Source organism: Humulus lupulus, chromosome 3, assembly GCF_963169125.1.
Source record: "Humulus lupulus chromosome 3, drHumLupu1.1, whole genome shotgun sequence".
Lineage (NCBI taxonomy): Eukaryota > Viridiplantae > Streptophyta > Magnoliopsida > Rosales > Cannabaceae > Humulus > Humulus lupulus.
Window position 1 is genome coordinate 210,828,607 of NC_084795.1, and position 72,089 is coordinate 210,900,695.

The 72,089-nt window shown below is 37.1% G+C and overlaps 1 protein-coding gene across 1 annotated transcript; it reads left to right on the forward strand.

The window, feature by feature from the left end:
* The first annotated feature begins 37,487 nt into the window (after positions 1–37,487).
* On the forward strand, positions 37,488–41,226 carry LOC133823394 (squamosa promoter-binding-like protein 9). The gene is made up of 4 exons (XM_062256167.1): positions 37,488–37,741; positions 37,931–38,391; positions 40,026–40,141; positions 40,320–41,226. The coding sequence occupies exons 2-4, from the start codon at positions 38,021–38,023 to the stop codon at positions 40,958–40,960; spliced, it is 1,128 nt and encodes a 375-aa protein (XP_062112151.1). The 5' UTR covers positions 37,488–37,741; positions 37,931–38,020; the 3' UTR covers positions 40,961–41,226.
* Positions 41,227–72,089: the final 30,863 nt, after the last annotated feature.

Sequence of the window (72,089 nt, forward strand, 5' to 3'; positions counted from 1 at the left end):
CGGGTATAGGCTAGGCCATTTAAGGCGGTTCTCGGAAGACGTACTGTCACCAACCACGATACTCCACGTATTCGACGCCTGCATAATGGGTGGGATGTGAAGAGTCTACAAAGAAGCCTAACAGCCCCCACTGTGGCCCCAGGTGACGTCATGTGCCACGAGTAGAGGCTTGGGGGGCAAATGTACGCCCTAATTATCCACGGGCTATTAGCGAGCTGAGAAATGACATAATTATATATCAGCCACGTGGATGCCATGTGTCCGGAGCTGCTGTTACCAGGTCCCACCTCTTTAGCTCGAGGTAACCAAAAGCTTACTAAGGTTACTAAGGAGTCAGGTCAGAAGTATGGACAACGCGGGCTAAGAAGACATCCAGCCCGAGGTACGAGCTTGAGTTGGCAGCTATGACCCCTTATAAAGTCAACCACGCAATGTAAACGTGCATATATCAGACATCACGTGTCTGATATATCCCTGAATTCTCGGACACGCAGCATAAACGTGCGTGTTCAGGCACTCACGACTGGGATGGGCCGTGCGGCCCATTATCCCCCTTACCCATTGATTAGATCACACTTCATTTGTCAGGTTTTAGGAATTAATCATGAATGTCACAGAAGTGACATGATGGGTAAGAAGGTCACGGGATGGCCCCCCTTGCCAACCCCCAGGTGCCCTCTGCTATAAATATGGAGACCCTGGGAGTTGCGAAGGGTTGGATTATATTGTGTAAAGAAATACCCTGAAAAGAATACCAGAAAGATAGCAATAATATTGGCTGGTGGAGTAGAAGGATTTAAACTTCAAACCACCTAAAAAGATATTCGTGTCACCATTTTATTTTAAGATCATTCATCTGTTACGGTTCATTACTTAGCACTAATCCCACTCTCTTATTCTATTAATTATCTGTTGGCGAAGAACCGCGTCAACAAATATAATAATATATTTCATAAAAATAATATAATTATAAAAAGTAAATGACATTTTAAAAAATTATCAAATTTTTCATTAGATTATAATTTATAAACAATTTTACTCATGAATTATATTTTTAACAAAATAAAAAAATACATTCATTATATACTAGAATTAAGTACAATTTTTAAAAATACAAAAATACCCTTATTTTATTTTTAATAATATTTCATTTGTTATTTTAAACTAAAGTATTGATTTAAAGGCTTTACATATCAATTTTTTAAAATAAACAAATATTATTTATCATTTTATAGTTTAATATGTTTTTTTTATTTTTATATTATAAGTTTCAAAAATAAAATAAGTCATTAACTAAAAAAAATTTGGTTTAATTTTTTTTTAAATAATAATAATTTTGAAGTGTTTCACAATCTTGGGTATTTGAAAACCACATGCCAAATGAGTTTCACTTGAACTCAGAATCAAGATAAGGTAAAATCCCTGGAGTACAGTTTCTCATGTTAGAAAAACTCAAACCCAGTACCAAACATGAGAAAGTGTTCAGATTCTCATTCCCGTCTCCAGATTCCTGCATACCAAACGACCCCGTAGAGTACAATCTTGTTTTAAATACGTTAATCAATAATTATCTTAATTTTTTTAATAATGATGTTCATTGTAGTCATAGTAGACCTACTGCAAATTTTTGGAAAATTTCAAATAATTATTGGTGCCGAAATTATGATTCAAAAAGTATGTTTTCCATTCGTATAAAAAAATAGGCAAGTGTGCATCAAATTGTTTGAACCCTGATTTTGGCACCGTAAATTATTCCAAATTTTTCAAAAATTTGCAAGAGACCTACTATGACTACAATGAACACTATCATAATATAAAATTGGGGGAATAATTAATTTACCTGCCTAAAACAAGGTTGTGTCTTACCGTTAAGGTAAAATTGCGTATCGTATTGTAATTGTAGGTTTTTTTTTTATATTTTAAAGTTTTGTAATATTTTTTCATTAGAATGATAATTCCATCATTTAGTGGAACAAAGATTTCATGTATCTACCGATTAAAAGAGATCAGCATTACTAAAGAAGCTTTAAAAATAAATGAAAATGATTTTCTTACCTTTATATATTATTGAGTAGTTAAAAATATTTTCTTCCTATTTTTTCAAATAATTTCATATATAAGGTATTTTTTTTTGACAATGGAGAAAGAGATTTGAATTGAGAAAATTCACTTTTTATACATACTAATAGGAACAATTACATAACAATTCTAGCACTAATTACAATTTCAAATTGATGCTAAACATTCCTCTATTTCCCAAAATACCCCTCTTATTTTTCCACACCCAAAAAAATCAATATCTCACTTCTCTCTCAACTCTCTCGGTTTCTCTCTCTCTCACTCTCACAAAAAACCCAGAGGCATTCAACTCCCACCTCTGTTGGGCCCACCTCCGTTGAGTCCCCACTTCTGTCGAGCCCACCTCCGTTGAGTCCCCACCTATGTCGAGCCCACCTTCGTCGAGCCCAAAACCCCGTTGAGCCCCCAACCCCAAGACCCACGGCGAAACCAAGACCCCTCTCCCATCTCTTCATCAAAACCGAGACCCACGGCGATTACGAGACCCATGTTGACCCATTTCCTCCAAAGTTTGACAATCAAAGGTAAAATCTTGAACCCATTTCAATTTTTGATAGAGCATATTGTTGAATCTGTGATCTGTGAATTGTGTTCATCATTTTTTGGGGATTTTTTTTCTGGGTTTGCACCAGTGGCTCGATAGGTTTGATACAGGTTCGATTAATCTGTGTTAATTGATGAAACAAGCTTGATAGGCTCGATTATGGTTCGATATGAGCTCGATAGGGTAGGTTGAATAGTTTGATACTTGCTTGATATGAGCTCGATAGGGTAGGTTGAATGTTTTGATACTTTCTCGATATGAGCTCGATAGGGTAGTTTGAATGGTTTGATATTAGGCTTGATATAGTTAGGCTCGATGGAAGCTCGATATAAGATCGATGGTATCCTAAAAGATTAGGTTTAATAGTGGCTCGATGGCAATTTCATAGAGGCTCGATGAATAGATCGAGTGAACTCGATAAGGCTCGATAACAGCCGGATATAAGCTCGATGGTAGTGTTTATTTCAGTTTTTGTTGATTTTTTTTTAATTTTTTCCAGATTCTGTTTGACATTCTGTTTTCTTACAAAAAAATTTCATGTGTTGTTGCATATGCCTAAGTTGCTTGTTCCGTTCAGTGATCACTTTCCTACTTGAGCCACATATCGGGGTAGTAGCACTTTAAATCACATTAAGACTAGGTTTGTGGACCTCGGGCTGTTAGAAAGGGCTAAGGAATCCCCTTTCAAGCAGTTCTTTTTTGCTTCAGAGTTTAATTTCTTTGGAGTTTTGGTGCATCAACTGCTTTTGAGGAAAATCGACAGCAATAACGAAGATGAGGTACATTTCTTCTTGGGGTCAAAGTCTTGTAGAATCGACATGGGAGAGTTTGCCCTGGTGACGGGGTTGAATTTCAGTACCTTCCCATCACCAGAAGAGTTGGAAGAGCATAATCTCAACGACCGCTTGATAAAGGAGTATTTCAATGATGTTGTGAAAGTAAAGCTCTCACAGGTGGACCATGCTTTCAAGACTTGTACTATTGTGGAAAATGTGTACAAGCTTGGTCTATGTTTGTTGGTTCAGGGGCTTCTGAATGCCATAGAGGGCAAGTTGCATATATGGCGAGATATTCTGAAGATGGTTGAGGACGTAGACTACTTGTAACGCCCTGGATAGCCAAGACAGTTACACTATGTGTTTATAAAGTGTCAGACTTTCTAATCAAGTCATATAATTAAAATCGTGTTACTGAAACTATAAAGGAACTAGGGTTAAAAATGGTTTGGTCTCAAAAGCCACATTTTCATTAAGAAGCATCATCTGTTTACATGGGATCCCAAAAATATTAAGTTTAAAGACTATTTACAAAAGATACAAGGTTTATACACAATATCAGGCCATATTAAGGCAAAACAGACAATTAGGTAATCCCTGTCCTGATCCACTCCTCGACCATGGCGATCGAACAGCTGGCTATGTACATTCCACCTCGGAGCTCTCCATCTCAGGCTTGGTCCAATCTGCCTTTGCCTTTACCTGCACCACGTAGCACCCGTGAGCCAAGGCCCAGCAAGAAAACACAACAATAGAGCATAAGCAATCAACAGACAAATCCATATCTCACATTACATCACAAGCTCTCAAACATATAATCATTCAGTATGACCAAGTATTCAACACACTAAGCATATCAATTCATATCTCATATCACTGCACAAATGATAACCAGGGCTAGCGCTCTTAGGCTGCTCCCTACATTATCCCACTGACTCCGGCCCGCTTAAGCCGAGCTCAGTGAATGTTAAGCTGTCCTCGGCTACCAGTGGCCAAGCCGCGCCCTATGCGCAAGTATTATGCACGGCACTCTTAGGCCGCTTTTATATGTCCCATGGCGTAATACCATCATTGGCACGATACAATACTCGGGAGCACTTAGTCCCATCACAAACATATAATCGGGTGCAGTTTTCTTACCTTCCAATTCACTAGCTTTGATCCCTCGACTCCTTGAGCACGATCCCCCTCAAGCCCTAGCGCTCACCTAAACACAACCATGGGCCAAAGTCATTATCAATCCTCAAGTTCAAAACCTAGCCTCGGGGCCAATCCCGAGCCCCCCGGAAAGTCCTAGTTCCATCAAACAAGGTGGTGGAATCAAACCCCAAACCCTAGGTCAAAAGCCCTTGCAAACAACCCTAAAATCCCCTTCAGAAGGCAGGGTTGCGCTACAGCGCTCATGGGAGGGCGCTACAGCGCTACAAACAGAAACAAAATCCCTCAGCAAGCTTGGCCTAGTGCTACAGCGCCCAAAGGCTAGCGCTATAGCGCTAGTCACAGGCAGGCCAACACCAGTTTTCTCCCTTATGCGATTTTCTCGAACCAACCTCAACCAAAACTCCTCCAAATCTTTCCCAATCTCAAAAACAACCTTATGACCATATTCCACTCATCCCAAGCACCCCAAACACCTAGAACTCAAGCACATGCATCCACAAACTCAGAATTCACCATAGCCACTCCTAAGCTCAGAAACTCAACAAAACCAGGCAAAACATCAGGGTTAGAGGCTCAGAATTCATACCTTTAATGGAGCTTCGACCACAAGACAACCTTTACACCTCCTTAGCTTGCTCTTCCTTAACCTTTGCCCTGAATTTCCCAAAGTTCCCATCAAACCCAGCTTACACACCACAGTTCAAAAACCAAAACCAGCAACTAAAGAATTTACAGAACCTTACCTCAAGTGATGGCCTAACCTTGCTAAACCCTTGCCAAATCCTCAAGCTTAGCTCAGAAACCCTTTAGCTTAATTGACCTAGCTCTCCTCTGAATTTTACTCCAAAAAGAATGAAGAACAGTGGTGATAAAAGCACAAACCGACTCAGGGAAAACTACTCTGTTTTTCCTTCCTTTCCTTTTTCTTTCTTTTCCTTCTCTCTCAGACTTCTACCCTTTTCTACAATCTCCACTAACATAAAGCCTTGGTAAAACTTAACTCCTGTAGGCCAAATGACTATTATGCCCTCCCTATTAAATCTAAACCCTTTAAACCACTTGAGGGCATTTTAGTCATTTTACCCAATTCCCGCTAACTCCTCGAGTGTCTCTAATATTTCCCGCTTAATTCCCGATACCTATTTAATCACCAATAATATTCCTCAATGTCAAAATAGACTCCGGTATATTCGCTAAATTCCCATTTATACCCCCAAGCTCACCCCAAGCCGGGTATAAATCCCCGCCATGACTTTTTCGCTACTTTGCTCACTAGGATCGTCTCGAGTCACAGATCACAGATATATCCACATAATAATGTGGTCTCGACAATTATCACATATATCAAAGCAGTTATGCCCATAACTGCAAAAATTACGATTATGCCCTTCTAACCTAATCAGGGCCTATATGCATACTAATACACATAGTCATGCATCTCAAATATTAAAATAATCATATAACATGCTTTAAATCATAATCATGCATCTTAATCATTAAGACCACACGTAATTCCCATTATGCCCTTCAGGCACACTAATCAAGGCCCTTAAGCCTTATTAGCAATTTAGGTCGTTACACTACTTCTTCAACTATCCATGGGGGAAGTACTCTTATGGGAGGCTATTGCAATCTTGTAAGAAGGACATGGTAAAGAAAAAGGCCAACTATGACAACAAGAAGGATGCCAAGGTGCAACAAGAGTCCAAGTATAGTTTGTATGGTTATGGCCTGGCCTTACAGTATTGGGCATATGAGGCTATCCAGTAGCTTGCAACGAAATTTGTTGTGAGCTCGGGAAACATTGTCCCAAGGATGCTTAGTTGGTTGCATCGGAGGAACAAGGATTTCACCAAGTCTGTTGTAACGTCCTCCTAATCCAGGACCGTTACACTGTGTATTTTAAATTGTGTCAGACTTGCTCATCAAGTCATTTGGTTATAAACGTGTAACTAAGGTTAATGTCAAGGGTTAGGGTTAAAAACTTTGGTCAAAGGAGTTGTTGACTTTTATTTAAAAAGTTTCATACATACATGTGATCCCAAAATATTACAAACAAACATTTAAAATAGTGTATATACATCAAAAGTTACAATCAACTGACCTAAGCAGCAAAATTAGGGCTACAACCCTAGTTCCTTTGAGATATCCTTGGCCGTGGTGGACGAGCAGCCGCATATGTACACGCCGCCACCGAAGCTCTCTAACTCATTGTTGGTCAAGCTTTCATTTCCCCTTACCTACACCACAAAGCATCTGTGAGCCAAGGCTTAGCAAGAAAACTTAAACATGTGCATAAGCAGGAAGTATAAATCTCCAGATACTTATCTGGCACGTCCAGTAGTAATAACCTACTCATACAGGCATACAATTACAAATAAATAGTCATCAGACCATTCTGGGGCCGTTGCCTTGAGTAGTTGACTATAGAGTCAACCCCGGGGCCCTATCCCCTAGCTATGTGACCATAGAGTCACCTGGGGCCCTCGCCCTTAGCTTTGGGTAACTAACCATAGAGCTAGCCAAACACTTTTGTTTTCCATCGACCATTGGGTCGGCCAACGTTATAGTATGTTGCTGATTTAGGCCTAAGCCTTTCGACTAGCGCGCAACACGCTATTGCTGTCCTTGACTAATAAGTTAAGCCCTGATCCAAGTATTCAAATATCGATATAGAAACAGATTTGGATAGGCATACCTCAACAAGACAAACATGCATACATATTAATCACATTACATCATTAAGTAATCGTAATCATAGTAATAATCATGCTTATTTAACGGGATAAGCCCTAGCCACGCAAACCATCTGAGCAGTCATGAAACACTTAAGCAGGTATAGAATATTCAAGTATGTTTAATCAATAAACAGAATGATAACTTAATCATAATCATTCTCAGGGGCCCAAGCCCTATTCATAATTATTATTAACAGTCGGGCCAAGTCCTAATCACATATAACACGTATTGGGTGTAGTTTTCTTACCTTAGGTCTGAATATAACATAAAATAAGAATGACCCTCGTGCATGATCATGGTTCTGAGCCCCTAGTGATAACCCAGTCATAACCATAATATAGGATTCCTTCAATAACGAGCAAATAAAGGCTTCCGGACCGAGTCCTAGCCTCCGGGACCTCGAACTCTACTAAGTCGGGTAGTAGTATTGATCCTGAGCCCTACGGAAAAGATTCCCATCTCTAAAAACTTACCATGGCCAAAACAGCCCAAGCGGGCCGCGATCTGCCCTTGAGGGTCGCAGCGCGCCCCTCAAGTCTGAGGTCCTCCTCCCCTAGAAATGGTACACGGGCTGCAACCTACCCTTGAGGGTTCCCAGACAGAAGCCCCAAAGGGCCTTGAGTTCGGTTGGGTCGCGGCCCCTCAAGAACAGGGCTGCGACTTGGCCTTGCGAACCCAGATTTCCTCCATTTTTTATCAGCCAAATCCAACCAAAACTATCCTAATTTCACCCTAAAATAATAATTCAATCCACATAACAGTTCTAATATCTTCCCAGCAACAAAACCCAATTAAAACCTAGATGCAAAACTCATCAAAACTTCCAATTCAACTCTTGAGCTATAAGGCTTAAGAACACCTCAAGAACAGCTATGAATTCTAACAAAATTCAGTTAAACACAGAGATTAACACATTACCTCAGCTGTGAAAGTTGATCCCCTCGCCACAAGCTATCCAAATTATAATCCTGAGCCTTCAATTCCTTAGTTTCAAGCCAAAATCTTCTTAGTTCTTCAAGAACTTACTTAGGAAGTTGAGAGAAAGAGAGAGAGAGAGAGAGAGAGAGAGAGAGTCGGTTCTAAGAAGGAGTGTTTTGAGTGTTTGTTTTCCTTAAGGCTTAAGTAACTTAAGCTAATCCCGAGGCTCGGGGTACCAAAAATGTCCCCGAGGGCAAAATGTTCAAAATCCCCAGTATTCCATCCTAATCTTACTAACTCCAAATATATCCTCAATTATTTATCCCCATTACCTAATAATCCAATTTAATGCCAAATACCTAAAGTACCCCTAGACTCACCCCGAGTCGGGTATTGGGTCTCGTTGTGACTTTCCCACTAACTTGCTCCCTAGGATCGTCTCATGCCGAGTAACCAAAATAAACCCACATAATAATGTGGTCTCTCACATATATCACATATATGAACATATATACAATTATGCTCATAACAGGCCAAATTACGAATGTAACGTCCTGCGTTTTCGGGTACCTTTAAACGAATCGGGTCAGGATTTTTTTCCCCGAGTTAAGAATATTATTTTAAATATTATTATATTTTTTTTAGAAATTATTCCATGAGTTATTGCTAGCCAAATTATGAATTTTGTGATTTAAAAGTCAAGATAAGATTTTCGGTCCTGAACCGACACAAAAACCATGATCGGGTAAAAAATCTCAGAAAATAAAATGAAAAGCTATGGCAAATATATTCTGGGCATAAAATACATTCATAAAAATTAAAGTTTGGTAAAAAAAAATAATAAACCTAAGAGAAAATGGAAATTTTAGGGCATTTTGTGTTAAATGCTTAATTTTACCGAAATGGGGAATTTTATTCCATGAATGGACCTTAGGTTAAACTTTATAGTGTGATTAATTAAATTAAATATGAGAGACATTTAATTTAATTATTTAATGTTAAGTTTTGTGATTAAAACTTAATAAGAGTGAAAAAGGTATCAAAAGTCAATTTGGACTTTTCTTCTTATGAAATATTGATTCACCTTTATAAATATATATATATATATAAATAGATATATATAGGATAAGGTGGCCGGCCATGTGAAGAATTAAATAGGGATGACAAGATTTTGATTAAGTTTAATCCCATTTATTTAAAAATTAGGGATAATGTCAAGTGGGCAAGTGGGTAGTAAAACACTTAAATGTTTTTAGGAATTTTAGAGTTTGATAAACTCTTCTAACCCTCCCCAACCGACCACACCTCTCTCCCATTTCACTATCATCTTTTTTTGAAAACTCTCTCAAAGTTTTCTCTCCACCTTCAACCTCAAGAACACTAAGGAGACTTGGAAGCTAAGCTTGGTCTGGGAAGGGTTTTTCCTAAGGTAAAATTTCAATAATCTAGACCTTTGTAAAGTTTTATTCATAGAGTTTCAAATAGCTAATTATCTATGTTGTTGGGGGGAGTTGGTTAGGGTTTTTAAAAGGTTTTGAAGGAGCCAAAACTAGTAGGAAGATCCACACCTTAAGCAAGAACACCAAAGAGGTAAACAATTTACTTTTATGGTTGTTATTGTATGATTTTTAGTTTTAAACATTATTTTGTATAGTTAATGCTTAAAGTTTCTTATTGGTGATATAATAAGGTTATGGTAGTTGTTTTATAATTTTTATGATGCTTGTTTATTGATTTTTGAAAATAGGGACCAAAACCCTCAAGGGTTTTGTAGGAAACCTTAAAACAAAATACATGTTGTGAGCTGTGACTTCCAAGGGGTTTAGCATTCACTGTATAATGATTTTGTAAAATTTAATTGTACTATGATATTTTTGAGATTGAGTACATAAGATTGAGCTTTTGAAACACTAAAAAATGTTTTAAAATGAGTGAGTTATGCTATTTCAAAGTTTAGGTAAAAAACTGTTTTTTCGTATTCTTAATTTTGGGACCAAGTTTGGACAGCCACTGTATAGGACAAATGAACCCAGTTTTTTCTAAAATTTGGTGGACATATTATTGGAATAACCTAATATTCCACTGTAAAATTTGGTAAGAAAATACTAAACGGTTTGAAAGTTATTAAGTGTCAAAGTTTGGAAAAAATAAGGATTTGAAAATAATGTCATTTTTACCTCATAGTTGGAAAATGATTTCACCAATCAAAAATGCTCTTTTTGACCTAAGATTTTACAAAGACCTAAATTCCATACCAAAAATATAATTGGGAAATTTTGGTAACAATTGGGTAAGTAAATTTAAAGTTATGGCCTAACAAAGTATGTAGTTAAAAATGTGAAAAATAGGCTTTTCACACTATGTGTAAAAATGAGATTTTGGAACTTAAGGTAGAAAGTATAATTTTGCTTATTTCAAGATATAGACTTGGTAAGTCTTGAAAACACATTTTCACTAAAATTACCACTTTGAGTTTAGTGCGAATTATTTTTATTAAAGAATTTTTATTCTTTTTAAAAATAAGAAATTTAATTTATTAATAGTTAATAAATTAAAAGAGGGTTTAAAACCCTATATTTTGATAAAATAATTAAGTGAATTATTTTTCTAGTAAGTAAAAATTGATTAATTGATTTTGGAAAATTAACTAGTCAAGATGGGAAATTTTTAACGGTTTTCCTAATTAAGACAAATTAGGCAATTTTCTTAAAACAGTTTTTAGATATTAAAACCTTAAGAAAAATTAAAGGAAAATTAAGAGTTTATTTTCTTTAAAAATAATTAAGGAATTTATTAGTATTTTCTGGATATAATACCGGCTAAAATCTTACATATTTTAACCGACTTATTGAAAGTGCGGGTTAATAGCGATACCTTGAAAGAATAAGATTTTTAGCAGATTGTGGGAAAATACTATTGTGATACCCGAGCCTAGGTATCGAGACCTTAGGATAGGTTTCCCCGAGACTTAGAGTGTAGTCTCAAATATTTTTGTATGAATTTCCTTAGTGGGTTTAAAAACCAAATAAGGATCATTAATCCTTACAAATGATTTTGAAAATGACCAAACTACCCAAAATAATAATAATGAATTATGAGTGCCATAATTAATCCGAGTATACTGTATGGATAACTATAGTATTGGCTAAGCGTAACTGGACTGAACGTTGGAGGGTGAAAACCTGCTGAATGCTAAGGACTCCAAGTAAGTCAACTTATATTGTGTGGCTGCAACATGAAACGATTATTGTATTGTATGTTAGTATAGGGACACATGCACATATATACATTGTCGTAGAAAGTTGCTTAGAGACGTTGGTCTAGTGAGTGTTGATTTAGAAAATATGAATGGTAAATATCCGTCATATGTTAGATGGCTGATCCCCGTCACATTGCTTGATTTTATTATGTCCGGCTCATTACCGCGACGAGTGGCCAAAAGGTGAGGATGGTTGGTTAAACCTAGGGGCGCCAAAATGAATGGGACCTAGGGGCCCTCGTGCTTACTTAATCAGTGAACGGTTAGAACCCAAGCAAGTGCTCTGATAAGTTATTCTCGGATAGCAGCCATGAATATTGGCCATTCAGTGAGAGCGCCTAGAGATACTAGGGGTTGCCATGTTTGAGTGAGGCTGAACACCCTAGGGGCAACTGCTCACCAGCACCACTGATTAACATAGAAGTCTCTGTAAACCCGTGTAAATTCGATTACACTCTTGGATAAGTAGCGATGCCCTAGGGAACACGATGGTTACCCTTGATGGGGATATTTATTGGCTAGATCTTAGTGTTGAGACTCGGTTCTCTTTTACAGATTAGCATTTATGTTGGTGGGTGTGTTACGCCCGAATTTTTGGAAGTTGTTGAGCGTTGGTCTCGAATTATATTGTGATATAATATATCTGCTTGCTCTGGGATTTTCTAAGTGTAGGTATATATTTGTTGATAAGATATAGTTGTGAAATAATATATCTGCTTGCTATGGGATTTTCTGAGTGTAGGGATATAATTGTTGATAAGAAATAGTTGTGATATAATATATCTGCTTGTTCTGAAATTTTTTGCATGCAGGGTTTTATCTGTTTATAGGAAATAATGTATCATTGGTTATCAGGCATGACCATAAGTTTTCCAAGACGCTTTTGCGTTCTTGAAATTGATTGTGTAGGGTCTGGATGGATCCGGAACCCTAATTCTCTGCATGCTTTGTTTTAAGGTTGAACTTACTAAGCGTTTTCGCTTACCTAGTTGTTTCATGTTGTACGTAAGAGCAAGGGCAAGGCAGAGCAGTGAGCGCTGGAGTCTACCTTGCAAATGTACATGTGGACCGACCTTTTGGGAAGCCGTTTTATTTTTGGAAATGTTGTGTAATTTTCCTAAACTAGGCTCACTCTACTCTTTATAAAATATGTTTGTAATTAAATGTTAAGTATAGCCATAAGACTTTTTAAAAAAGTTTTTTTTATATGGGTTTTTTAGACATTTTGTTAAATAAAAACAATTATATTTCCGCATTATCGAGTCTTGAAAATCCGGGTCGTTACAACGAAAGTTTCCCTTCTAATAAGAAACAGGCCCACATGCATATTTAATATCCCTAACAATTGCATAACTAGTTATATTATCATATAACTGACATAATCACAATTAAATATATCAAGTAAACATATAATTCTATACATTGTCATCATGGCCCCCTAATCAAGGCCCTAAGCCTTATTAGGTAATTTTGGGACGTTACATTTGTCATCTCACCGATGTTATCAAAGAAGAATGTAAGTTATATTTGATTGACATTAAACAATTATTTTTTATCTATATGCTTATCTTTTATGATTATTTGACTTAACCAAATGTTTTATGTTGTTTGCAGTTGATCGTCTTTCCGATGTTGAAGCCTCGACTAGTAGAAAAAGACTATTATTTATCATTGACAGAGGGAGATCTTCCCCTTTATCCCGGGCTTGGCCATGAACCTGGGGAGGCTGATGAGGAGGAGGATGCGACTTTTGAGAAAGTTGCAGAGATAGTTTCTCAGGCAGCCGAGGCAACCAAGATATTTGATGATGCTGTCCCGGTGGAGGAGGAGGTTGCAAGTCCCACCCCTCCGGTTGCCCCAGCTACAACCCCAGCCTCAGCCCCAGCACCAGCCCCAGCCTCACCCTCACCCCCAGCACCAGCACCAGCCCTTGCCCCAGCCTCAACCCCTGAGCTCGCTGAGTTGATTGAGCGGTTGGACAGAGTCGAGGGTCGACATGAGACCTTCCTAAAGAACCTGATAGTGATGATAGACGCAGTCAGTCAGATCTTGAGGTTTATTAAGGAGAAATTGAGGGCTCTAAGGAAGATTCAGACTCAGAGTCACTGGATATTCTTTTGGACTATGTTGATGATCCAACCACACCTCCTACCATTATTGTGACACCTGATGCTGTGACTCCGGGAGTCGTTATTATAAACCTTGAGGATGTTGCTGGGGTTCAGTTTCAGAGGACTAGACGCTAAAGATGCAAGCCATATTGGTTTGAGGACAACACTAATCTCACGAGGAAAAGACCTCGCACTGATGCATCTGCACCAGAGGAGGAGGCTACACAGGTGTTGGGCCCTCTCAAGAAGCCATATCGCAAATAGTGCAGGACAGTGTCCAAGTGGCTGCTTGGAGACATCCCCAACAAGACCCCGAGGGATGTAAAGACTGGGAATCACGGTCCAGCTGTTAGGAGTATGTCCTAAAAGCATGTAAAAGCTATTTATTATTTCAATGAATAAATAAATACAATGGTCTATTATTGTTAGATTATTGTTTGAATAATTTTTTGTAAATATCAGAAAAATTCCATATTCATCATTGAGAATGTGATCTTGTATTAGTACGAGAGAATTAAGATCACATGAGTGAATAAAAAATGGTCAACAACAAATTGAAGTTATGGAATTCTTTAATTGGGGTTGTAAGTACGGTTTACTGAGTATCATGTTGATACAAATAATCTAGATTCAGATTATTGATGTGGTAAGACATCTCAGTAAAGGTGCTTTATATAATATGATTATATATGACAGGGATAGATATGAATAAAAGTCTTTATCCAAAAACCATTTAATAATAAAGATTTGTAATTCATATCATAACTGCTGATCATTTATAGATCAACCTAAATCCTGAGTGTTCATGAGCTCCTGTTTATGTTTATTAAATCTTTTGATTCATTCGTTAAGGTCTCTTTATAGAATGAGGCTAATGACTTTTGTTTTGGAGATTTAATATCATGGATGGCTGGGAACATGTATCAACAATACGGAATCTAATCTTTCCTAACGGATCGTATATTGGTTCCCTTAAGGGTTAATTCTGGAACTGAATGATTTTGAGCTCAAATCTATAATTAGATTATAGATTAACTATTCACTAGTGAATTAATGGTACTTAAGGAATAAGAAGTAAATTAGAAAGGTAAAATGGTAATTCTTCCATTCTAATTTATGAACTAATTAATTAGAGGGTTGAACTATTGTAAGATGGTTATATCAATGGACAACTTAAAATAAGATTTCTGTAAAAGTATATCTATAACATAAAGAGTTCAATTATGAATTTATAGTGGAGAAATATCAGAATTAATAAATTAACTATTATGATTAAAGAGTTTAATTATTTAGTTTTAATTTATTGGAGCTTAATGTTATAAGTCAATGGTCCCCGAAATGGCTCAAACAAACACTGACAAAGATAAGTCCAAAAATGGGCAAAAAAGACTTATTTGATAAGTAAAATATTTTTCTATGCACTAAACATAATTATTGTATAATTATGTGTAATTAATTATTTGATTTAACAAAAATATAATTAATTTTGAATTAATTTATTTTTGGGATTTTTGGTATTTAAATAATGATGAAAATTGGGAAAATCACATGCCCTCCCTGGCATGAGTTGGGCGTGTAACACAGTCCACAGTCACTGTGCTACACGCACAAGAAGGTTCTAGAAGAATCTTGGTTCAACAATTTTAGTTATTTAAATATTAAATAAATAATTAGATATTTTAATATGGTTAAAATATTATTATTTAAACAAAAATCTGATAACTGATTAGTTAATTTTAAATTGTTTAAAATAACTAATATTATTTATTTTAATATATTGGATATATTAAATATAGGAGATCAATTTTTTAGAGCGATACTTTTCAGAGATAGAAAATATATCGTGAAATCTCCCTGAGAGAAATAGAATAGTGCTACAAGCATATGTCACTGTTCTTCACAAATTTAGGTCCAAACTTTATCAGATCTCATGTGTTGAGAACATCTGATAAATAGATTTTGCCTATTGTTTTGTATAACGTGCCCACACTTGTTCTTTGTGTGTTGAGAACATTTTGGAAGATCCTGGTGTGAGATCTCAAGGATTTTGCCGTACAAAAAGATAGAAGCAAGGAAGGACTTGAGGTAATTTTCTATTCATCCCTTTGATTAAATATATATATGTATGTGAAAAAATAGATCTAGAAATCTTGTGGGGTTAAATTAACAATTTTGATTGGTGTTCCGCTGCATATAATCTCTGATTTGATCAATAAAAACCAACACCAGCGTGGTTTCTGGCATGGAAGACACCCCAGTCGTGGCTCAATGATGGGGTAAGCCATTTATACCTAATAACTCAATAGTAGTAAAAATTATGTTTTTTTTTTCAATTTGATCTGGATCGATATGGCTCGATAGTGGCTCGATAGGGGTGTTAAACTAGGGATGTTGTTTACTATTTGAGATTAGCTCGATGTGAGCTCGATAGGGGTGTTAAACTAGGTTGTTGTTTACTGTTTGAGATTAGCTCGATGTGAGCTCAATAGTAGCTCGATAGGGGTGTTAACTAGGGATGTTGTTTACTGTTTGAGAATAGCTCGATGTGAGCTTGATGGAGCTTGATAGTAGCTCGATAGGGGTGTTAAACTAGGGCTGTTGTTTATTGCTTGAGATTATCTCGATGGAGCTCGATAGTAGACTGATAGGGGTGTTAAACTAAGGTTGTTGTTTACTGTTTGAGATTAGCTTGATGTGAGCTCGATGGAGCTCGATAGTAGATCGATAGGGGTGTTGTAAACTGTCTGAGAATAGCTCGATATGAGCTTGATGGGGCTTGATATGGACTCGATGTTTAGTTTGATATAAGCTCGATAGTGCTCGATTATAACTCAATTTATTCATTTATGCACTATTTTTTAGCCATTTATGATGGTCTTTGCTAACTTTTTATATCATACTCTCTTTGTAGCATATTGATACGGTAGAACACATGCTTCGTATGCGTTGCAAGTATTTTCCCAACACATATCGCCAGAATGCAGTTGTGATGAACATTTATTTCTCACAAGTGATACCTGCCCGATATGATTAGTATAAGAAAATCGCTGACAAAACAACGTACACGTGGGATTCTAACGTTATGCCCATATTGACCGGCATCGAGCAGCAGTTTCTGGCATCTTTGGGAGGAGTTGAGGATGTATATTGGTGCCAAAACTATGAACAGCAACATTGGTTTGACATTGAGGCTTCTATTTCTAGTTGGACTCTCACTATTTATGATTCAGACAACTCGGTGATTAGTGACGTAAAGCTAGAGGAAATTATGAATCCATGGTACTTTTTGCTTCCTTCTTTGTTGATGCAGAGTAAACTGTTCACTGATAGCTTGATGTTGAAGATTCCTGCAGCAGGAAAGAGGCCGCATCAGTTCACATGGCGTCGCAAACAGAAACACGAGCTCACTCAGTCAAAGAGAAGGTAACAAACATCATCTTCATACTATATTTTTTTTTCTAACTAAAATTATAGTATTGTACACTTAATGTTTACATTCTTTTTATAGTGGGGATTGTGGTGTGGCTGTTAAGCATATTGAGCATCTCATGGCCGGCCTTCCATTTGAAACCATATGCGATGAAAATATAGAGGTGTTCAGGAACAAGTGGACCACAGACCTGTGGTATCAAAATTTGTTACCTTGATGACTGTATATATACAAGGTCTTTACATGTGAAGTTTTTTGTTCACATTTTTTGTAACTTTCATATGGTTGATATCGAGCTAATATTGAGCTATATCAAACAAATATCGAGCTATATCAAATTGTTATTGAACTAATATCGAGCTTCAATCGAGCAATATAATTTTCATATCCATTATCTAGCTATTATCGAACTAATATCGAGCCATATCGAACCATTATCGAGCTACTATCGAGCTATATCGAACCATTATTGCACTAATATCGAGCTAAGATTTAAAGTTAGTTTAGAAGCTAACAACCATATTATCGAGTTCATATCAAGCTACTATTGAGTTAACATTGAGTTCATGTCGAGCTACAATCGAGCTCATCGATTTTACATCAAGCTTAACATAACTTTTAAGAAAAATAAAAGAAAAAAGAAGGGAAAACAAGCTAGGTTATTAATACAACAAGTCCAAATGGGAAAAAAAGTTTATAGCCCAGCTTTGAATGTAACCCTATTGTGGCCAAAACCACCACACATACTACACTTGCACTATTTGCGAATGATTTTGCCATTCGATGGAGTGTGGTTTGTCTTCTTTCTTCCCATATTTTTCTTCTTCGGCCGACCAACTGGTTTTTTTTTTCAACGGGAACCCCAACTTGCATTTTCTCTATGTTCTTGGGAACTGCCCAATCATCCTCGTTGCCAGTTGGGTAAATTGTTTCTTTGTAAGACTCCCTCCACATCTCAGTAGTGTAATATGGAGAACACAGTGAGTAAACGTTGACACCGCGCAGGATGGCCGCAGCCACACCATGAACACAAGGGTAACCCACTATTTGAAACATGCCACAGGAGCATGATTTGGTCATCAAATTTACCTCACCATCACCTTCTAGGTCTACCACATGAAATTCAAATTGTCCAAGAGGATGGAATTTTAAGTACCTTGCATCATTCGCAATGCCTGAGACATTTTTCTTATATTTTGTTGCTAATTTGGACGTGCACTTCTCTACCTCCTCACGACGCGCATCAAACCATGACTAAATTGTGAATCGAATGAATTCCACAAAATTAGTGATTGGGAAGGTTCTTGCGTCTCTGGTTTTGTTTTTGAAACTTTCAGTGTAGTTGCTTGTCATTACATTGTATCGATTTCCAGGAAAGTAAGCAGGAGTCCACTTATTGAAGCCAATACCCTCGAGATATTGAGCTATGGCATGATCCATTTTCTTTATATTGTTGAAGAACCTGTGAAATTTTTACTTTCAAAATGCATATGCCGCATTCCACATGTCCTTGTGACAGTGATCAATCTTGAACTTAGCGATTACATTCATACTTATGTGATGGTAGCATGCACCGTGGTAGGCATCAGGGAAGATCAACTCAAGAGCATGGATAATGTTAGCATGCCTGTCTGATACAAAAGCCAAATTATCAACAACTCCAATGGCTTCCTTCAACTTCATCATGAAATACTTCCAAGAATTATGATTCTCACTGTCAACAATCGTGAACGCAATTGGATAAATGTGGTTATTCGCATCCAATGCGACAACACATAGCATGTGACCACCATACCTTGACTTCAAGAAAGTGTCGTCCACACATATAACATGACGACATGATGTAAATACCCTTCTACAAACTCTAAGTGAGAAGAAACAGTAAAAAAAAGCGACCGTCATCTGTGACAAATCAGTTATTGTACCTGGATTCTTTTGCTACAGCATGTACAAGTAAGAAGGTAACTTGGAGTACGATTCTTCAGGTGTGCCCTTGACATAACTGAGTGCCTTCTCTTTGCATCTCCAAGCCTTCATATAACTGATATCGATCCCAAAATTATTCTTCATATCCTCCTTTATGTTGTTTGCTGGGTAGCTAGTGCCATTAGTAGCATATTTGTTCTTGATAAGGTTCCCAATGACCCAAGGTGCTGCTTGACGGTGGTCTTTCTGTCGCAATTCTAGTGAGCAAGTATGTACACTATTATAAACAGTGATCCCAAACATCTCCGATCACGCTAATTTTTCCCCCCTTATTCTCCAACCACAATCGGGATCCTTGTAGGTGATATACAACACATCAGTACCAGACTTCTTAACCATCAACTCAAAATTATTCTTCATTACGAAGAGAGTGGCTTTGGTTTTCAATTCCATCTTGTTCTCAAAAGTCTTCCCAAGGTGTAGTTCTCCCAATGGTACACCAGATGGGGGTGTTTCAAATTGACTAGAAGCCATGATATCTTCTTTTGTAAACATGGGAGCACTCCATCTTCTGTGATCTTCTGTTCAACATATTGGAATGTTCCCTGTATTATTATATTCTGTTCCACTAGGACGAATAGAGTTGGTGCCAGGTGTTCAACGTCATTGACTTGGTGGGTTCGCCCTTAAAATAGGACGTACTGGCTGTTCTTGTACTTGTTCGACTTGCAAATCACCATACATGTTAATCGGCACATATACACTATAATATGCCTTTGAATCATATCATGAGTCCTCATTATGTTCAGTTACTAGATCGTCATTCACATAGGGGTTGTACTCATACTGGTTGTCCCTTAGGTCACCAATATGACATCCTAAAGTAGTGGCTACTTCCTCAGGTCTGGGAGTGGAATATGAGTTTGCAATGACAATCTTTTTAACAGGAGTGACACACACGGCTAACCTTTCTTTAGGTGTTACTCCCAAGAATGCACGGACACCAAGATCACTTTCAACATGAACGGGTGTAAACGGTTGGTCACCGCATGTGTAAGGAACCTTCAATTTCAACCCATACATCTGTTTATCTTTAAGTTCCTTATGCAATATGTCAAGAAGTTGCAAGTACATTATAGTATCCTCCATTGGTATCACCATGCATTGAGGGTCCTTGAAAATCTACTTATTCCCTTGTAATCCCCAAACACCATTGTAGGATACAAAAATGTAGAGAATGGAACCTGTGTTGAAAAAAAAACATTGAAATTGTCAAAAAAACTGTCAATTTTTTAGAAATTTATGAAAAAAAAATAATATTATCGAGCTTTAATCGAACTCTATCAAGTTTCCATTGAGCCCTCGTCGAGCTCTTATCGAGTTTGTATCGAGCTAAAAGTTCTTAAACCGAACATAAAACCTAACCAAACCTTCATCGAACCTTATCGAGCTCCTATCGAGCACATATCGAAAAAACAACTAGACCAAATATTCTATGGTCCAATCGAACCCTTATCGAGCACATAAAAGATCATTCGTCTACATAATATCGAGCCCCTATCGAACCGTTATCGAGCAAAAAAGTTGTTGAAAACCCAAAAAAATGAAGATCGTGAATTATCTCTAAAAAAAACCCAAAAAAACACACCAATATAGACTCAGATTTGTTCGAAATAGCTAAAAAAATGTAAATAAACAATACCCAACTGATAAAATGAGTCAATATTCTTACCCATAGTTTTTCTCATCCAAAAACCCTCAAAATGGATGTTGCCTTTGATATTGGCTACTTCACAGAGACAATGGAGATGACTAACAACGATTTCGACAAGAAAATCATACAAATCTCTAGGTTTTAGGGAGAATTTCGTGAGAATGAAAGAGAGAGAGGAAGAGAGAGGGAGAGAGAGAGAGAAGAGAGAGGAAGGGAATGTTTTAGGATTCTTGATATAATGAGAGGGGTATTTTGGGTATGAGATGAATGTTTATCATCAAATTGAAAAGATTAATAGTGCTAGAAGTTTTTGGTAATATTAGCCATTACTAAGTATGAATAGTGAAATATCCCTTTGAATTTGAGACCACCTCTTTGTGTGATGAAAGGTATGGTGCTATTAGGCTATATCATTCATTTTTATTTATTTAAAATTCATCTTTTTTGTTAATACATTTAAAAATATTTAATAAAATGATCTTTAGTCAAGTAAATAGAATTATAAAAAAAATTAATTCAAATTTCCTAAAATAATATAATTATTTTGGTGTGTTGATACATGTTTGATGTCAAGAGACAACAACTTATAAGTTAGAAGCAAAGAGAGTCCACCACAACACAATTAGTTGGTTGTGTAAGTAAGTTTGTATCTTCAATAGTTTGTATACCCTTAGACAAAATAACAACCATGGCGTCATTATTGATTATAGTCATTCACCACATCATAATCAAGCTCTCATGCAAGTAAGCATTTATTTCTAAAGTTAATATACTTCATAGAAAAAATTGATGGCCGTTATGTCATTAATCATCATAAAGTCATCTTCTAGAACTTAAGGTGTCTCTTGTCCTAGCAATACAATGTTGTTAAACTAATTTTTTTTATTTGAGAGTATTATTTTTAATAGAAATGATAACATATATTGGGTAATTCTTTGGTAGGGCTTTCAAAAAGAGCCCTATCGTAGGGCTCTTTTGTGTTTCTCAACCCGTGAACAGTTTTCGGCGCGATTTTTTTTTATGATCATGTATATTGTAGTTATTTAGAGCATCCTGCAAATTTTCAGAAAATTCTGAATAATTTACAGTGCCGAAAACAGATTATTGCATGCGTGACTAATTTTTTTATGCGCGTGGAAAATAGCATGTTTGAACTTAGTTTTCGGCACTGTAAATTATTCAGAATTTTCTGAAAATTTGCAGGATGCTCTAAATAACTACAATATACACGGTCATAAAAAAAAATTGCGCCAAAAACTGTTCAAAGGTGGAGAAACACAAAAAAGCCTTACGGTAAGGCTCTTTTTGAAAGCCCTACCAAAAAATTACCCAACATATATATGTGTTGGATCCCATATTTGTTTTTAAATATTTTTATATATAATATGAGTTTTTTTGGGGGGGTTCCGATTGCTTTAAATTTAAGAATTATAAACTATTATACACTAAATGAATATATATTTTAGTTTTATTTTCCCAAATATAATATTTATAGATTGTAAAATGTTAAAGTATTAATTTTTCAAAACTTTTAGTGCTAAACATCTAATAATTTTGAATTGTGAAATGTTAAAATATTAATAGTTTTGACTTTTTGGTATTAAAAATCTAATAGTTTTGAATTTTAAAAATGCTTGAAAAGTTGTATTATTTCAATTAAATAATTTTTTTAATAATATTTTAAATAAAAATGACTAAATGTTAGAAATGATAATATTTAAAGGATAGAATTTAATATAAAGCTTCTTAAAAATATATATTGATTGTCTTTTTCGTTATCAACATTCAAACGAAAGATTAAAGAAATAATTAAAAGAACACAAAATGTTTTTATGTGGTTCAGACTATAAAAGAACCCTAGTCCACGAGTCTCTGGTATTAAGAGGATTGGAAGCTAGTTGATGCAAGCTTCAATGGTGTATTCTCAGGCAGCATTTAGATTGCTTTGAGTACAATGTGTTTTTCACTCTAAAAAATTGAACCCTTTACATTGAGACTCCCATCCCTATTTATAGAGTTTGAGATCATTAATACTAATAATTTGTAATTAATATACATTCTTCCCGTTATTGGGGGATTGATACCAATTCAATGCATTGGGCTGCATTGAATAGAGACCACGACCCAAGCGATGTTTGTGGGGCCCATTGCAGAAAGGTACTTACTTTATGAGGAACATGCCCCAGGTACTGTCAGGGTGTGTTATATGTATCTCCATGTCAGACGGTGTAGTGGGAGTGCGAATTGTCGAGTCGTACAATTGACAACACTGTGGATGGATCGCCAAAAAGGTTGTTAGGCGATCCTCTGATGCTTCAAACCTGCATTGGTTGACACCTGATTGGCCTTCTAGATCCCAAGGACAAGGTCCTTGGCCTAGAAGATAATTGTTTGTAAGGAAACTGAGGACTACTAACTAGTTCTCGGGGCATGGCCTCACAGAGACATCCGTGCCCTACCTTTATCCGAGGGATGCGGCCTCTAACCGAGAAATCCACCCTCCGAGGACTAATCCTCGGGGCATGGCCTCATCTCAAGAAGTACACGTCCTTACCACATGCCCTACTCAGATTTCCACGTGTCCTTTGGTGAAAACACGAACAACATTTGACCCCCAAGTCTTTACTCGTCCTCGGATAGTGGAGACTTAAAACTGGGGAAATCGAATAGTCCTCAGATGGAAACATTTGGACTTCTGCTGACGCCACTACAAGATTTCCTTTCATGTGCTAAGCCCCCATTGTTGGGCCCATCAATCCGTGCAATTAATGAAGGGTCAGGTCCGCGACCCGAAACATCTTTTCTGTACCCTAGGTGTCCTTTAAGCTTATACTCGAGATTTTCCTTTTCCAATGCCAATGATCATGTTCCGCACCTTTCTGATCTTCGACCCTTGGATCGTTCTCCAGTACCTATGTCTTAGGTAATCCGACGATTGAGGTGAACTTACTTCACCCCCAAGCACTGGACTTATAAAAGGTCGAGAACCAACTCTCCAACGTTACTTTAGCCCATTTTAAATTTTCTGTGCTTTCAACTCTTCAGCCTCTCAAACCATTCTCCGGCCTTGCATCCTTTCTAACTCCCCTATCATTCTGGACGATTGGCGTGAAGCTTCTTACTTCTGGGCAAACGGTAAGCAATTCTTCAAGGTTCACACATCATTCGGCACCATCCGACGCTTCATTTCGAGTAAGTGCCTTTGAACTACGACTCTGGTTTTGCGTATATTTGATGACTTAGGATGCATGTTTAGTATTTTTTTTTTTTAGCTTTTTAGAGGTTTCTTTGACCTTAATTGTCATCGAAAATGGTCTAAACGACCTATTTAGACGTTCTGGGGCATTTTTTTGCTATTCTGGACCTTCGACTAGAATCTGGAAAATTTATAGAATTCGGCAATGTTCATCATCTCTGATGGTGTTCATCTTTTCCGGTGGTGCCTCTGGCGCCAAGTGTTTGGATCTGAGGCCCTCAAGAAGAGCTTACTCGAATTCAGGCTGCCCTAGAAGTCGAGCAAAAACATTCTTGAGAGCTTGAAGAGGCTGTCTAAAAGGCAATCGAGGGAATGCGACGGGCCCAAGAGGAGGCAAAGAAGGCCACAACCAAGATCGCCCAAGGGGTCCTTGAAAACTCCCAGCTTCAAAAGCAAATCAAGGACATTGCTGACTAGGCCGAGCTTGGGGAAAGAAAAGCCCTCCAAGCCATGGAGATGAACAACTCTTCTCGGTGTCAGGTGGACAAGCCGAAGAAGGAAGTCGAGACAATCGCTGAGGATGCCTTCTACGTGGCATGGTACCATAACCAAGACATGAGCCTGGATTTCACTGGAGAGCCTGAGAAGTATAAAATCCTCTTTGAAGAACGTCTCCGAGCAACCTAGGCTGCATAAGCTGTTTTAGTTGCTGAGGCGGCCCAAAAGGCTCAGGCAGCCAAGGTGATCAAGTCTACCGAGATGACCTAATCTACCGAGGCGACTGCCCCTGCCAAGGTGGCTCAAGTAACCGAGGCAACTCCAACTATCGAGACGGTCCAAGCTGCGGTCAACCAGACAGGGAGTTCTCCGAGGACAGACCCAATCATTGACCTAGTAGAGGAGGTTCCTAAGGACTGCTGAAGTTCGGGGCCCCGAGTAGCTGTCACCATTTATGTTTTTATTAATGCATATTTTTATTTTGTATAGACAATACAATGCATTTCCTTATAATGGATTCTTATCCCCCTGATGCAATAAACTTCTCTCAGTACTCAGGAATTTTTTATGTGTCTAGTGTTGTTTTGTAGGCACGCGGTCCTCGAGAGTAACTTTAACACTGCCAAATGGTCACTTGATGCGACCCCACGCCCCCGAGTTCCAATGACTCAGGATGGGGCTTGTCCGTGGTACTTAGAGCATGAGGATTTTCCTTTAGTTTGTTATAATATTACATTCACGAGAACAAGAACCCTAAGTCATGTTTTCCTTGGTTTGGTTCTCTAAATTCAACGTAACCTAGTTGCCACGAGAATAAGCACCCAAACTGTTTTAAACACTTGACTTGGTTCTATAAATTCAACGTAATATGACTGGCACGAGAACAAGAACTCAAACTGTTTTAAATACTTGACTTGGTTCTATAAATTCAACGTAACATGACTGCCACGAGAACAAGAACTCAATCCATTTTAAATACTTGATTTTGTTAAGTAAATTCAACGTAACATGAATGCCATGAGAACAAGAACTCAAACCATTTTAAATATTTGATTTGGTTCTGTAAATTCAATGTAACATGACTGCCACGAGAACAAGAACTCAAATCGTTTTAAATATTTGATTTGGTTCTATAAATTCAACGTAACATGACTGCCACGAGAACAAGAACTCAAACCGTTTCAAATATTTGATTTTGTTCTATAAATTCAACGTAACATGACTGCCACGAGAACAAGAACTAAAATCGTTTTAAAGGTGATTCCAGCGTTTAGTGTCTCTTGTAGGCTCGTAGTCTTAGAAGTAACTTTAACGCAAAATTTATCGTAGTCGTATGACTCAAGATGGAGACAACCTATTGTGCTTGAACCTCTAGACGTTTAGTGTTTTCCCAGGCTTGGATTCCTCGAATTAACTTGTTGTCCTTTCTTGTGTTCTCGTAGTCCAAAGACTCAAGGTTTTAGGAGTTCTTGCACCCCAACTGCTTGTCTCTCGAGTAGGTAATACCCGGACGGTCAGTCAGAAGCTTTACCTTTGCCCTCTGAGCTTATATCTCGGGGTTTCAGTTCGCCTTTCATGATCAACTTAGAAGCCTTGCTGTCCTCAGGAGGTAACTTGAATCTCTAAGTTCGCGTTACTGGACTTTTTACGCTGGGCTTTCTCCAGGTTTTTTAGCTATGGGATCTTGCGACGCTAGGGGTGCTTCACTCGTTGACTAGCTAAGCTCCCCATGTCATGGACTTCCTGACGCTATAAAATTTGAGGCCTTCTGAGGACTTGGTATAACTCCTTGGGCGTAGTGTCCACATGAGGCGTCCCAAATCTGCCCCGGGACCAAGTATGGAGTACTCGGTCTTTTGTTCGCATCTCGAGGTCAAAGACTTGGTTAGTGTAATGCCCCAAATTTCCTAATAAGGTTTAGGACCTTGATTAGGAGGCCAGGAGGGCCATAATTGATTTATTATAGTATTTAATGATTATATGCATGTTTACGTGAATTATATTATTATATGATGGTGGATACATGCATATGGGAGAATTTATTATTGTGAGGGTATTTTGGTAATTTGGCCACTGTGGGCGTAATTGTATATTTTGGGTGCATGATTGTGATCAATTAATATAGCCACATTATAAGGTGGATTGGTTCGAGCTTATCGACATGAGACGATCATGAGATGAAAGTGTTCGGTTTAGTCATAACGAGATTAAGTTCGGGGCTCGGGGTGAGTCTCAGGGTGAATTTAATGGTTAGAGCATTACCAGGAATTAAAGGGTAATGGCATGTGGATTATTGGTGTTTGAGGTTATTGAGAATAGCGGGAGTTGGAGGGTGTTAACTGTGATTAATGAAATAGGTGCGGAATGACGGTTTTGCCCTTAGTGGCTGTTAAGGTTTTGTTTTAGACCTAAGGGTATTTAGGTCTTTTTACCCTAAGAGATATATATCAGCCATTAAGGCTATAGAAGAGTAACAAAAAACAGAGCTTCTTTTCCTTCTCTCCCGATAGACTTTCTTCCTCTTTTCTCTTTGGATTTTCAAGCTCAGTTTGGGGAATTGAGCCAAGGAACCAAGCTTAGCCAAGCTAGGGTTGTGCTCCACCATTGAGGAGGGTGTGTTGCCAAGATTAAGGTGAGTTTCTAGCCACTAGAACTCTTGTTTTTGCTCTGTTTTCTAAGTTAAGTTCTAGCTGGTTTTTGGGTTGAGAACTTGGGAATTGGTTGGAGTTTTGGCTAGGGTTCTTGGGGTTGTGGTCCCTAGGACATGTGGAGATGGTATTTTGGTTCATTTGGGGGTTAATTTGATGTTTGGAAGCTTTTGGATTGGGTTAGAAATGGTAGAATCGAAAGAAGGAAAAACTGGGAATTGGCTGGCTGAAGGTAGCGCTACAGTGCCCAGTGTAGGGCGCTACAGCGCTACCTGCAGGGAGGCTGGGCGGTTTGTAGTTCTGCCTTGAGCGCTGGGGCGCTAGAAGGGCAGCGCTGTAGCGCTACCCTGTTCCTTTAGAACCCTGTTTTGGGTGTTTTTAAGGGCTTTTGGCTTGGGGTTTCAATCGTTAAGGCCCGGGATCGAATCTACTCGCTATGAGGACATGTTTTGAGGTCCCGAGAGTGGGGTTTAGGTTAAGACCATATCTTTGGTAATTTTCATTAATTGGAGATTGTTTTGGTTATGACTAGGTGACCGTTAAGGGGTTAAGGATCGATCGTCCTCAGGGGTCGTTCTTGTTCTACCTCTCACTTGAACCGGAGGTAAGAAAACTGCACCCTGTGTATATATGGCATGCGTGGCAATTATGATGCATGTTGGTTGATTACTGAGCATGACATGCGTGGTTGTTATTGATGCATGTCGGTTGATTGTTGAATATATTGCATACGATGCATAAGAAACATGTGATTAGGACGTGCTTTGTATACTGGGTATGATATTGTTCAGAGCTTGAGACTCTGTGGTTGTGCATGGTCCTAATTGTAGTAAGCATGTTAAATACCTTGTTTATGGATATTGAACATGTGGTATACGATTGGTGGCATGACTTGCTTGTGTATGGCACTGACTAGTTAGGGACCGACTCTAAAGTCGAGAATCACGCATTGAATGGCTCTATGGCATTAATGCTAGACCGACCCTAGGGTCGAAGAATTTATAAGCGCTTGCCTGGTCTACCACTAGATGACTATAGCCAAGGTATATGACCCCGGTGACCGTTTGTCACATGGCTAAGGGACGTTGTCCATAGTTTCGACTCTAGAGTCGTGAGGAAGGTTATGTTGGTGACTAATCACCATGCACCTGCCCTAATCAAACTTATGAAAGGATCACTTATCAGTTAAGCCCTGGTGGCCTTATCGTCACATGGCTAGAGGGAGCGATGCTCATTATTGTGACTTTTGGCTACTGTCACCTATCTGTATGGACCGTTGGCCCTGAGTGGCTGTTACAATTACTGTTGATATTATATCGTGTTATCTGTTGGTATTACACCATGATATCTGTTGATATTATATCATGTTATCTGATGATATTACATCATATTATATGTTGATATTATATCATGTTGGATTGTGTTTCCTTGCTGGGCTTCGGCTCACGGGTGCTACATGGTGCAGGTAAAGGCAAGAGGAAGCTGGACCATCCTTGAGCTGGAGAGCTTAGGTGATGATGTGTACATATCCAGCTGCTCGTCCGCCACGGCCGAGGTTCAAAGTGGAACTAGGGTTGAACCCTGTTTTGCCGCTTAGTACGGCCTGTTGTATATATTTTCTGTAATAAACTCTGAAACCTTATTTTCGGGATCCCAATATATATATTAAACGTTCTAGAGAAACGTTATCTCCTAACCAAAGTTTTAATCCCTAAATCGCTAATCATACCTAGATCACGATTTTGGCCAAATGACTCGATTAGCGAGTTTAGCACTGTTTACAAGGCACACCGTAACGGTCCCTGGGGTTTGGGGCGTTACAGTTAGAGTTCCTCGGGCTTGATGCCCACAGGAGATAATAAAAGTCTATTCTCATGCTACTAAGATTATCTAATTTCTAGGTGCTAAGCCTTGTTCTGCTTGGAATAAGCTTAGTCTCGTAGGCTAGACTCAATTAGTTTGTTAGGTTTTCCTATACTCGGGGTGGCGACATTAGGCTTACTCCGCTTGACAAGCTTAGTTTCCTTGGTCACCTTCTATAAGTCGTGATGCTGCCCTAACTCCATGCCCCCCAAGTGATCAGAGACTAGTTTGCATTCACTTGTTCAGGCTAGCGAGTAAGTGCTCTTATTCATATCAATGACAGAATAAAGGAAACTAAGAAAAATAAGCAGACAATAATTTTTTTTTCCTACCGTGTTATATATACACAGTTTTCATTAAGTGTGTTCGAAGGCTACAAAGGGTATTACAGAAATTCTTCAAGTTCATTGCTTATATTATTGATAATACCGATGAAGATGCTCGGCATTCCAGGTGTGGGGAATCAACTACCCACTCAGTCGGGCCAACTTGTATGTTCCCGGAAACACATTGCTCTCGACTTGGTACGGGCCTTCCTAGTGAGGTCCCAGCACTCCTGCACCAGGGTCTCAGGTGGCTAAGAAGACTCTTCGCAACACCAGATCTCCGACCCCAAACTTTATATCCTTCAATTTGGAGTTGAAATACATGGATACCTTCTGCTGGTAGGATGCTACGCGAAGCTGAGAAGCTTCACGAAGCTCCTCCACGAGGTCCAGGGATTCTCGCAGTAAATCATGGATTGTGGTCGGGTCATACGTATCCCAGCGATGCGTGGAGATTGCTGCCTCAATTGGGAGCATAGCCTCATATCCATAGGCCATGGAGAACGGTGAGTGGTTGGTAGAAGTCTTGGCAGTGGTGCGGTAGCTCCACAATTCCCTAGGCAACTCCTCAGGTCAATCTCCTTTTGCATGTTCCAGCCTTTTCTTCAAAGTGGACTTGAGTGTCTAGTTAATTGCTTCCACTTGGGCACTGACCTATGGATGGGTCACGAAGGAGAAACTTTTAATAATTCCATGTCATTGACAGAAGTTCATGAATACTTCACTATCAAACTACAACCCATTATTGGAGACTATCTTCCTCGGGAGCCCATATCGGCAGACGATGTTTTCATGACGAAATCAAAGGCCTTTTTAGAGGTGATTGTAGCAAGTGGTTCGGCCTTGACCCACTTCGTGAAGTAGTCAACAACCACTATGGCATATTTCACCCCTCCCTTTCCTGTAGGCAAGGACCCAATAAGGTCGATACCCCAGACAACGAAAGGCCATGGGGGTGGAGGTATCGGTATCAAGAACTACCTCCTCCACCTCCTCTATTGGTTTAATGGCCCTCTCCTCTTGAACCCTCGGGTCCAACTCGTCGGATCCAGTCTCCTGGACCGCAGGTACCTCCAAAGCCTTGGACTGCTCGGGGATTACTGTCTCTACCATCATGACGGGGGTCTTGAGACACACATTGTAACACTGTCTCACTTCTTTCTGGTCTCCGCGAATGGTACCAATCCTCGCCTTCGTGGGGAATTTCATGCACAGGTGGCGGATTGAAGTGACGGCTCCAAACTCTACCAGGGCAGGCCATCTCAGGATGGCGTTATACGCCGAGGAGCAGTCCACCACCACAAATGTGCAGTATTTTAAGGCCTGGCGAGGGACTTCTCCAAGTGTTACAAGAAGCTTTATTTTCCCATTGGGATCAGGTTGAGGCACACGAGGACAAATCTGCGGTGGTCAGCCCTATTTTCTCGAACGCTAATCTAAACAAGATGTTCACCGAACTCCCGTTATCCACCAGAATCTGGGACACCATTTTGTTGGAGATTTGGCTCTCAACTACCAACAGATCGTGGTGCGGGAAGTGTACTCTCCGAGCATTGTCTTCGGAGAACATTATGACTTGGCCAGTTGTTCAAGGCATTTAGGTAGGCAACTGAGCCAAAACCATCATTTCGTCATCATGATTCAAAGCCTGCGCATACCTGTTCTGCGAGCCTTGGGAGGTGCCCCCTAGGTGGGGCCCTCCTGAGATGGTTCCTACTCGCCCGTTCACTGGAGGAGGTCCTCGGACCACTGGATGTTGCGGGGCTACATGAGCGACTGCTGGGACCTGCAAGCCCACTGGTGACACGGGCACTACAGTCGCGGGGAGTTGGCCTAACGCGCTCCACCCTTAGCATATTGGTGGAGATGTCCCAACTTTATGAGGTTTTCGATCTCATCCTTGAGCTGACGACACTCATTGGTGTGGTGCCCTATGTCGTTGTGAAAATGACAAAACTTGCCTGGGTCTCGCCTTTCCATGTCCCTTTGGATGGGTTGTGGCTTCCAATAGTGAACATGTTGTTCCGTGGCCACGAAGATGTTCTCTCGGGAGTCCACTAAATCAGTGTACTCGAATTACTGCGTTTCCATTTCCCTTAGGCTTTTGGCCTTTGCCTTTGCCCCTGCGTCTACTGCCACTAGGTGTTCAACTGGGTGTAGCAGACTGGGACAGAGCGGTAACTCCAGCACTGAATGAAGGCTGAAAAGCAATGTATCCAGTGGGTGCTGCTCCATATCATGTTAGGACAATGCTGAAACTAGGAGTTGGCACGACACTGAAACCTATGGGAGACTCCTCCTAAGCCTGGTTGGACTGAAGCATAAGGAGAATATTGGATTCCCGAAGCCACGTGGCCAGATGTGGTCGGAGAGGGGAAGGTAACGAGTCCTCCGAATGCTCCAATTTGGGCATCCTCCCAACTGATATACTCTTGCGCCCGACGAATGAAGTCGTCGAGCCGTCGGCATCCTCTCCGTTGGAGGTCATCCCATAGCGGGGACCCCTCGCGGATGCTAGCCTGCAAGGCCATCATCAACCCTCTTGGTTCTCGCCTCCTCCTCCTTGAAGTGTTTGATGTATGCCTTGAGGGTCTCGAAGGGCCCTTGCTTAATGTTGACCAAAGAATTGACCTCGAAGCTCACCTTTTGAGCTCCTATGAATTGCCTTCGGAAGGAAAATAACAGTTAATGCCACGAATGAATGGATCTTGGTTGTTGCTTCTCGAACTATTCGTCTACTGGTCCTGTTAGAATGATCGGGAACACATGACACTTAGCGTCGTCGGAGACACGGTGTACTTGTTGGGGTTTTATGCCCTAATTAAAACCCAAATTCTTTGTAATCTCATTTTATTATCAATAAAAGAATAGAAATCATTTTTTGACTTGGTCAATCACTTTGCTCACATGTTTTATTTTCATGATTATTTGTTTAATATAAACTTCGATTAAATCCCGAGCATATAGCTAATCTTATTTATAGTGACGTAATCACAGTGGAATATAAATATGATTATATGTTCAAAATAAGTTAGTCCTAAGATTAGTCAGTGCACCGGATTTACACTGACTTGCCAATCTACGATATGATCTACTTACACATTACAGTGTTATGTTCTTTCCAGAACATTAGCAAAGTAGATAAGATCGGATGTATTTGTTACATCGGACAGGACCGATATTGACAGTTGATAAGATAAGTAAACATACCGTTATTATCTATTCTAGTCATATCATATAGTTGACCATAGGTCAATTCAATCTCAATTCTGAGTGGTTAGTATTCTAACTGATTGTATTATTTGAGTTCTTTCACTTGTTCGTTACCAGCTTACCCTACGAACTAGCCCATACTTACATCTTGGGAACTCGGTATTATAATTGAGTGGGAGTGTTAATCATAGATATGAACATCTATAGCTTCTGATGAAGAAGTGAAACGATGGTTTCCTTTTAGTTTGGTTCAAGGTGTTAAATGATAGAGATCTCATTTCAGTAATTAAATTAGTTTACTGAAATATCATTTACAAGGAACTAAGTGTTTTAAGGATAAAATACAATGAGGGGTAAAACGGTATTTTAGTCCTATCTCATTGTAGACCGTCTATAGAGGATTGAGTGACAATTATGGTTGTAACAATGGATAATTAATAGCGTATCTATATTTGTTATAGAGCGTTCTATGAATTCAAGAGTGTAATTCCAAGTCTATAGTGGAGTCACAAGGAATTAATAAGTTAGTAAATTTATTTGTTAGATTTATGATAACTTATTGGAGCTTGATTTCATAGGCCCATGGTCCCCATTGTACCTTGGATAAAATCATCTAGATAGTCTCAATTAATTGATTTAATCATCAATTAGAATTATCAAAGTTGACTAGGTCAATTTTGGATAGTTTCACAGAGTTGTGTAATTTTGAGAAGAAACGAGAAATTATGGCAGATTTATTAATTAAGATAAATTGGTATCTAAATTAATAAATAAATATAAATCAAGGTTCAAATTATAAATAATTAATTTGATAAAGGATTTAAATAATTATTTAATTAATTAAATCAATAGAAAATAATACAGGCCTTGATTTTAAGTCCAATGGGCTTATAATCAAATGGGAAATTTCACGGGCCTATAGCCCATGATAATTTCGACCTAGGGCTTCAAAATGGCTGTTATTTTATTTATTTTTTAATTAAATTAAATGGCCTAATTGAGTCTATAAAAGGAGTGCTTAGAGAGAAGATTTCAGAGAAGTTTGATAAGTCACAAGTCAGATTTTCTGATAGTTTTAGATTCTCTCTAAACACAAGTCCTTTTCTAAGCCACTTTGTTATTTTCTCTTCTTCTCTCTATATCTATCTCATGTGTTGAGAATTGCCCACACTAGTCTAGGTGGTGCTAAGGATACATTGGAAGATTGTGAAGAAAATAGAAGATCGGTTCAGTATCTTGATAATACTCTGCGACAGAAAGGATACAAGAGTTAGAGAAACTGAAGGAAGGACTCTTAATTCCGCTGCGTATACTGTAAGTATTATATTATTTTTTTCTCTTTGAATTCAATTTTAGAAACATGTTTTAGGCTATCTCGTATTAATTTGTTTAATATTAGATATACATGAAAATAAATAAAGATCCTGTATAAGCTAATCCAACAGTACCAACATCAACCTATTGAACTTAGAAATGTGGTTGGTGGGATCCCAACCGCCATCATAGGGTGGGATGGCCAGCATCTTGAAGCCCTACATCAAGGGGGCTTCCACAATGTGGGGAGCGCATGACTCCACTTCTTCATCTTCTGAGTCTGAGTCGTGGCCTTGCCATCTAGCCATCCTTAGCATGATCTTCTTTAGGCTCTCTAACTCCACACAGAGATGATCTCGGTCTTAATTGACGCTCTATGCCGGGTTTTCTCTTCTTCGGGAATTGAGGTTGTCCCATAGGTCTGATAGACCTTTCCTGGCGGACTCACGCCCATTGGCCTTATTACAGCTTCGGGCATTAAGGTTGTCTCGCAGTTCAACCCTGGGATGTGCCGTTATCCTCGAGACGAGCCATCTCAGTTTCTCCGTCGGACTCAACATTCTCATCATTTACCGAGATACTGATGCCACGTTCTCGGTTCTATGAGATGTTCCTTGGGCGGACCCTTAGACCGTTGTTCCTACGGTGTTAACGAGGTCCCGAGGGGACACCACCTCCAGGCCTCGCGCGATTCGTATGGGCGCGTCGGGGAAGAATGGCCCGAGCTCCATGGGTGCTGACAGCCTGGCGGTGTCCTCGGGCCCCTGGGCCATTTCCTTTACCCGCTTGCTGGGGAACCTGGTGGCCCTCAGGGTCTCGATAAGCCCTCTTCTACTTTGGAGCAGGATTATCGTCAACTTTTCCTTTGCCATGATCCAATGGCGGCACTGGGATTCCAACTCTAGCTGGATGCTTGGTAGGCACTACAGCTGGCGGATCTCGTGCCACTTCAGCCGGGTGCTCGGGGGGCACACCGGCTGTATTGATAGGTGACACTCCAACAGGGTGCGCAGGTGGCATGCCAGTTGGGTGCTCAGCCGGTACATTTCCATTGGGGTTCACTTGTAGCCCTTGGGCTACAAGAGTGGCCTTCATGGCCAGTACCATCTTCTGCAGGGTGGCGATGTTACCCTCTTGGGCATCAATCTTTTGTTCCTGGGTGGCCACCTGTTCATGAAGCACCACTGCCTCCGGTGTTTCCTCCGCGTCCATGGGAAGAGGGTATTCTTCCTCATTATATTCCTGGTCGCCACCGTCATCTTCGCTGTCGTACTCGGTGTCTTCGTCGTAGGCCTCCACCATCTCAAGCATGTCCTGAGGTGGTTGCTGACTGGGTTCCCCTCCTTCAACTCCGGTAGGAGTACGTCAACTGCAACGTTTCTTCGAGTAGTTACAATGGCTGTAAGTGTTTCGAATGCTTTCTTCAATCTCTCAATGAAAGCACCAAAATGTTGACTGTCTCTTTTGCTATCAACCTTAAAACAAAAAGATTAAAAAAATAATTAACAGGAGCACAAAAGGTTTTTACGTGGTTCAGGCTATGAAAGAGCCCTAGTCCACAAGTCTCTGGTATTAAGAGGATTGGAAGCTAGTTGATGCAAGCTCCAATGGTGTATTCTCAGGCAGCGTTTAGATTGCTCTGAGTACAATGTGTTTTTCTCTCTAAAAAATTGAACCCTTTACAAGGAAACTCCTAGCCCTACTTATAGAGGCTGGGGTAATTAATTCTAATCATTTGTAATTAATATACATTATTCCCGTTATTGGAGGATTAATACCAATTCAATGCATTGAGCTGCAATGAATAGAGACCACGACCTAAGCAAGGTCTGCGGGGCCCACTGCAGAAAGGTACCTACTTTATGGAGAACATGCCCCAGGGACTATCAGGGCGTGTTGTACGTATCTCCATGTCAGACAGCGTAGTGAGAGTGCGAATTGTCGAGTCGTACAATTGACAACATTGTGGACGAACCGCCAAAAAGGTTGTCAGGCGATCCTCTGACGCTGCAAACCTGCATTGGTTGACACCTGGCTAGCCTTCTAGATCCCGAGGACAAGGTCCTTGCCTTGGAAGATAACTGTTTTTAAGGAAACCGAGGACTACTAACCAATTCTTGGGGCATAGCCTTGGAGAGACCTCCGTGCCCTACCTTTATCCGAGGGATGTGGCCTCTAACCGAGAAATCCACCCTCCGATGACTGATCCTCGGGGTGTGGCCTAATCTGAAGAAGTACGCGTCCTTGCCACATGCCCTACTCGGATTACCATGTGTCATTTGGTGAAAACACGGACAACAATATACACTAAAATAAAAGCAAAATTATAAATGCAATAATATTTTATCTTCAAAATTTCTTCTAAATAAATTTTCATGAAGCAATATTTCAGTTTTTTTAATATATAATTTAGCATATTATTTTTTATAATTTAATTTAAAATCTCTTACATGATCAGAATTATTATAGATATATTTGGACACTTAAATATACTCCCATATTAGACCTAAACGTTTAACATGATAATTATTGCATCTCCAACATTGACTTTATAAGTCTATTTTCTTCATTTTAAAGATGAAAATCATGAAAAATCTCTCTCCAACCTAGATGTGCAATTTTATCTTTATTTTAAAGATATGCATTGTGCATATTTATTGTTGAAGACACCACTATTCATTTAAAAACAAAATAACAATACCTAAAACACTCTTAAGAATTTTATTTAAATATATTTATGTCATTTTATATCTATTATATGTTTAATTATTTATGTTTTTATATTTTATTTTTAGATTTATATTGTGCTAATAAACTAAATAAATAAAAGTATGCATAACATGAATAAATAACAAAAATAAAAAATCAATAACTTATCAAATTTAAAATACGAAATGAAATTAAACATAGTTAAATAACAACAACAATTTTTTTAATATTAGAAAACAACAACAATAATAACAAAATAGTTCTACTACCAACAAAATCGAATATGAACATGATATTAATGCACCAATCAATGAATGGATGGAAGCCTAAGTACCAAATATTGAGGTGGTAGATGAGAATACCAAATTTGAAGAATTTCTTAATCGATACAAATAGATCAAAGATAAAGAAGCTCACTTTGCATTTCAAGATGTACTAATTGATCATTTATGGAAGGAATATACTAATTTACAAAATTTATGTATAATTATTATTGTACTTTTCATCTTTTTTAATTTAGATGTAATGTTTAATTTTTTTTAAAAAGTAATGTTTAGTTTTCATAATATAGCCATTTAAGTAAAGTCTATTAATAATTTTTTTACTTCTTATAAAATTATACTTATTTAATTATATAAATTAATATTAATGTATAAAATTAATATTTATTAATTAGTTAAATTATATATTGATGATTAAAAAGACTAAAATGAAATTTTTGTTTTGTTTTGAAGTAAAATTTAAATTAGTAATTGAAGATGAAATAGTAATTTAAAGTAAAATAGATAATGAAAAAGATAAAACTAATTTAAAATAAAGTAATTGTTGGAGATGCCTTATAAAAAAGAGATAGAGATGGAGACAAGAGAGTTAGAGAGAGTGAGGAGACAGGAGGGCATTTTAGACATTTTGGGAGTAATGAGAAGTGAGTCCAAAATAATGCGCCCCATGCAAGGCATCTGGCAAAAAGGAAAATTACCTTTTATTAGAAGAGAAAGATTAAACACTGAAATTGTTTTAAAAAACGACGGTTGGGTTGGGTTTAGGTGATAGTGAGAGAGAATACAAAAGAGAGAAACAGCTTCGAAAAGCTGCCCTGAAGCTCCGTAGAAGTACTTCTCTCCTCTGTTCTTTTTCTTCTTTGAGAGAGAGAGAGAGAGTCTCTCTCTTCTCTCTTGGTCTTGGACAGTGTACCATACGCAAATATACACATATACATATATACGGGCACATACACATGTTATATATATACGCACACAAAAATATACACCTCTTAATACTCACAGAGACCCTCAAGCTGGCATGGGCCACTGTCAGGTGTCTACTTTTCACTAGTACACCTTACTCCTCCACATTCACCACCACCATCATCTCCTCCTCTTCTTCCTCTTTTATTACACTCATTCTCTCTCTCTCTCTCTCTCTCTCTCTCTCTCGCTTAATGCTACCCTTTTAGCTTCTTTCTTTTATTTATTTATATATTTTCTTCTCTCTCTTCTGTAACAGAGCAGAGGTAAAAGGGAGAAAAGAAAGCAAAAAAAAAAACCTGTATTCATGACCTCAGGAGGTTTCATGAATGGGCTTTAGAGGTCGCTCATGGAAATGGGTTCGAGCTCAATGACCGAGTCAGGGGGCTCTTCGTCTTCCTCGCCGCCCAACTCGTCTACTGAGTCACTAAACGGCTTGAAATTCGGCCAGAAAATTTACTTTGAGGATGTGGGTATTGGAGCTACACCCAAATCCGGTGCTGGGTCGTCCTCGTCTTCCGGAGCCACCCCGCCCAAGAAGGTTAGGGGCAGTCCTGTTCAGTCGGGCCAACCGCCCCGGTGCCAAGTTGAGGGGTGTAAAGTAGATCTAAGTGACGCCAAAGCTTATTACTCTAGGCACAAGGTCTGTGGCATGCATTCTAAGTCACCTAAGGTCGTCGTTAATGGTCTTGAACAAAGGTTTTGTCAACAGTGTAGCAGGTAAACCTAACCTTTACTCTTTTTTCTTTCTCTGTTCTTTGCGTCGTTTTCTCTCTCAGTTTTTATACTATATGTAAAATACTTGAAATTGTGTTTTGTTTTTTAGGATCATGAGGCTTGATTTTTGAAAATTACCGGTGAATATTAGTTACCTTTCTCTTGCTTTCTTTGCTTGAACATTTTTCAAAGATTATTGGTTGGTTTTATGTTGTTCGTTTCTGGGGACAGAAAAAATATTCAAATGTTGCTTGGGATTGGTTTAGTGTTGTACTTTGTTTGGCTGTGTCTTAATCTTGCTCTGGGAGTTGGATGTTTTATTGTTTTGCTGACTGAACTTTTCCGGATTGGATAATAGTTGATTCTGGTTGGGTTTCTCAATATTTTTTTTATTAGTATGTTTGTTAGCTGAGTTTTTGGTGGCATATATCTTTAATTTAATGCTGGTCCCCTATTTATAGTCTTTAGACTAGTGAATTTTAATATTATGAAAGTGGTCTTGTGGGATTGGCTGTGGGGCATCTGAGTTCCTTGTTTAATTATACTTATTATCTTATCTTTAAATTCTTGTCTCACAATGTGCAACATAAATTCTAGTACCCTTTTTCTTTTCTCCCTTTTTTCCGCTGATGTAGAGACTTGTTTCTCTTAGGAAGATACTTAAACTGTGTTAAGTAAATAATAAAAGTAAACACCTTTATTAATGTATACCTTCAAAGCTTGTTTACTTGAGCTTCACAACATGGCGATTGACACTGTTTAGGATCTATGTAATAGTTCTTTGTTGCTTTTGGATGATTTGAGCCTAATGGATATGTTATTGAATTCAATTTTTCCCGTTCTCCTTAATTTAATATCGTTGGAATGGAATAAAATTGATGAAATTCAGATATAAATTATACTGTTAAGTTCAACGCCAGTCATGTTTTTCTCAGATATGATATGTTTGATTTTAGATTTTGATCTTTGCAACCATGTTCTTAGAAGTCACTCCAAGAAATTTTTTCCATTTATGTGGTTCAAAGTCTGAATGTTGTTCTGCTATTCATGTTTCCCAGTGATCAGACCATCTTCTTTAATTGAAGCAATAATGTCTGAGGATCTTATGTATGGCCTTCTCTGAATGTTTGTGTGGTCAATTGCGCGGCTTTTGATTGTTTATTGTTGATTGCATTCAACAATTTAAAAAAAATATAATAATGTAGAAAATAAATCCCCCATAAGCATCTGCACCTGCAGTTTGTAATAGTTACGTCCCTTGTCTTGCATACTTAAATTGTGCTTTATGTTAATTGCGTGTAAAAAGCAGTTGCCACTCGTGATTGTTACATCCTTAGTTTTTCATGCTTAACTGTGTTTGTTGTCGATTGCTCTTAACATTTGTTTTTTTTATATAAATTCGGAAGTAAATGCCCCAGAAACAGTTGGTAAATATGATTTTTGATATTGACATATCTGGTTGGAGCCATTTGTTTATGACTATAGATGTTACTAGTGTCCCTCGGGTGATTATGTTGCTCTACCTAGAGACTAGAGAGTCAAATACTTTCCTTGACTGAGTCACTAAGTTAAAGGGAATAACTTGATAAAATAAATGGCACTTAATTCATAAAATTAAGTTCTTAGTCTTTCCCCAGATTTCATCAGCTTCCAGAATTTGACCAAGGAAAGAGAAGTTGTCGTAGGCGCCTAGCTGGACATAATGAGCGTCGGAGGAAGCCACCGCCTGGATCATTACTGTCTACACGTTATGGTTGGCTTTTTTAACTTATATATGTTTAGATGTTAGTACATTACAACTTCATCAAGCTAATGTGATTTTGAAAGACCCAGATTGCGGTCTTTTACCATCACCACATAGATTTTGGGTTTCCACCCTAAGTAGTATTTACATGACGCTGACCTCAAATGTGTTTTGTTTGTTACTGTAGAGAACAGCGGCAGAGTTGGCAGCTTTCTAATGGACTTCTCAGCATACCCCAGGCTTGGTGGAAGAGATGCCTGGCCAACTGCAAGAATATCAGAGCGGATGCCAGGAAATCAAAGTGCTATTCCTACTGGAAAGTATGTTCCATATCCATGGCAGAGCAACTCTGATAATTCTTCATCCAACCTATACCTGCAGACTTCAGCCTGCGGAACGAGTATCCCAGCTAGTCATGGAATTCCTCCGCCTCCGGGAGAATGCATCTCAGTAGTCGCGGACTCAAGCTGTGCTCTCTCTCTTCTGTCAAACCAACCATGGGGCTCTAGAAACCGATCATCACCTGGCCTTGGGCTGCATTCCTTGATGAACACCCAAGGGACACCTGTGGCTGAACCAACAACAGCTTCTCATGGTGGAACTGTCAATCACTTCTCAAACAATTCTTGGGGCATAAAGGGTGATATGGCTGGTAGCAGTTCACACCAGATCCTTCCTGATCTTGGCCTCGGTCAGTTCTCGCAGCCCCTCACAGGTCAGTACTCTGGTGAGCTCGAGCTGTCTCAACAGGGTAGGAGGCCATATATGGAATCTGAACACTCGAGGGATTATGATTCCTCCAGTCAGCACATGCACTGGTCACTCTGAGGTCCAGTCTATTTTTCATGGTTCTAATGCACTGGTCACTCTGAGGTCCAGTCTATTTTTCATGGTTCTAATGAGAACTGAAGTCTCTTTCGAAGAATTAGTAAGTTGAAAACATTTGCAAGTAAACTTCTGCCCGTCTCTTGGGCAAAATTTCAAAACTGACTTGGTTTGTGTGGTTGTTGTGGATTAAGCGTGTAAAAACGCTGGGTTTCAATGCGTGTTATCCTTTTGTTTCAACTAATCTAATATTTTGGATTCTGTGGTTATTTCTGCTGTTCACAGTTTCATTTTCATTAGAACTCATGAGCCAAGAAAAAGGGAACATATAGACCATGTGGTCTTGTTGAGGTAGTATTAATATTTGATTTATGACCATGTAAGCAATAATAATTGGTTTTTGTTTTTACATTAGGAGGGAGCAGTGGATTTCATAATGTGGTTTTCTGTCTATTTGGGTCCTATTAGAGTTTAGGTTGAGTGTTTTGGCACATGAGGACTGTCTTGTTTGGCCTTGTTGTCTTATCCGTATACCAAACTATGGCCTAACATAATAGATTCATATGACAAAGGGTTTTTGAATAGTAAAAGAGAGCCGCTACAACTAAAATTAAAATGTTACCCACTCGTTACTACAAAAGGTCATTTTAAACTTTGAAAGTTGGGTAATAGTTTAGAGATAATTAATCATATGACAAATATGATATTTTTCTCTTGAATTATTGATTTTTTTGTACAAAAAATACAGAAGAAATTAGACTAGGTGCCACTTTTAGATAATCATTTTAATTTTTACCCATTAATTAATCTATTTTAACGAGTTAGTTATAATGAATGTTCCTATTATACATTTTTTCTGCACAAGGTGCTTAGGCATGCAATAAAATAATAAATTAAATCAATTGTAGTTGCCAAGAGTAACACATGCCCCTTAGGATTGTATAAGAAGCCACATAATCATTATATCTAACTCATTTTACTATTAGTTAATAGATTTGAATAATATTTAATAACAAATAAACACAACAAATACATAGTTAAATTAACAGCTAAAAATCTATACATCTTATTTTGTTAAGCCTAGTAGTATAAATTTTAAACCTTGTGGTTTAAATTTTAAAGAGTTATGATTTAAATTTTAAATCTTGTGGTTTAAATTTTAAGTTTTGTAGTTTAAATTTTAAAGACTAGTGATTTAAATTTTAAGGAGCCGTGGTTTAGATTTTAAATGATCATGGTTTATATTTTATATGGTCGTAGTTTAGATTTTAATCGCGTGGTTTAACTTTTAAGCCTTGTGGTTTAAATTTTAAAGGGTTGTGGTTTAAATTTTAAGCTTTGTGATTTAAATTTTAAAGAGTCATTGTTTAAATTTTAAGTCTTGTGGTTTAAATCTTAAAAAGTTGTGATTTAAATTTTAAGCCCTGCAGTTTAAATTTTAAAGACTAGAGGTTTAAATTTTAAGGATCCGTGGTTTAGATTTTAAAGGATCATGATTTATATTTTATATGGTCGCGATTTAGATTTTAATCGTGTGATTTAAGTTTTAAGCCTTGTGGTTTAAATTTTAAAGAGGATTTGTTTAAATTTTAAGCCTTGTTGTTTAAGTTTTAAAGAGTCGTAATTTAAATTTTAAGTCTTGTTTAAATTTTAAAGAGTCGTGGTTTAAATTTTAAGTCTTAAGGTTTAAATTTTAAGTCTTAAGGTTTAAATTTTAAAGACTAGCGATTTAAATTTTAAAGACTCGTGGTTTAGATTTTTAAGGATCATGATTTATATTTTATACGATTGTGGTTTAGATTTTAAGCCTAGTAGTTTAACTTTTAAGCATTGTGATTTAAATTTTAAAAAGTCGTGGTTTAAATTTTAAGCCTTGTGTTTTAAAATTTTAAGCCTTGTGGTTTAAATTTTAAGCCTTGTAGTTTAAATTTTAAAGATTAGTTATTTAAATTTTAAAGAGTCGTGATTTATATTTTAAATGATCATGATTTATATTTTATATGGTTGTGGTTTATATTTTAAACATTGTGGTTTAAATTTTAAAGAGTCGTAATTTAAATTCAAGCTTCATGGTTTAAAATTTTAAAGAGTCGTAATTTAAATTTTAAGCATTGTGGTTTAAAATTGTAAGCCTTGTGGTTTAATTTTTAAAGAGTCGTGGTTTAAATTTTAAAAACTAGTGGTTTAAATTTTAAAGAGTCGTAGTTTAGATTTTAAGCCAAGTAGTTTAACTTTTGAGCATCGTGGTTTAATTTTTAAAGAGTTGTGGTTTAAATTCAAGTCTCGTGGTTTAAATTTTAAGGAGTTGTTATTTAAATTGTAAGCCTTGTGGTTTAAATTTTAAAGAGACGTTGTTTAAATTTTAAGCCTTGTGGTGATTTAAATTTTAAAGACTAATGATTTAATTTTTAAAGAATCATGGCTTAGATTTTAAAAGATTATGATTTATATTTTATATGGTCGTGGTTTAGATTTTAAGTATAGTAGTTTAACTTTAAGCCTTATGGTTTAAATTTTTAAAGGCCGCAGTTTAAATTTTTAAAGGCCGCAGTTTAAATTTTAAGCTTGTGGTTTAAATTTTAAAGAGTGATTGTTTATATTGTAAGCTTTGTGGTTTATATTTTGAAGAGTTGCGGTTTAGATTTTAAGCCTTGAGGTTAAACTTTTAAAGGGTCGTGGTTTAGATTTTATGTCTTGAGGTTTATATATTAAATGATTGTTGTTTACATTTTAAAATTTATGGCTTACATTTTAAGCCTTGATTTTTACATTTTAAAGAATAATTTTTCATAGATTGAATACATTCCTATAAATATAGTTGTCACACATATATATGACACACTACAATTAGAATGCATTTCCAATTTAACTATAATATGACACATATAATACACATTACAACAACACTTAGAACCGTGTGCTCAAATAAGAGTAATATGGGAAGTCTCATGATAATAATGAGTAAAATTCAACTAAATATATTTAGTGTCTAGTTTTAGTTAACTACTCTTAAAAGTTGGTAGTTCTCAACTTTTCCTAAAAATACATCATTCCGTGCTACCCTAAAAAAATCATAGGAATGGTAAGGTCGATAATTTGGGAAAAAATATTCTAGTTATCCCAAAAAAAATCTATTTAAAGTTCACTTTTAAAAATTAAAAAACTTTTTTTAAAACATAAATTTTAATTTATTTAAGATTAAATCTAATTAAAACAAAATTTTAAAGTTTAATTTTGAACCAAATACAAATAAAATAAATTAAAATTAAATAAAAAAATAAAACTAAATTATAAATTGAAACCATATATATTAGAATATGAAAGCAAATGTGAAAAAAAAACCAAAATAACGACAAACATGAGCTAGGTTAGCTGTGGTAATAACATAGAAAAGATGTCGAGGCTAGGAGTAAAACTCTGTAAAACTAAGAGAGAAAAATGGAGTGTAGGAAAACTTTATGCCCTAACTAATAAGCATAAAGCACTGAGTATCATACATAAAGTGAATCTCACTACAGGAGTAATACAAAGCTAACATTCTAACAATATGCTAGCTGGCTAACAACCATGTAACTAACCAACGCCTATTGTGCTAACATTACAACTGCTTGAACTAACACTAACAGATTCTTGATACTCAATATCCCCCCTCAAGATGCACGGAGGTGAACCCAGCGCAAGCTTGTGACACAGAAAAATGAATCTGGGAAAAGCAAGGGCCTTAGTAAAAATGTCAGCAGGCTGCACTTCAGTGGGAACATAGCAAACCTCAAGAACTTTGTCAGTGACAAGGCTGCACACATAATGAACATCAAGCTCAATATGCTTGGTTTTGGAATGAAATACATGATTGGAGGAGAGCATTTGAGCACGTCACACCACAACATAGGCCGATGAGCAAGCGACACCTGCATCTCCTGAAGCAAAGAAAGAACCCACCGAAGCTCAGCAGCAGTAGTAGATAACGCCAAATACTCGGATTCAGTACTAGACCAAGCAACACACTTCTCTTTACGAGAGCCCCAAGGAATCAAGTTATCACCAAACTTGAGACAAAAACCCGTCGTAGAGCACCTGTCATCAAGGCTACAAGCCCAATTCGCATCTGAAAAACCATCCAAAGTGAGACGCAGAGCAGGCTTGAAAAGAAGACTGAGATGAGTAGTACCGTGAATGTAACGCAGCACACGTTTACAAACATTCCAGTGAGCAACAGTGGGAGCTTTAAGAAATTGACTCAGCTTGCTAACAACAAAAGACAAATCAGGACGAGTAAGAGTCAAATATTGTAAAGCACCAATTGTACTCCTGTACAACTTAGGATTAGCAAAAGGAGCACTGTCATCCAGAAAGAGACGATATCTAGGATACATGGGAGTAGGACTAGACTTGCAATCAGCCATTGTAACTACCCAAAATTACTAATAAGGCTTAAGGACCTTGATTAGTGTGCCAGGAGGGCATAATTGGTTTATGTAAGATTTAAATGATTTATTGCGTGATTATGTGATAAGCATGCTTATATGGTTATATGGATATACGAGATGCATGATTATGAATATTAGTATGCATGTAGGCCCTGTTTAGATTATAGGAGCATATCTATAATTTTGGCCCGTTGAGGACATAAATGTAATTATATGTGATAAATTGTTGAGACCACATTATTATGTGGATATATTTGTAGCATATGGCTCGAGACGGTCCTAGTGAGTGGTTTGGAGAAATAGTCACGGCAGTGATTTATACCCAGCTCGGGGGAGCTTGAGGGTATTTTTGGGAATTTAGGGGATATATTGGAGATTTTTAGAATTTGGGTAAATAATTGGTGATTAATTGGATGATGGGATTTATGTGGTAAATATTAGGAACACTTGATGAATTAGTGGGAATTGGGAACAAATGACAATTATACCCCTAGTTTAGATTAAGGTTAGCTTTATTTTGGGAGGGCAAAATGGTCTTTACCTAAAATAAGGATATATTCAACTTCTCTTAGAACCAAGGCAGGATGTAGTGGAGTTGAAAAGAAGGAAATGGAAGACTCTCCCAGCTTTTCTCTCTCTCCCTCACGATTTTCTCTTCTTTTTCTCTTTGGTATGCTTTGGAAGCTAAGGAAAAGAAAGGGGCTGTGAACTTAGGGCATTTGACTGTGAATTTGGAAGTTCAATTGAGGAGGAGGCTTAAGGAATTGAAGCTGATCAGCCAAGAAACTCAGCTGAGAATTGGGTTACAATTTAAGGTAAAAATTTTACCTTAATCTCTGATTATTTCTGGGTTTTGTTGCTGAGTAGGTTAGGTTGAATTAGAGCTTTTAAGCATGGATTGAATGATGAATTTTGGCTGTTGGTTTGAGTAGGAAATTCCAGTAGTTAGTACTTTGATTACTGTGGCTAAATTAAGGTATTGCTTCCTGTTTTGTTGCTGGGAATTATAGGATGAAAATATGTGTGATTAGAGGTCTAAGTTCGTACTTGGTTTAGTGTGGAGTTGGGGGAAAATTCTGGGTAAATTGGTGAGTTCTTGGCTGGAAGAAGAAGGAAGAAAGCCCATGTTTTCCCTAGGTTCGCAGGGCGCGCCGCGGTGCGTGTGGCCTTCCTGGCCATGGGAGCTCTCTGACTTGGGGGCGCGCCGCGACTTGCATGGCCAAGTCATGACCCGCCTCCCCTTTGGCGTGAGAGCTTGCTCTCTGACTTGGGGCAAGTCGCGACTGCGGGGCTAAGTCGCGACCCGCCTAGGGGTTTTGAGCTTGGAAGTGTTCTTAGTGTTGTTAGGGCTCGGGGGTTTGAACCTAGGGGCTTGGGACAATTTCTACTACCCGGTTTAGTAGAAATTGAGGTCTCGGAGGCTAGTTTTGCTACCTAAGTATTTTGTTTCTGATTGGAAGTTGATAAATACCGATAACTCTTGTAACTAGGTTTGTTGCCAAGGCTCTAGGCTAGGGATCATGCTCAGACTCAGTTCACCCTCTCCACTCGGAAACAAAGGTAAGAAAATTGCACCCAGTTATGTGGTTATGTTGGGACTAAGAGTTCCCTATAATTATATGCAATGTCATATGATGGTATTATGCCATGTGGACATGAGATAAACGACCTAAGAGTGCCGGAATTAATATTGGCGCACATGGACGCGGCTCGGCCCACTGGAGGCTGAGGTTAATTATATAATCATTGAGCTCGGCCTAAGCGAGCCGGAGTCAGTGGGATAAACAGAGGGTGCGGCCTAAGGGCGTCGACCCTGGATATTGAGTGTTATGTTTACTGTTATTAATTTGACGATCATGGCATGTTTATTATCTGGATAATTGATTATTGGTTTCCAGATTGATATCACTGATTATCTGAACAATGTGGTCTGCTGAGTATCTTATTGATGATTTATGTATTATTTGACTATTGATTATTGAGTATGCTCTGTTATATGGTTTTCTTGCTGGGCCTTGGCTCACAGGTGCTACGTGGTGCAGGTAAAGGCAAGGGTAAGCTGGACCAAACCTGATTTGGAGAGCTCTAGGGGCGGAATGTACATAGCCGGCTGCTCGGCCACCACGACCGAGGGATGATACAGGGACAGGCGACCCAAAAATGCCTATTTTTCCATTAGATTGGCTTATGGTTGTTTATAACCTTTGAGATTTTGTAAACTATTCTTTAACCTTGTTTATTTTTGGGATCCAGTGTAACAAACATTTATTTAAATGAAAATTTGTCTTTTTTGACCAAAATCTTTTAACCTTAGTTCAGTAATGGTTTAGCAACACAATTTCAACAAAATGACTTGATTAGCTAGTCTTGCACCTTTATTAATACACAGTGTAATGGTCTTGGTTACCCAGGGCGTTATAGCCATGTTGGTCTTCTGTAAAATATCCAAGGCATACTTGGTCTCAGTCAAATAAAGACCATCAACAGTTCGAGTAGCTTGAAAACCCAAAAAATAGTGAACTGGCCCAAGAGTTTTAAGAGCAAAACTCTTATTCAAATTAGAAATAAGGAGATGAATATCACTGGAATTAGCACTCGTAACCAAGATATCTTCCACATACACCTAAACCAAGATCAATGAACCTTGCTTCCAACAAAAACATAGAGAAGAATCAGTAACATAATTCAAAAAACCCCATGAGATTAATGACCCTTTAAGCTTCTCAAACCAAGCTCTCGGAGCTTGTTTAAGACCATACAACACTTTGTGTAAGCGATACACATGAGTAGAACAAGTAGAATCTTCAAACCCAACAGGTTGAGCCATATAAACAACTTCATGAAGCTCACCATTTAGAAACGCGTTGTTAACATCAAGTTGTTGAATCTCCCACCCATGTGTGACAGCAAGAGTGAAATGATACGAATGGTAGAAGCTTTGACAACGGGACTAAATGTGTCAAAGAAATCAACCCCAACCATCTGCTGAAACCCCTTAGCCACCAAACGAGCCTTGAACTTGTTTAAGCTGTCATCAACATTCAACTTAGTTTTGAAAATCCATTTGTTCTGAACAATAGGCATGCCTTCAACATATGGCACCAAGGAACATGTACCATTGCGTTGAAGAGCCTGAAACTCTTGCTCCATAGCATGCCGCCACCGAGGATCCAAAAGAGCCTACTTAACAGTGTTAGGTTCAACAAAAGAAATAGATTCATGTGCTACTAAAGCCTTATGCTTGAAAATACCATCTTTGGCACGAGTGACAAGAACCAGTAACTTTAGGAATAACAAGTGGGATAGACTCGGGTTCAAGAACAAAAGAAGAAGAAGTAGCAGAACTAGCAGGGACATGAGGACTAGAACACACAGGAGGTACATAAACAGAAGGAGACTGTAAAGAGGAAAACAAGGGGGAGACAGAAGCAGAGGAAACAGGCTGAGAAGGAGAAGATGCCACACAAGGAAGAGGATAAGTCAACACAGGACGAGAAGAAGGCAAAGAAAAGTCTAAAGAACAAGTAGACGACAAAAACATGGAAGAATAAGGAAAAGTAGACTCATCAAAAGACACACTCTTAGCAATAAAGATGCGACCAGTGGAACTCAAACATCGATACCCTTTGTGAGCTGAACTATACCCAAGAAAAACACACATAAAGGTTTTAAAACCAAACTTATCTCCGTGGTAGGGACGTAATAAGGGAAAACAAGCACAACCAAATACTTTCAGGAACTTGACAAAACAAAGACTCAAAAGGAGACATATGAGGACTAGATTGAGTAGGCAACCTATTAATGGTAAAAACAGCAGAGACACACGCATCCCACCAGTACATAAGCGGAAGTTAGCTTGAGCAAGGAGAGTTAGACAAATTTCGGTAATATGCCGATGCTTACGCTCAGCACGACCTTGTTGCTGATGCGTATGGGGGCAGGGAAGACGAAACACAATCCCAAGCTGTTGAAACAAGGATTTGAGTGGTCGATACTCACCACCCCAGTTCGTTTGGGTTGACTTAATTTTGGTTTCAAAGAAACGTTCAACATATGTATTGAACTCAACAAATGTACGAAACACCTTAGATTTAGCACGTAAAGGAAAAGTCCATGTGTACTTGGTAAAATCATCAACAAAATGTACATAAAATCGAAAATCATCACCGGATAAAAGAGGAGCAGGGCCCCTTACATCCGAGTGAACCAACTCAAACGGCCTTGTAGTCTTCAAACTAGAAGAAGGAAAATGAGATTGATGAAGCTTGCCGAATTGACAAGCATGAAAAAAATGAATATCAGTAGGAGAAGAAGCAACTTTTATTGACTTAACTTTATTAAGTACAAAAGGAGATGGATGACTAAGGCGTTTGTGGCATAGGTCTACAATTTGGACATGTTTATTACAGACTCCATTAGTGTGTTGATCATTGAGGACACATATACACTGGGAAAAGACAAACTAGACTTAGACTGAACATTAGCAGACTGGACAGCTGATTAGAGGTGAGAAGTGCACCTTTATTGATCTTAAATGTCAAAATAAATTAAGTTTTGATTATTATTTTCATTTAATTAATATGATATATTTTATGGATGAAAATATTTGATCATGATTTAATTTATTGTTATTTTGTAGGAATTAATTGATATTTTGGCATAAAGAAAAAGAAAGAATAAAGAAAGAGTTAAATCTGAAAAACGAAAGGAAATGGGGCATTTTTGAAGTGAAGGAGCCCATTATTCGGCCCAAGCCCAGCAGCAACAACTATTTTCCCTTTGCTCCAGCCGTTGACTCGGTCAACTCCTCAGCACCCAGCAGTCTTCCATGCCTGACGACACATCAACCTTCCCAGCTGCCCTTCAATCTCTCAGCACAAATAAAGGCCTAGGGTAGTCTCTCACACCCAAACCCCAAACGAAGGCCCAAAGCCAGCGCCTCACCCAACCTTTCCAGCGTAGCCCAACAGCAGCCCAATCCGAAACCTTTCCCTTCAGCCAGTCGCCTACGTGGCGCCTTCCCATTGGCTGGGATTGGTCAATGGCCTAGCTGCCACCAGCCACATTTGGCCCAACCTTTTATGCACCTTGGGCCTTGCAAAATTGCAATTTTGAGCTTTAAAGCTCATCATTTTTGGTGCTTTAGAAAAATGGCATTTTGACCATACACCAAAATAACTAAGTTAATATTTATAATAAGATTTGATTTTTCAAAATCATATTTTATTATTAATATTTCAGATTTATTTTGTAAACCCCATTTTGTTGTTTAATTTCTTTTTAGTCATTTTCTCCATCTATATATAGGGACTCTTCCTTCACAATTTCTATGTAATTTTTAGGTAGCAACACTCTACCAAATTTTAGTCTCAATTCTCATATTTTCTCTCTAGAATTTCATGAGAATGTCTAGCATAATAGGCTAATCTTCTTAGGAAGGTTAGGATGATCCTATATGCACTATGACTTTGTTTGGTATTTTTGATTCACCATGTGCTTACAATTTATATATTTTAGTGATTTATTTTCTTTCATCTCTACTTCTTCATCTTATTATCTATATTTATGTTTACTAATAGTTTATAGATTTTGTCATGCACTTTCTATGTATTATCAAATTAGTGAAAATAATATAGATAATATCTTTATCATTTTCTCCATCTCACTCATATATATGTACTTTTGCTAAAATCTATATAGAATTAGTCATGCTCTTTTTATGTATTTTATAAATAGTAAAAGTAATATTTGTCTCAGGTTTTATGTCCAATCTTTTATTGCATTATTGCCAATAGTATAATGTTATTTTTAGATTTCTCATAAGATTTATCTCATCTTTCCATGGTAAAGATTAATAATCACTTGAATACATTTTTGTAAAATATATTTGTGCATCAATGTTAAATCTTCCAAATGAATAGTTGGGATGTGAACTTCTCATTTGTGTAACTTTTGTGAATCAAAGATCCAAATAAATAAGTATGCATATTGGTGAATCTTGATCCTTCCTACTTGTTACCTATTGTTACATCACACTTTATTCTATCTTTATTTCTAATATTTAAATCTCCAAAACAAAAAAAATATCACTTATTCTATTTTCTTCTTATTATTTATCTCTAACATTTATTTATTGATTAACTTTATTTCTTTGATTCCTTGTGGAATCGACCGCCCGATCTATACTACGACAACTGCTAAGTGGAAGTCATGTTTGGGCGTTAAACAAATTTTTGGCGCCGTTGCGTGGGAGGTAATAGCGAAAAAATAAGTTTTTTAATAAATTTTGTAAAAGAGATAAGTAATTCTATCATTTTCTTTTTGTGTATATTTCTCTAGGATTTATTTTTTAGATTTATCTTATTTACTCAAAAGAAAAAAAAAGAAAAAAAATCACTATCATTATTTTTTTTATTGCTCATTTTTAGTTAGTTTTTCATTTTTTTTTGTCATTGTTGTGCAAAAAAAAAAAATTGTTATCATTTCTTTTACTTAGTTTATTTTGTTGTTATTTTGTTAGTTTTCTTTTTCTCTTTTTATTTATTAATGTTGTAAGAAAAAAATTAAAAAAAAAAAAAAGCTTGTTGTGTGTTTATTTAGTCTTTTTTCTTGTACCTTATTTCATTTTATTTTATTTAGTTTTTTTTCCTTGTAACTTATTTTATTTTGTTTTGTTGTTATTTTTCTTTTTTTTTTCTTTCTCTTTTTTGTTTTATTATTGTTGAAAAAAAATTAAAAAAAAAACTTGTGTGTATTTAGTTTCTTTTTTTTTTAATTTATTTTTGGTATCTTATTTTATTCTATTTTTTTATTGTAGTAAAAAAAATAATAATAAAAAAATAAACTTGAAAAAAAAGATATAAATTGGTTGCTTATATTTTCTTAGTTTAGTTTTAATTTTTTTTTTTATTTATGTTTAGGATTAGTTACATTTTTTTTTAAATTTTCTATGTTACTTTGGTACTATTTTTTTATGTGTTTGTAGGATTACTTTAATTTTTTTTTTTTTACTTAGTTTTTCCTCATCTTCGAAAAAAATGTTACTTTCTTAGAATTTTATTTTAGCCCTTTTATTCATTTGTTTTATTTTTTTTTCTATAATATTTTTTTTAGGCTTTGTGAGCATCTTATTTCTTGTATTTAGATAATTTTTTTTTTATTTCTAGGTTTGTCTCTTTATTTATTTATTTTGTTATTAATTTTTTTAATTTTTAGGTTTTAAATCTTAAAAAAAAAATCATAAAATAATAATAATAATAATAATAATAATAATAATAATAATAATAAAAACAAAGCTTGTTTTGTCAACATAAGCAATTTTTGCTTAAAGGCCAATTTGAGTAAAGTTCCATCCATGCTTACTTAGTAACCTCGGGGAGTTCTAGTAAGTGTTGGTTTTAAGGGAACCGTTTTTGTGAATTGTGACCCCTCCACAATTATCTAGTAACCTCGAGGAGTTCTAGATAAAGTGTGGGTTTTAAGTGGGACTGTTCTAAAAACCTCAAATCGACCTGGAAACAAGTAAAAAAAAAAAAAAAAAAAATCATAAAAACAAAATTAAAAAAAGAAGAAGGGTTATTTGCGACAATAATGCCTATGTAGTTCATTTTGTTGCACTTAAATGCTTATGTAAAAATTTTGGCTGCAATAATGCCTACCGTTACGAATTTAGAGCAGACGTTGGTCGCTGGCCGTCAACTCTCATTAAGAACCAACGTGGTAGCCATGTGGCGGGTCTTGATTGGTCCAATAATTTTTATTTTAATAAAATAATATAAAAATATTTTTTAAATATAATTAATTAAAATTTTAATTGAAAAAATATAAAAATATATTAAAAAAATTAAACTGATTCTTAAATGAAAATGTCTTCTTCAACCTCACCTCCCCCGACCCCATTGGGTCTTCTTCAAACCTCCCCTGACCCCATGGGTCTTCTTCAACCTCATCTCCCCTTGACCCCCTCGACAAAGTTATAAGAATAGAACAATAAATGTTAGTTCAATTACACAATGTTCAGTAGATTTATAAATATATATATATATATATATCTAAGCTCCACAGCCATGGCTGCTTGAAGGAGGACTGGTAGTGGAGGACGGCGACGTTAAGCGCAAGGATCTCTTTTCCTCTTCTTCTTCTTCTATCGTCGACTACGATAAAGACAACCACAATGCCACCAAGCCTCATCACCGCTTGTCCTCTCCTCCGATCAAGCCACACAAGTTCTTTCCTTTTACATTTTTGTTTCAGATATGGCTCCATTCAAAGGATTCAAATGGCCTGCGAAGCATCTAGGTAAAATGCCGATTTTTCCCATTCATTTTCATATTTGTACTTTCTAAATTGTTTTCTTAGTTATTAATATATTTTTATTTCATGATTGTAGACTATGCAGAAAACTCCATAGACGAAATCGGCCAATTTACGGAGGTTCACGAGGGCGATATTTTGGCGATTCAAAGCCTTAGAAACTTGCAGGAGATCCAAAAACTCGTCCCGAAATCTCGCTCCTACCGAAAATTTGCCGATTTTTAAGCCGCATTTTTTGTTTGGTTATCTTCTCTGTTCAACGAGGTCGGGGGAGATGAAGTACTCTCGGCTTCAACCCAGATCTAGGCAGGAACAAGTTTTTTTTCTTGTGATATTCTCGTTCACCGATGAATCTGAGCATAAACTCTGTCGAGGGGGTTGAGACTCCACCCATGGCGTCAGCCAAAGCTTGTCGCAAGACAGGGGGTCGAGGGAAGATGAGGTTGAAGAAGACCCATGGGGTTGGGGGGAGATGAGGTTGAAGAAGACCCATGGGGTCGGGGGTAGGTGAGGTTGAAGACCTTTTTTTTAATAAGCACTTTAATTTTTTTAATATATTTTTATATTTTTTCAATTAAAATTTTAATTAATTATATTTTAAAAAATATTTTTATATTATTTTATTAAAATAAAAATTATTGGACCAATCAAGACCCGCCACATGGCTACCACGTTGGTTCTTAATGAGAGTTGACGGCCAGGGACCAACGTCTGCTCTAAATTCGTAACGGTAGGCATTATTGCCGCCAAAATTTTTACATAAGCATTTAAGTGCAACAAAATGAACTACATAGGCATTATTGCCGCAAATAACCCAAAAAAGAATGATGAAGAGAAGAAACGTTTCGAGCTGTATTTTCCGATGTATTATCCTTCAGTTAGAAACAATCATAATTCTAGTGCTACTGAGGGTACTAGCCGTTTTAGGAGTGCATGCAAACTTAGTGTAAGAGATTATCGAGAACTTGAGGCCTTAGCAACTAAGTTTGAAAGAGAAAGTTACGAGGTTCTCGAGATAGATTATGATGAACGTTATTGTGACTTTGAAATAGTCGACCATAAGAATCATAATTCTGGTTGAACCAACCCTGTAGATTTTAGTTGGAAGCCTGAGTACAACTACCATGCACCGCCTCACATGAATTTTGAGCAAAATCTTCCTAACTTCCCACACGAACCTCCATATAATGTTTGAACTGATACGAATTCCTTAGAGGACACTTTACACACATTTATAGAGGAGCAAAGAGAATTCAATAAACAATTTGTGGAAGATTTTAGGGAAACTAGTACTCAACTTTCAGAATTGACCAACGCTATTAATTCACATAATTTAAGTCAATTCCCGTCCCAACCCGAGGCCATAACACCATCCCCTACTCTCAGTTCTAAACCCGATGAGGATGATGCTATTACCATTTGGAGTGAAACTTTTTCCAATACTGAAATTCTTCCAACCATTCCAAAGAAAAATGGAAGCTATCATACTGATGTGATAGACTTAATCGTTGAGGAAATCATAAACATATTTGCAATGAAACATTCACCCAATTTCCTCCACGATTTTGAACCCGAACATTTTCTTTATCCTGAAAATGTTACTAACGCTTTGATTTTTGAGATGCAGGATAAAAGAAAATTCATTTTTGATATAGGATAGTACGCAAATATGCAGTTGGTAGACTTACCTGAGAGCGATGCTTTTGTCTACCAAAGACTGATCAGGTTTTATCTTTCTTTTTAGTGTGCTTTATTTTAATTTGTGTCTTTATTTTATGTTGTGATTTTTACTTTTTAGGGTTTTGTTGGTTATCATATTCCCTTTTTCTCACATAATGGGCTTAACATTAGACATTGAAGACAATGTCTCAATTAAAGTTGGGGGTAGTAGGCATATTCATGCGTTGACATATATTTTGATTACCATTTAAAAATTTTGAGTTAAATTTTTGCAAGATTCATGACAACAAAATTTTTGTGAGATAATTTTTGCTATTTTTACTATTAGGAAGTAATTTTTGAGAGTAATTTCATGCACAACCAAACATTGAAAAAAATTCACACATTCAATTGAGAAAAATCCTAAAGTTTAAAGTTTTTAATTTTTGTGAGACGTGAGAATGAGAAAACAACTTTGAAAACTCATATTGATCATTTGAGTTGGTAAAATTAATTTTTGGGATTTAAAACATGACATTTACTAGAGGGATAATTTTTGTTTTAAATAGTCTTTGTTGTATTTTATTGTAATTTTCCTTTTAATTTCTTGTAATTTTTTTTTAATTCTTATGTTGTCTCTTGTAAAAAAAAATTATATAAAAAAAGAAAAAAATTATAAATATATATATATAAAAATGAATGAAAAAAAAGAACAAGAGCAACATTTTTCATCTTCATCAACATTACTACATTTGTTTTCAATTTATGCCATCAAAAACAAAAACAAAAGAAAAAAAGTTAATTTTTTGGCGTGAGGTTCTTCTTCTAGCTTCTCCATGGCGAGGCGCAAGAAGGTTCACCAGAAGCCTGCTACAATAGACAAGGGAAAGGTCACACCAGGAAATGAGAAAGAGGGGGAAAGTTTGCTAGCAGGAGATGATGGAATTCCTTCGACTGATTTGGAGGAGGTTTTCAAGGATTCTATGGCTAAATTCCCTGAGGTTGGAGACTCGAGTAGGAAGGATCGGACGTTGGGTGATGATGTGACTCAAGATGCTAGGTTGACATGGAGCGAACAAGAGGATGATGGCACCGATTTTTTGTCTCAAGCCAGAGATAAGTGGTCTGCGTTCAAAAATTTGTTACCAAATCAGGGTGGTGCTCGATTGGAATTTGCAGAACCCTTGGTTCAAGATGACCATCGAATTGCTCAAGTAGATTTGGAGGAAATTACTTTTGAGGCTTCTATTTGGAACTCAGCTGTGGTTTGTATGGTTTTAGGGGCCAATCCCCCTTTGCTGTCTTTGAAGGATTCATAAAGAGAATGTGAGGAAATTTGGGGATTGAGAAGATTGCAAGGTTAAATGCTGGCCATACTCTTGTTAAATTCAGAGATGAAGTTACTAGAGACTTGGTTTTAGAGAATGGGGTTCTGCATTTTGATAGGAAGCCAGTTATTGTGCGACCTTGGACTACTGACTTAGATCATCTGAAGTTGGTCAAATCAGTCCCTGTTTGGGTGAGATTACCTGGGTTGGGTTTGCAATATTGGGGAACCAAATATTAAAGTGCTTTGGTGAGTACTCTTGGGAGACCAATTCTAGTTGATAAGGTCACAAAGGATAGATCTATGATGCAATTTGCCAGGGTTTTAGTGGAGATTGATATAGCTGATGAGGTGCCGAAATCTATCTAATTCGTGAATGAAAGAGGTCAATTAATGGAACAATTGGTTGAGTTTGAATGGCTTCCTACCCAGTGTAAGAATTTCAAAATATTTGGCCATACTGTGACTCTCTGTAATAGGAAAAAAGAAGAGGTTTGGAAACCAAAAGAGCCGAAAGCTGGGGAAATTAAACAAGGCAGTTCATCTGGGTCACAGAAGGATATTAATACGGTTATTTTAGAGCCTGTTGCTGGTTTGGGATATAAACATGTGGATGGAATTTTGGAGAATACTATTGTTCATGAGAAGTCAGAAAAGGATGCGGATGTAGTTACTCAGATATCCAAGTCAGTTCAGGAAGAGGTGCACAGGAGTTCTTCGAATAGCAATGTAGCTCATGAGGAAGGTTGGGTAACACCTAAGAGAGTGGGTGGGATGAAGAAGTTGGGTCATAAAGTTCAGAATAACTTGAAAAATACTTCTGAGGTGCTACATGATAAAAGAGTAGTGGGTTTGAAAATGGATGATAAGTCAACAAAAGACCTAAATGGGGGAATTCCACATTCTTAGTTGGAATGTTCGAGGTCTGAATAAGAGGGAAAAATAGCGTTCCCTTAGTGATTTTTGTAGACTGAATAAGGTTGGTTTAGGTGCTTTTCTGGAGACCAAAATAAAGGGAGAAAAAGTGGAGAATATGATGAGGAGCTATTTTAATGGTTGGAATTTTTATACAGGGAGTGTTAATTATGGTAGAATTCTGCTGGTGTGGAAAAGTAATATGCTGGCTGTGGATATAATTCAAGAAAGTGACCAATTTATGCATACTCTTATTAATGAGGTCAACTCTAATAGGAAGTATTGTGTTACTTTTGTTTATGGCAGGAATACTATTCAGGAAAGAAGCAAATTATGGAGGGATTTATCGTGTCTTCAGTTTCCTGCTGCTGCTTGGTTACTGACAGGGGATTTCAATTCTGTGTTTGATGGTGATGATAGGCTTGGGGGTCGTCCTGTGATGGCAGCTGAAATGAATGATGCTCAAGGTTGGAAAGCTCTAGGTATGGCGGATGAGCTTAGGTCTATTGGCTCTCACTTTACTTGGACTAATAACCAAGATGGTCAAGCTAGGATTTACTCTAAAATAGATCGTAGCTTTAAGAATGAAGAGTGGATTGATTTGTTCCCTGAGTCGATAGCTGTAATGAGGTGGGACATTTTTTCAGATCACTGTTACTGTCTCATTAAGACTGTTCAGGAGGTGGTTTCGAGTTTTAGGCCTTTTAAATTTTTTAACATGTGGACTGAACATGCTAATTTCAAGAGGACTGTTATGGATTGTTGGAACAAAACAGTTCAGGCGCTTGGTCTTGATAAAGTTCTGGTGCAACTTAAAAGGCTTTCTCAAGTGCTGAGACAGTTTAATAAGCAGCAAATAGGAGATGTTGAACGTAACTTTCAGGTTGCTAAGGAGAGATATAATCTGGCTCAAATTCAATGTCAGCAAGATCCTTATGTTACTGGTTTTCAACTGGAAGAACAGATTGCTTTTACTGTGATGGCCCAGCAGTATAAAGTTTATGACAGCTACCTTAGGCAAAGAAGTAAAGTGAATTGGCTTAGATTTGGAGATGATAACACAGCCTATTTTCACGCTTGTATGAAGCAGTGGAAGGAAACAAATCGTATTACCTCTTTTGTCTCTGAAACTGGGCAGTTAGTTGAAAATTATGGAGAGGTGGTGGATCATTTTATTGTGCATTTTCGGAATGCCTTGGGCAGTCACAGTAAGACGTTGGGTACTATCCAAAAGGAGTGTTTTATACATGGTAACATTCTTTCTCTTGAGCACCAGTTGGATTTAATAAAACCTTTTTCTAGGAAGGATGTTAAAAAAGCTATGTTTAGCATTGGTTCTATCAAGAGTCCGGGTCCGGATGGGTATGGTTCAGGTTTCTTTAAAGCAATGTGGAATGAGATTGGGGATGACATTTCAGATGCTATTTTAGGCTTCTTCCAGCACAGTTCACTTCCTAAAGGTCTAAATGATGCTTTGTTGACTTTGATTCCTAAAGTTCCGAATCCCACTAAGGCAGTGGAGTATAGACCTATAGCTTGCTGTAATGCATTTCGAAGATGATTTGTGGTAGACTGAACATGGTCCTTCCTGAGTTAATAAACCAAAACCAGGGAGCTTTTGTTAAAGATAGACTTTTAGCTCATAATATCCTTATTTTTCAGGATATTCTTAAAGGCTATAGGAGGAAACATATCTCTCCTAGATGTGTGATGAAAGTTGATCTTAGCAAAGCTTATGACTCTATTGACTGGAACTGTTTAGAGGACATCCTAGCTGCCTTTTGTTTTCCGGGTCTTTTTATTAAGTGGACTATTACTTGCTTAAAAGATTCATCTTATTCTATTTTGTTAAATGGCAGAGTTCAGGGTTGTTTTACAGGAAGGAAGGGGTTGAGACAAGGGGACCCGATGTCCCCTTTGTTATTTGTGCTTATCATGGAATACTTTACTAGGTGTCTCATCCAAGCTACTCAGGATAAAGGTTTTAAGTTTCATCCTAGATGCAAAAAGTTGAGTTTGGTGAGCTTATGCTTTGCGAATGATTTAGTTCTGTTTTGCAAGGGGAACAACACTTAAGTTCAGGTTATTCAAGCTTGCTTTAACTCTTTTAGTGCTGTTTCTGGGTTAACAGCCAATATAGAGAAGTCGAAAATTTATTTTGGTGGTCTTTCAGAGAAAGAAACCAGCGGTATCTTGAAGGTTATTCAGTTTACTGAAGGTGAGTTTCCTCTCAAGTATCTTGGGGTGCCTTTAAGACCTACAAAGTGTCAAGCTGGGGACTGTGATAGCATATTAAAGAAGATAAGGCTGAAGCTTTTTCACTGGGCTAACAAACACTTATCCTATGCTGGAAAAACTCAGCTGATTCAATCTGTGCTTATGGGGATAATAGCCTTTTGGATGAGTATTTTCCTTTTACCTAAGAAAGTCATTGCTGAAATTGATCATCTATGTAGGAAGTTTCTGTGGGGTACTAATGGGAGGAATGCGAACAGAAGTAAGTTACATCTCACAGCTTGGGACCAGGTATGTCTTCCTAAACAGATGGGAGGTATTGGTTTTAAGGAAAGTGTTAAATGGAATATGGTTTTACTAGCCAAATATATATGGGCTGTTTCATCCAAACAGGATGTTCTTTGGGTCAAGTGGATAGATGCCATTTACCTTAAAGGTCAATCTATTTGGGAGTATAAACTTCAAGTGTATGTGAGTTGGTATTGGCGTAAACTCATTAAGCTAACCACTGTTATCAACTTAGAGATTTTGGTTAAGGCAACAGTGAAGAACAAATTACACACCAGTAAATTGTATGGACTGCTGGTTCACAAGGAAAGAGTTCAGTTTTGTCATGTTTTCTGGTGCAATTTATCTGTGCCCAAGCATAGGTTTATACTTTGGCAGTCTACTTTGGTGCACTTACTAACCAGAGACAACTTACTTAAGTGTCATTTACAGTTATCCTCAGCTTTATGCCCTACGTGTGAAATGCACCAAGAATGTCATGCTCATCTCTTTTTTCAATGTCCATTCTCTCAAATGGTGAGACAGAGAGTAGCTACTTGGCTGAACTGTGATGTTTGGCCTATCCATTACCAGGGATGGCTTGAGTGGATGAAGGGGAAACCAAAAGGTATCCAGCAAAAGCTTCTAGCTGCTGGTTTAGCTGCTGTGGTGTATTTGGTCTGATGGAACAGGAATCAATGCTTATATAATCAGTGGTCTTCCTCTGTGAACTCAATTTTTGCTGTGTTGCAAAAAAGCTTACTTGCTAGAGTTAAAAACCTGCCTAGATCTAAGCTTTCTAGTAAAGATGTAATTTTTCTTGAGAGTGTTAATCTCTTGTAATCCTCGGTTGGAGGGGCTCTTTTGAGCTTGTTTTGTATTGTTGGTTTTGTGGTTCAATATATTTCTTATTTCATCAAAAAAAAAAAGAAAAAGAAAAAAAGTTTGTGTATTTTATTTTTGTTCTTTATTTTGGCTCTTAATATCATTTTGTAAAATCCCGAAGGTTCTTATATCATTTAAATTCCAATTAATTAATTAACCTATCTTTTGATCAATATTTGTTAACATTGTTTGTCCTAAAATGATAACATCCATTTTTGAGTGTTAATTGATAAATTTCCAACTCCAAGAGTGTCACCCATCTCCCATTAAAATACTTCCAATACCTTTGTGAGGATTTGGAGTTGAGACTTTATTCTTTGGTGATTTTTCAATATTGTTTGTGTTATAAATTTTGGAAAGAACGATATGGTTTGGTGCACACACAAAACTCTTGAATTACAATTTTGATAGTTTTAAATAGCATTTTTCTAAATTCTCACTAAACATTTTGTTAAATGATTTTGCATAATTTAGCTCACTAATTCATCGTGGTAATAATTTTTATCCGCTTGAATTGCTAGGGACTAGCAATAAGCTAGTTGGAGGTTGTGATTAGAGGTGAAAAGTGCACCTTTATTGATCTTAAAATTCAAAATAAATTAAGTTTTGATTATTATTTTCATTTAATTAATATGATATATTTTATGGATGAAAATATTTGATCATGATTTAATTTATTGTTATTTTGTAGGAATTAATTGATATTTTGGCATAAAGAATAAAGAAAGAGTTAAATCTGAAAAACAAAAGGAAATGTGGCATTTTTGAAGTGAAGGAGCCCATTATTCGGCCCAAGCCCAACAACAACAACTATTGTCCCTTTGCTCCAGCCGTTGACCTGGTCAACTCCTCAGCACCCAACAGTCTTCCACGCCTGACGCCACATCAACCTTCCCAGCTGCCCTTCAATCTCTCAGCACAAACAAAGGCCCAGGGTAGCCTCTCACGCCCAAACCCCAAACGAAGGCCCAAAGCCAGTGCCTCACCCAACCTCTCCAGCGTAGCCCAACAGCAGCCCAATCCAAAACCTTTCCCTTCAGCCAGCCGCCTACGTGGTGCCTTCCCATTGGTTGGGATTGGTCAATGGCCTAGCTGCCACCAGCCACATTTGGCCCAACCTTTTATGCACCTTGGGCCTTGCAAAATTGCCATTTTGAGCTTTAAAGCTCATCTTTTTTAATGCTTTAGAAAAATGGCATTTTGACCATACACCAATATAACTAAGTTAATATTTATAATAAGATTTGATTTTTCAAAATCATATTTTATTATTAATATTTCAGATTTATTTTGTAAACCCCATTTTGTGTTTAATTCTTTTTAGTCCTTTTCTCCATCTATATATAGGGACTCTTCCTTCACAATTTCTATGTAATTTTTAGGTAGCAAAACTCTACCAAATTTTAGTCTCAATTCTCATATCTTCTCTCTGGAATTTCATGAAAATGCCTAGCATAATTGGCTAACCTTCTTAGGAAGGTTAAGATGATCCTATATGTACTATGACTTTGTTTGGTATTTTTGATTCACCATGTGCTTAAAGTTTATATATTTTAGTGATTTATTTTCTTTCATCTCTACTTCTTCATCTTATTATCTATATTTATGTTTACTAATAGTATATAGATTTTGTCATGCACTTTCTATGTATTATCAAATTAGTGAAAATAATATAGATAATATATTTATCATTTTCTCCATCTCACTCATATATATATGTACTTTTGCTAAAATCTATATAGAATTAGTCATGCTCTTTCTATGTATTTTATAAATAGTAAAAGTAATATTTGTGTTAGGTTTTATGTCCAATCTTTTATTGCATTATTGCCAATGGTATAATGTCATTTTTAGATTTCTCATAAGATTTATCTCATCTTTCCATGGTAAAGAATAATAATCACTTGAGTACATTTTTGTAAAATATATTTGTGCATCAATGTTAAATCTTCCAAATGAATAGTTGGGATGTGAACTTCTCATTTGTGTAACTTTTGTGAATCAAATATCCAAATAAATAAGTATGCATATTGGTGACTCTTGATCCTTCCTACTTGTTACCTATTGTTACATCACACTTCATTCTATCTTTATTTCTAATCTTTAAATCTCCAAAAAAAAAAAAAAAAATCACTTGTTCTATTTTCTTCATATTATTTATCTCTAACATTTATTTCTTTGCCTCCTTGTGGAATTGACCGCCCGATCTATACTACAACAACCGCTAAGTGGAAGTCACGTTTGGGCGTTAAACAACAGCTGAAACAACAAGTTGATAGAGACCTCCTCTAATGGCGCCCTGAGCGAGAACCTTCTTCAAAACCTTGTCCTTAACAAAACATGAGAAGGCATAGAATTCAACAATCATAGAATTATAACAAGTGAATTTGGAAATACTAACCAATTTTTTTGTAAGATGAGGAACATGTAAAACATTTTTCAAGCATAAAGGCATAGAATCAGTAGCAAAGAAAGTTGAACCAGTGTGTAAAATAGGTAAACAAGCACTATTACCTACAACCACCTTTTCCTTGCCTTTGTAATCAGATTTGAGACTCAGAGTAGCCAAATCAGCAGTCATGTGATCCGTAGCACCACTGTCCAATTACCACACATGATCTGCCACCACATTCAGAGTAGCCACAAGAGCTTAATGATTGCCATTTGAACCAGTAGATTGAGTACGAGCAACATCCGAGCCATCGTAGCTAAGATCAAAATAATGAAAACACTTCAAAGCAGTGTGTCCAAGGCGACCACACACTTGACAGATAGGGCGATTGCCACCAGTAGAAGTGCCACGACCACCATTAAAACTAGGAGAAAGTATTAGTCCACCACGACCACCATTGTTGCAAAAAACGTGCGCACCACCACGAGATGACTGGAAAGAACCAGATCCTTTCTTCACTTTAGTGAAATTAGCAGAGATAGGATTCATATCAAGATGAGCAGTGGAATTAAGAAGTTCAAGTCGCATTTCATGGTTGGACAATAGAAACTGAACTTCCCGGAGAGTGACAGACTCTCTAGCAGTGAGACTAACCACAACAACTTCATACTCAGGGCCAAGACCAACAAGAATGTAAAGAACAAGCTCATCATCAGAAAGTGACTGACCGACAACAATCAAATAGTCAGCAAGATTCCACATATGTAAGATGTACTCATCAACATATAGAGATCCTTTCTTCGTGGTCTAAAGCAGTTGACGAAGATGGAGAATACGAGCCTTCGACTTCATAGTGAACAATCGCTCCAGAGTCTGCCAAATTTCAGCCGCATTGGTACAACGCACCACATGACCAAGCATCGCGTTAGACATGGAGGATATAAGCCAGCTCATCAAAAATTGATCCAAACGTAGCCAAGTAGGGTAAGCGGGATTAGGAACATGAAGAGTGGGATCAGTAGCGGTAGGTATCAATTGTTCAGGGTGAACATGAGTGCCAAGCAGAAATTCATTAAGATCGTAAGCACGAAGCGTTGGAAGAACTTGAGATCTCCAATAAGTGAAATTAGTCCGATCAAGACGCAGAGAAGGCAGAGGCACGTTCGCCGGAATCACCACAGACACCTGAGGGGTTGAGGTCGAAGCCATACCAGAGCTTGAGGAGGACGAAGCTGAATCAGAGGCAGGAGACGCCATTGGCTCTTGATACCAAGTTAAACTCTGTAATTCTCTGTAAAACTCTGTAAAACTAAGAGAGAAAAATGGAGTGTAGGAAAACTTTATGCCCTAACTAATAAGCATAAAGCATTGAGTATCATATATAAATTGAATCTCATTACAGGAGTAATACAAAGCTAACATTCTAACAATATGCCAGCTGGCTAACAACTATGTAACTAACCAATGCCTATTGTGCTAACATTACAACTGCCTGACACTAACAGATTCTTGATACTCAATACTAGGGAAGAGGTAGTTGGGGTTGATGCATATAGTTTGGGAACGACCTCTTTTTTCTTTTTCTGGTTCTATATATTACTGTGTGTGTTATTATTAATACATGTTCAATCTTAAGTTAGATTTGGAATATTTGTTTGTAAGATTGTTGATGTGATTAGGATTATGAATTGTTGATATGAGTTAAGTTTGAAATTTCTGTATGTGATAATGTTAACCTAAACTCGTGTAGTTTGAGCATAAATTTCACGTTAATTGAACATAAATACCAATTTATTTTAGTTATAATAGCGTGATCATCACTTCATTTCTAGATTGTTATAAAGTCTAGAAGCAAAACATTATAAATATTGACCTTTTTTTTAAAAAATATTTTAGTTTTGTTTAAATTTATATTTTGATATTTTTAACGTACGAAAGGAATTTTAATTGTTTTTTTAATTAGTTTGTAACATATTTTAAAATTATTATTTAATTAAAATATATTTTTACGTATACTTTTTTATTTTTAAAATTGAATTTTAAATATATATTTTTTTTGACCAAATAGAATGTTTCTTCTTGAATTATTGACCTTATATAGTCTTACCTCTTGAATTTTTTTCTCTTTACCAAGTCTTCAGGCCAAATCCTTTTGATCAATAAATTGGGGAAATATCCTATTTGGGTAAGCTTTTTGGATCCAAATAATTTCTCTCCATTACCGTAGCCCTTGCGTGTCCCTCACTAAAATTATAATACCTCATCATCAAACTTGCCAGCCCATATTTAACAAAAAAAATTCCGTCTTTTCATTTTCCCTTCCTCCAAATCATGCTTTCTCTCTTGTAGTTCACTTTCTTTCTCACTCTTTTTTATTTTTTTGGGTCCAAAAAAATTGCTCTTTGACAACTTAATAATTTTATTTTACGATTATTGACTTGGTGTTGAGCTTATATTTCATGGTGCACAGAGTTGTTCAATGAGAAAGATAAAGAATCTTGGTGGAGAGTGTGTATATTTCGGTTTGTTGATGAGATGAGAGAGAAAGGTATGCATTTTTTACTGCATTTTCAATGAAAAGAATCTTCTAGTAGAGAAGTCATTATTATTGTAAGTGTATACTTGGCTAATAATCCATAAACAACATTATTACAACAATAACACACATGAACTAGAGATAAGGGAAAAATATGAGAAAGAACATAGCGAACCGCATATCAGATGTACTGCGGCGTGGTTTCAGCATATGAATGGGTTTGGAGGTTGTGCTTGCTTCCATTCTTTGTACTATTCTATTGCCCATTGTGCCAGATCTTGTGTTATGCGAATGAGCACCATTCCACCAAACTAATTTTTTTTTCAACTACTGTGCTAAAAATAAAAAATAATTCATCACTATATATATATATATATATATATATATGTGATTGACAAGAAATGAAGAAAAAAATTTGTGGTTAATGGGACATGATATATTACATAAAATTAGCCTAGCTGAAGTAATTTAAAGTGATTTGTCCGTAAGTGAGATTGAGAACAGAGATGCGATAATACTTTATTTTTATGGATTGGATATTAAAAGAAACAAACCACTACAAACAAAATATATGGAAAAATTTCCAATTTAGCATAAATAAAGGTAAACCTTAATAAACATGTGAAGTCAAGAATGACTAAAGTTACGTATTGGTATTTCCAGATTGATTCTGTAATTAAATAAACTTGTGAAGTGAATTAGAAGGCAATCATACTTAGTGTAGAAAAGGAAATATCTTTAGCAAAAATAATACAAGTACATAAACACAATGTTGAACATGGAATAGTTATATACAGAGAAAACAAGCACATTAGCGGTTAGGAGTGCATACATAAATCAACTTCCTGAAAATAAATAAGACTCATATATATGCAATATGATGAGTAATTGTTTAGGCAAAAATTTCACATTTTAAATATTAAAATTAATGCACAACACAATTTCACCTATGCCAAATTGATAGCATAAAAATTTATTAATTTAAGTTTGACCCATCCAAGATTATAAGAACAATATCTTAATTACAGTCCTTTTGTTTAAAGAAACATATTTTGATTCCAATTATAATGATATTAATTACTTCTATAAATTTGGAACTTTTTTGGAATTGTGTCTGAATTCAGTAAATTTGGTTGACTGAGCTACCTACATATCCTTGTTAAAGAATCAAGCCACTTGTAGTTATGATATATGATATTTTAGAAAATGAGTGGAAGAATTTCGGTAAGTGACAATTTAGGAATCCATAGTAATTTTAGAAATTTATGAAATTATGGTAGATGACCATATCATGAAATTATTTACTGTTTTAGAAGTTAGGAAAAATTCTGAGGTGAATGACCTTTTATTGAATTTTGAGAGTTGTATTTAATATTTGAGAACTTTGAGAATTTGTGACTGTACTTAGCTTTAACAACTAAGTTGTTTACATGTCCTTTAAATGAATCAAGTCAAACGTAGTTAATTGATTTTTATATCTTTGAGAATTTTGTAAAGCATTAGGTTATTTGGAGATTTTCACCATTTAAGATGGGGTTTTGAGGTGAATGACTTCACTTAGAACTTGTGTTGAGGTGAATGACCTCTTTAAGAATTTTTGTTGAGATGAATGACCTCGTTTGGAAAGTTTGAAGTGAATGACCTTATTGAGAAATTTGGGAGTTTGTGACTGTACCTAGCTTTAGAAATTAGGTTGCCTATGTATCCTTTGAGGGAATCAAGTCGAACACAATTCAAATTTTTTTGTATCTTTGAGAACTTTGTAAAGAATTAACTTGCTTTGAGATTTCCATGATTTGAGGTGGAAGTTTGAGGTGAATGACCTCAGTTAGAACTTGTGTTGAAGTGAAAGATCTCTTTTAGAATTTTTGTTGAGATGAATGACCTCATTTAGATTTTTGTTGAGGTGAAAGACCTCAATGAGAGCTTGGGAGTTTATGACTGTACCTAATCTTAGCAATTAGGTTCCCTACGTATCATTTGGAGGAATCAAGTCAAACATAGTTAAGAAATTTTGTTAAATTTGTATTCTTTGGAGACTTTGAGTTTGTTTTGGCAGAAAACTCATTTTCAATCTCAGTTAAATAGGATTGGAGATGCTTTGAATTGCAATTCTATTTTGATGAAAATTGTGAAATAAAATTCAAAATTAGTTAAGATTTTGTGTCATTATGAAAGTAGGAGAGAGATTTTTTTTTGACAAAGAAGCGATGACTTATATGTTTTAGTACTTTTTTTTATGTTTGGTCATATTTGATAATTGAAATTTTTGATTCATAATTTGAATTCCAATTTTTTTCTCACTAAATTGAATGTGCATTCTTTTTCTTTACTTGAGAGACACCAACTTATTTCATGCTTAGACTTATTTCCACAATATCAATTTGGATATGAACTTAGGTTCACGTCTAGATTTGGGCTCATTCGATATTTGTCTTTTGTCTCCGGTATTTCTCAATTTTGAGGGCTTGGACTTATCGATAAGTCCACTTGTTTATATGTAAACTAGAAAACATAACTGTAATGCCCTGGTTACCCCAAAACAGTTATGGTGAACGGTGGACCGGAAATTTGACCCGCTACCCGAGTCCTTTGGTAAAAAACGTGCTCTAAGTGTAATTAACAGGTTAAGGTGAAAAACTACTAAAAAAGAAATGGATATTTTCATTACAAACTGCTTTGCAGAGCTAATCAAAACATTTACAAGTTGTTCTCAGTACAAAATAGTCATTACTGTTTCAAATTTACAATCCCGCCGACCTAAGTGGCAAAAATAGGGTAAACCCCCTAGTTCCTATGAGAACGCCTTGGCCGTGGTGGTCAAGCGGCCGCATATGTACACATCACCACCTAAGCTCTCCACTCAAGGCTGGGTGAGCTTTTCTTTCCCTTTACTTGCACCCATGAGCCAAGGCCCAGCAAGAAAACACAATAAAGCATGATATAATATTAACAATGATCATAATAATCATCCAGGACTATCAGTCCCAACAAATAGGTGACTATCGCAAGAGTCACTAATACAGGGACAACACCCTCCAGCTGTGTGACGATAGGGTCACCAGGGCTTAACAGATAAGTGAGCCTTTCATAAGTTTGAACAGGATAGGTGTATGGTGATTAGTCACCAACATAACCTTCCTCATGACTTACAGTCATAAACCCTGGAACAACGTTCCCTAGCCATGTGACAAGCAGTCACCGGGGCCATATGCCCTGGCTCTGAATAACTGGTCTTAGACCAGACAAGTGCTTATAAGTTCATCGACCTTAGGGTCGGTCCAGCGTTAATACCCCATATGAGTCATTCTTTGCTGATATCGATTAGATCTAATCTTCATTTGGCTCGGCGTTCATGACGCTATGCCATTTCTGACTCTTAGGTCAGTGTCCCTGACTAGTCAGTGCCATATACAAGTAATCAAAATTCTCTAGCATTTTAATATGCAATCCATGTCCACATTTATCAACCAACATGCCTCAATAACAATCACGCATGTCATATATACACAGGGTGCAGTTTTCTTACCTCAGATTCGAGCTAGAAAGACTAAAAGAACGACCCGTGAGAACGATCAACCTTTAGTCCTTTAGCGGTCACCTAGTCATAACCAAACACGGGACATCATCAATAATAATGGTCAACATAGGTTTCCACACCAATATCTAGCCTCCGGGAGATCAATCCCAACTAATCCAAGTAGTAGGAACACTCCCGAGGCCTATAGCTAAGTTCCCGGGGTCAAAACGAGCAAACGGGGTAAAAACAGGGCAAGGGCTGGGACCCTCACACCTTGGGCCATGGCCCCCAGAGATTCCAGAGGCAAGCGCCATGGCGCTAAACCCAAGGGCCGCGGCGCCCAGCGCAAACAGAACCTCCTCCTTCAACCTCGAGCTAGGGCCGCGACGCCGAAGAACAGGGCCGCGGCCCCCAACCCTGGGCCATTCCCAAACGCGTTTTCTACTTCTCCAAGCTTCCAAAATCATACCTAACCATCCCCAATCATCAAAGAAAATTTTGCAAGCTTACTAAAACACCAAAACCCTCAAAACCCAAGGTTCAAACCAACCAAAAACTCAACAATTCACAAAGTCCAATTCAAAGCTTAGAAACTCGGAAAACTCAAAAATTTAAACTTAGATTACCTTTGATTGGGTTGTTTTCCGTCAAATCCTTCGGTTAAGAAGCTTCTAATCTTTCCTAGGATTGCTATGCCTCAATCCTCGCTTGATTCCGACTCCTAGAACTCGAGATATCTTCGAAAATGCTCAAAAGGTAAAACGGACTATCGAAAGGGAGAACGAGAGGTTTTCTAATCGTACGTTCTATTTGACAGCTACTTCAGGCTTAAGTAACCTCAAATAAAACCTAAAGCTCGGGGTCTCGAGGTCCCGAAAATACCCCCGGGGACATTATAGTCAAAACCTCCAAAATTTCACCCTGATCTCAAATGTTCCCAATTTATCATCAAATAAACATTTCTACTACCCCAAAATTGACCCCGTTATGACAAAACCGCTAATCCACTATATATGACCGTCTCATGCCGAATAGCTCGAATATATCTCCATAATAATGAAATCTCATTCACAAATCAAGTTATGCACCCAAATACACACATTCACCCTCAATGGGCCAAATTATCAAAATAGCTTAATTATTTAAATGTCGACCCACATGCACGCATATAACATCATATCATAATATAATTCACATATACATGCATAATATCATTTAATGGCATAATTAAGCAAGTATGGCCCTCCCGGCCTACTAATCTTGCCATTAAACCATACCGGAGAATTCGGGGCATTACAATAACCGCGCTTCGTGCAGTCTTTTGTAATGATTAAAAAAAAAAATATTTTAATTTTTTTAGGGAGATTGTGTGGTAGGGATTCCTTTTCACTTTACTCGTACAACGTGCTCCTTATATGGATATATGAGGGCATCTTGAACACAATTTTTTCTTCATGATGGTGTTCATTGTATAGCGAACCTCCTGCAGGTTTTCGAGAAATTCTGAATAATTAAAGTGCCTAAAACAAAATTCAAATAGTTGTTGTACACGTACTTTTATTTATTATTATTATATCCTTTGCGTGCTTTTTTTATTTTATTTAAAAAAGTCTAAATTATGTATAAGAAAATTTATGTTTTGTGTAAGGGTTATTTTGGCAGATTACCTGTTTGGATCCTTTGTTTTAAAAAATTAACTTTTAGATCTCGTATTTTGTCAAAATGTAAACATAGGGATGAATATATCGATTATTTGAACACAGTATTTTGGCTGATTACACATTTTGACCCTTTATTTTTAAAAATTAACCTTTGAACCATGTATTTATTCAAAATGTTATAATTTTTTTATAAAAAATTTATATAATTTTTGTTTTGTGTAAATGTTCACACCATTTTGAACTTTGTATTTTAGCCGATTACCCGTTTGGACCCTTTACTCTTAAAAATTAATTTGTGGAGCTCGTGTTAGATTGATTATTTGAATACAGTAGTTTGACCAATCACTGTTTTAACTCTTTATTTTTTAAAATTAACCTTTGGACCTTGTATGTATTCAAAAGATTACAAATTCTTTATAAAAAATAAATTATATATATAATTTATATTTTTGTGTAAATGTTCACACTATTTTGAACCTTGTATTATAGATTTGAAAGGTTGCTAAAAAAATGAATTAATATATGTTGTCCGTGTTTTCACCAAAGGACACGTGGTAATTCGAAACCGGTGTGGGTAGGGCACGTGTCGAAGAGGCCTGCATTTTCAAGTGAGGCCATGCCCCGAGGGTCAGTCCTCGGATATAGGGCATGGACGTCTCCCTGAGGCCATGCCCCGAGGAATTGTTAGTAGTCCTCGGGCTCTTTATAAGCAGTTGCCTTTCAGGTCAAGGACCTTGTCCTCGGAACCTAAAAGGCTAGCCATGTGTCAACCAGTGCAGGTTTGCAGCGTCAGAGGATCGTCTGACAACCTTTTTGGCGATCCGTCCACAATGTTCTTAATTGTATGACTCGACAATTCGCACTCCCACTACACCGCTTGACAAGGAAATACATGTAGCATGCCCTGACAGTGCCAGGGGCATGTTCCCCATAAAGTAGGTAACTTTCTACAATGGGCCATGTGTTTATCGCCTGGGCTGTGGTCTCCAATCAAA

Coding starts and splice junctions, on each gene's coding strand:
- LOC133823394 (XM_062256167.1), top strand. CDS start 38,021: ATGGAAATGGGTTCGAGCTCAATGACCGAGTCAGGGGGCTCTTCGTCT. Junction 38,392..40,025: donor TTTTGTCAACAGTGTAGCAG/GTAAACCTAACC, acceptor GTCTTTCCCCAG/ATTTCATCAGCTTCCAGAAT. Junction 40,142..40,319: donor ATTACTGTCTACACGTTATG/GTTGGCTTTTTT, acceptor TTGTTACTGTAG/AGAACAGCGGCAGAGTTGGC.